At 38.7% G+C, this 72089-nt stretch overlaps 3 protein-coding genes across 5 annotated transcripts; 2 read left to right on the top strand and 1 right to left on the bottom strand.

Moving 5' to 3' along the window:
• Nucleotides 1-220: 220 nt before the first annotated feature.
• Nucleotides 221-10847, bottom strand: CMPK1 (cytidine/uridine monophosphate kinase 1). The gene is made up of 6 exons (XM_070745824.1): nt 10442-10847; nt 7324-7470; nt 4355-4507; nt 3040-3116; nt 2856-2952; nt 221-1493 (listed from the first exon to the last, which is right to left on the bottom strand). The coding sequence occupies exons 1-6, from the start codon at nt 10625-10627 to the stop codon at nt 1452-1454; spliced, it is 702 nt and encodes a 233-aa protein (XP_070601925.1). The 5' UTR covers nt 10628-10847; the 3' UTR covers nt 221-1451.
• A 3061-nt stretch (nt 10848-13908) lies between these two features.
• On the top strand, nt 13909-36443 carry STIL (STIL centriolar assembly protein). 2 transcript variants are annotated; one of them, XM_070745821.1, is made up of 17 exons: nt 13909-14184; nt 16370-16436; nt 16731-16835; nt 18138-18253; nt 19017-19204; nt 19673-19920; nt 21232-21315; nt 21501-21587; nt 23044-23191; nt 24464-24573; nt 25949-26060; nt 28153-29190; nt 29610-29772; nt 30355-30577; nt 32594-32786; nt 33332-33582; nt 35019-36443. In XM_070745821.1, the coding sequence occupies exons 2-17, from the start codon at nt 16402-16404 to the stop codon at nt 35839-35841; spliced, it is 3924 nt and encodes a 1307-aa protein (XP_070601922.1). In that variant the 5' UTR covers nt 13909-14184; nt 16370-16401; the 3' UTR covers nt 35842-36443. The 2 variants fall into 2 exon arrangements, with proteins under 2 accessions (XP_070601922.1, XP_070601924.1); XM_070745823.1 differs by having other exon boundaries at nt 14035-14184; nt 23044-23195; nt 24468-24573.
• Nucleotides 36444-44094: 7651 nt separating this feature from the next.
• TAL1 (TAL bHLH transcription factor 1, erythroid differentiation factor) lies at nt 44095-69712 on the top strand. Of its 2 annotated transcripts, XM_070748953.1 has the most exons (4): nt 44095-44264; nt 52741-53313; nt 55475-55566; nt 67044-69712. In XM_070748953.1, the coding sequence occupies exons 2-4, from the start codon at nt 52742-52744 to the stop codon at nt 67460-67462; spliced, it is 1083 nt and encodes a 360-aa protein (XP_070605054.1). In that variant the 5' UTR covers nt 44095-44264; nt 52741; the 3' UTR covers nt 67463-69712. The 2 variants fall into 2 exon arrangements, with proteins under 2 accessions (XP_070605054.1, XP_070605055.1); XM_070748954.1 differs by lacking the exon at nt 52741-53313 and having other exon boundaries at nt 44098-44264.
• The last annotated feature ends 2377 nt before the right edge of the window (nt 69713-72089 follow it).

Here is a 72089-nt window from a genome sequence, read left to right as displayed (position 1 = left end):
GCTTAAATTGTGCCTGAAAGACAATTGGTAGCCAATGCAAATCGGCACATTGAGAAGTGACAATTTTGGCTTGATTTGTTCACTCTATCAGCTTATTTAAAAGGAACCTAAATATAAAAAGTTAGGAAAAAACATGCCCTACCCCAAAATTCAGTTGTGTCTTCTTATGTAGAAATTTTAAAGGTGCAATCACATCAAACGACGAAACATACAAATTGTATATTTTATACCCAATTATTTATTTAAAATTTGTTTCTCCTACCAGTACAGCATTAAACACATACATTGAATTAAAAAATAAAAGGTATCATTTACATTGGTCAAATTATATCAAAAGTATAATTGAACAAAATCTTCAAGTTATGCAAAATTATTAGGATAAAACAGTCATAAGAATATTACCCTCCATCCAATCTCAGACACTTCAACTTACAGAATAAATAAACGATTTTGTTACAAAATTCCTCATCATTTACCATGCAGCAAAATAGGTGGCAGAAGAATGTTGGTGTAGTAGTATAGTAGCTGCCCTTGAACATCAGATTGCAAAATTCTACCTAGTCTTTGAGTATCACAAATACTCAATGCCCATATAACCGGTAAACACATGTACTTATAAATGGCACCTACATAATCTGCAAATTCAATCTTAAACGCATTTAAACACACTGGTTTGTAGTAGCCTATCTCAGAAAATGACAGTTATACTGAAATAATGAGACTTCACATACCTATGTCTCCCTGTGATCTGTATGAACTGTGTCTGTTAAACCCAACCCATGTGTTAGGTCTGGGCTGTCTATTAGTCTCTATGATCCTCATATTGCAGCATCCCAATCAGTTTGGCAAAAAGAATCACTCCCCAAACGCACAGGAAGTTTCCATTCTGTGGGTTGAATGAGCACTTTTTGGGAGGTCTTTAGCTAATTCTTTTTCATTTCCTAGCAATCCTTTAAGCAAAAATTATGCCATCAGAAAATATGCTATGTCCAAACTGAAATTTCCTTCTTCAAAACAGCAAATATGTATTCATTTTTAAACAGTACAAAATAAAACTTCCTCATACAGCTTCCTATATTTGGTACAAAACTATCAAGAAACTAAATGGGCCCTATCATTCATATTTACAATTTCAGTTTGTGGGACGCTAAAAAACAACATGGCTTTTGGCAACAAGGAAAAAAAGCATGCTTTCCAGAAATAATGTGTTTGCTATCTATTATTTTTTTTCCTAAAATTAAGATACTTTCCTAACTTCAAGTCATTTTCAATGTCGATATTTTAATGAGTCACTTCCAAGTCATATTTTAAATGCTGTTTGAAATATTTTTAAAAATTATTTTAAACACACATATTTTAAGAGGCATAGTTCGTTACTATTATAAAATGGACTATAGTAGCAGCTCTTTAAGCAAGATTCAAGCATTCTAGAAGGGTGTTCAAAGAAAAAGCTAGCCTTCTTTTTCAAAGATGTTCACCACTTTTCCAAAAACCTGAAAGAGATATTAAGAAACAATTTTTGTATATAATATGAATGAGAACACAGGATACATTGTAAAAAATGAACAGCATACTGAGAGTTTACAGAGCAATTCTGTATTTAATTCTTCAATTGTTCTAATCACTCTGCACGTTATACTTAGTTTTCTATTACACAATAGTACACCGGCATATGAAAGTTGGGGATAACTTTCAGAGCAAAGGTTAAAGCAATGGTGGGTTTAGTTTGGAAGCCCTGTCCCAACTTGTTCAAAGAAAGAAAAACTGACTGCCGTTGCACATTGGCGACAGAAATGCATTTCATGGAGTGCTTATTAAAATAAAATAATGCATTCAACTTCCAGAGCAGTTTTGTATTTCAAAAACACTTTAATTTTTTATAAAAAAATTATTAATGTGAAAAAGAGGCATTTTATAGAAGCATATTTTTATTTTACTATGTTCCTGTAAGCCAATAACTGAAATCCTCTGGTCAGATTTTAAAATACACATACATTGCAATGTTTCTAAACATATAAAAAGTAGACAACACACAGAGAGATAAATATATACACACATATACATCCCTAGTGTATTTAAAATAGCCCGTTGGGTAAAGTGTTAAAGGAACCAGACTAGAACTTGGAGACTTTTAAAAAAAAGGCAAAATATAGGTGAAATAAAACTTACTGGTAAGTTAGCCTTTTATTCATCAATATTTGTATCTATCAATCACAGAGAGATAGAATCTCCACCTTTATCAATTGTCTTCTCTATTAATAATTTGTTCACCATTTTGGAATTTAGGCTGTAAAAAGCTATGATTTTTTGCATCAGATAGTGTGAACTCTTTCCAATTGTTAGCTATGGAATAATATATCAAAGCTCTTCAATTAGATTATCAGGAGCAATTTGTCCTTCTCCTGTATATCATCATTTACAGCGATCCCAGCATTTTCAGTAATAGTGGTGAATTCCATAAATCTGAAGGTTACCTGAGTTGGGGAAAATACTATACATACGTTTATTGTTTGCTATAATTGTGTGCTTAATGAAGATTTCAATTCATGTGTTTTAAAAGCATACTTTCTGCTGCTTTAAATTGCTGTTTTCTATATATTATCTTGTGCATGTATGAAAGCTTGAAGAAATAGTGCACAACATACTGAATTTTTAATAATTTATACCACTTAACTCAATAATCTCAAAAGAGAACATATTGTTGTATCAATGGGATCATTTTAAGACTAAGAAAAACTAATCGGTTTTACTTGATATACAAAAGAAACAGGTATTAGAAAAACACAAAACCCCAGGAACAATTGCATACAAAGTATTAAGCAATTTAATCACAAACTTTTTCTTTTTCAACTTACTTCATCAACAGATTTGGAGGCATCCACTTTCCTAACTTTGCCCATTGTCTCATAGAGGTCTATTATGGGCTTAGTAGACTCTAGATACGTATGAATTCTAAGATAAAAATAAATAAAATAAGAAATCATGTAATTGAAAAACATTGGAAAACCAAAAGTGTAAAATTCTGAATGCACGCTGTACCTTTTCTCCAAACTTTCCCTGTTATCATCACTTCTGCCACTGCTTTTTCCTCTTTCAAGACAACGATTAATACATATCTTTAAATAGAGTAAAAACAGAGGTTAAAATTCTATATTAAACATTTTACCTGCAGAAATGTAAATCTGACATATGTGAAATTAATTGCCTAATGGTTTATGCAGAATATTTATCCTGTTTCATGTTATAAACATCAAACGTACATATCAACAACAAACACTGTCCATGTTTTTCTGTAATGCCAGAGTCATTTATCATCAATTTATTACCCTTTTATTTAAATTTGTGGAGCACTCACTTACGGGGTTGGTGGATGGGTATTGGACTAGATGACCTACAAGGTCCCTTCCTACTCTAATAATAAATCTAAATCTAAATTAATTTCTATTATTTTAATGAGAAATTACTCATTAATTTAAATAATGAGTAATTTGTCTCTAGAAGTAGGAAAATGTTGCTACATTATGTGTAAACTTCACCCACAAATGATTGCTAATAGTTGTTATTCTTAGGGGATAGTTTTATGTTCTTCATTATATTGATCGTATTGTTATTGATCAATGGTGAAATTAAATTTCTATTTGTTTATTTTAAAAACTATAACTGTGATAAAAACTGAGGCTTTATTACCAAGTTTTTTAATCATAATGTGCATTTACTTTGAACAAAGCCAAACTAAAACTGTTTTGAACTTTTAACCTCCTCTGAAACAGTGTAAGTTATCTCCTCTCAAAAGCATTGATTTATTTTGAATAATATAGTCACATAGCATGCAGTGAATAAATATGGACATATTCCTCACAATAAATGGGAATGCCAAATGGAGTGAAAGACAAAATTAACAAATCCTGTCTTGCGATTTAAGTTTGTTTGAGCAAGATGATGGCTATTTTGGGTTGGAAATTTTCTCTGCTTTGTGGGCACTATATTTTATAAGATTCAGACCCAAATAAAGGAAATTGTAAAGAATAAAATGAAGCAATCAAAGAAAAAGGCAAAATGGAACTCTAAAGGTTTTTTTGCCATTCCACAGTATTTCAAATTTAGAACTGACTTCTTTATATTATCATTTGATGCAAAAAGATAATATCTCTGAGGTTTTACAACTCATATCTGGTACACTAATTACTCCAGGAAAGCATAACATTTTCCATCTCACCAAATAATACATAGACATCCTGGGGGAAAATACAAGGCATTTAAATATTAACTAATTTAAATCCTGATATGCAATATGTAAGAGAGAAACCTAATAATCTGTATCTGTTCTGTATAAAAATTTTTTTATTAATGTTACCTCATTATCACAGTCAAAAAAGAGAACAAAAGATACATCTACTTTTCCATCCATTGTTTTATTCCAGCCCTGAAGATTATCTTCATTTCTGGGAAATCCATCAATTAGGAATTTATTCCTCTGAGAGTTAGCTGCCATAGTTTCATCCATAGCCTAGAGAGAAATAGCTCAGATTAAAACATGACAAGACAATAATATATGCAATCAATAAAACAGTTTTAATTGGAAACCTTATTTTATTTTTGACACTGTCAAATAAAATACAATGTTCTTGCAATCATGTTTTAATATCTGACCCCCCCAAAAAAAAGTTTGCAAAAAAAACCCCCAACCCATCTGAATTTCCACTATTTAATTATCAGTCAAAGAAACAGAAGAGTTTGTCAATAAATTATCTTGTCATGATGAAAATAACCCACTTGCCATTGTATCCAGTGCCACATGAACATATTTCTTCATAGACAACAGATCATGTTTTCATTCAGTTTCATATGTCTTGTGGAGCTCCTAACTGTTTTCAAGGGGGGATTTGAAAGTGAATGGGAAGAAGGAAGAGTCAATGTCATTGGTAGATAATGTGACATCGATTGCCATACTTGGATCCAATCTTTTGAATTTCATTATTTGTATAACAAATAGAGAGGCAGAGATAGAAAAAGTTTAGAATCAGTTTTCATGTTTGCAAGGGCTATTTGGGCTCAGAACCAATTATCTGCAGCAAGTGGTTACAAGCATTAGCAACTCTCGTCAGGTTTTGTCAAAACTTTTTGAATATTGCTTTACTGTCTCCCCTGAACATATTGATTATATCTTTATTTGGTTAGAACAGGGGTCTCCAACCGCCGGTCCGCGGACCGGGACCGGGCCGTTGGGGGTTTTCAGCCGGTCCGCGGCACCAGGGCCCCCTCGGCCTTTCCGCGCTGCCCACCGCCCGCCCGATTTGCCCCCTCTGCTCCTCTGCCACCTCCTGCCTTTCACCGCAGCTCCTCCCGCACCCGGAACGCACGCCCTGCCCGCCTCACATTTGCCGAGAGGACTTTCGCCCCGGGCTCTCAGCAAGGGGGCTGCATGAGAGGCGGGGCCGGCGGAAGGTGATATTCAATGTCGGGGGCGCACGGGCGGTTTTGCGCGCGCTCCCTATCTCCCTGCTAGCCCACTCGGAATACTGTATTCAAAATAAGAAAAGCCTTCGCCGGCAAAGGCTTTTCTTATTTTGAATACGTATTCCGAGTGGGCTAGCAGGGAGATAGGGAGCGCGCGCAAAACCGCCCGTGCGCCCCCGACATTGAATATCACCTTCCGCCGGCCCCGCCTCTCATGCAAACCCCCTTGCTGAGAGCCCGGGGCGAAAGTCCTCTCGGCAAATGTGAGGCGGGCAGGGCGTGCGCGCGTCACCGCTGAGAAGAACGGAGAGAGAACGAGAGTGAGTGAAAGCAACAGACAGCAAGATAGAGAGAAAGTGAGAAAGAGAGAGTGAGAGAAAGGGGGGAGAGAAAGAGATAGCAAGAGAGAGAGAACAAGAGAGAGAAAGAGCGTGAGAAACAAAACAAGAGAGAAAGAGTGAGAGAGAGAGAAAGAAAGCAAAAGAGACAGAAAGAAAACAAGAGAGAGAAAGTGAGAAGAAGAGAGAGAAAGAGGAGGAGAGAGAGAGAAAGAGAGAGGGGGGAGAGAGAGAAAGAGAGGGAGAAAGAGAGGGAAAGGGGGGAGAGATAGCAAGAGAGGGAGAGAGAAAGAGAGAGGGAAAGGGGGAGAGAGGGGGGAGAGAAAGAGGAGATAAAGGAAGAGGAGAGAGAGAAAGGAAGAGAAAGAAAGAAAGAGGGATAGAAAGAGAGAGAGTGAGAGATGCTCAGTGAGCCTTTCTTTGAAGTTGCCTTTCTTTCTTTCTTTCTTTCTCTTTCTTTCTTTCTTTCTCTTTTTCTTTCTCTCTTTTACCTTTCCTTCCTCTATTTCTTTTCTTTCTCCTTCCTACCTTCTTCCCTCCCTCCCTCCAGTCCTTCCTCTCTTACTCTCCCCTTTCATAAGTTTCCTTGCTTCCTTCCTCTGTTCCTGTCCCTTCCCTCTTTCCTTCTTCCTTCCTTCCTTTCCTCCCTCCATTTCTTGCTTTCCTTTTCCTTCCTCCCTTCTTTCCTCCCTCATTCCCTTCTTTCACTCCTTCCTCTCTTACTCTCCCCTTTCACACCTTTCTTTGCTTCTTTGCACCCTTCTTCTGTTCCTGTACCTTCCCTTTTTCCTTCCTTCCTTCCCACCCTCCGTCCATTCATTCACCCATTCCTCTCTTGATCGCCCCCTTTACGGTGCCGCTGACAGCTAGCTCCCCCCCCCCCCCACCGGGCCATGGAAAACTGGTCTAGCTGAAAGCCGGTCCCTGGTGCAAAAAAGGTTGGGGACCTCTGGGTTAGAAGATAAGAAGATAATCCTGGCCCTCACAATACTACTCCTTCCTCTGTCGTTTGGCTTTTTTTCATTTGAAGAAACTGGATAGATTCAAAAAAGTTTACAAAACGTAGCACACTTCTGGTCTATTTTAGGTCAAAGTATATCAAAGGAGATACACATGTCACCAAAATAGAATGCTTCAGCCCAGAATTTTGTCTTTATCATGAAAAGAGATGTATCACATATCTGTTATGAAATGTAAGGGGTGCATTCCAGAGGAATAAGAGGCAACTTAGTCCAGATACTTTGTGGATTGGAACAGACTAAGAGGCAACTTAGTCCAGATACAAGAGGATGAGAACAGACTCTCTCTAATGGTTCTCAGAATATATGCTTGCTATAGTGCTTCATTTGGCAATATTGTGTAATCCATCTGTCATATATGTTATCTTACTATTAAAAATAAAATTAAAGTACATAAATATCTTAATATTGTTTTAAATTTATATGTGAGATGGAATGAAAATTATATGTGAAATTAGAATCCTTTGGGAGTAGGGTGGCATATAAATCCAAATAATAAATAAACTTACCCTCTTTAACAAGCTGATTGTTATCTCAACAGGTACGATCTTCCCATCCTTAATATAATTTTCAATAAGTTCTCCATACTGAGAGCCTGGTCTTTTTCTCTCATCTCTAAGGAGGTCACCGGCAGAAAGATGGGTATAACCATATTTCTAAAGAAAAAGAATCATAATTAAGTTAAATCCACATAAAGTGTTGGTTAGATAAATGCACTTTTTTATATGACGGTAATAAAGACCTGGCTGTTCTCTCGTTTATTTGGGCCAGGAAATTAGGTGAACTCTGCTGACTAATTAGTTTTATAACTGTTCTTTTCAGTTATAAGTTGGAAGTGATTTGACTTCAAGCATTTGTTTGAATATTTGGAAAATAAGCTATTAAAAGTTATACAATCTAAGATTCACATAAAGGCAAATATTAAATGTAGACACCACAGTTCCATCACATTTCTCTGAAAACAGAAAATTCTTGATTTAAAAAACCAGAAGAATTTTTAAATAAAGAATTTTGTGTATATATTATAAGTTCTTATTCAAATGTATTGTATAAATTATACAATATACCAAAATATACCAAAGTTACAAGATACAAAGAACAGTATGGGGGTGAAGGGAAAGCCAGTTTTTCTTGTGGTTAACCTAGTGGTTAAGGCACCAGGCTAAAAAACAAAGAGACTGTGAGTTTTAATATGGCTTTAGTTATGAAGGCAAGTTGGGTGACTTCAGGCCAGCCACTCTTGCTGAGTCACTCAGCTCAATTCTCCTCACGTTATTGTTGTGGGAAAAGTGGAGGAGGAAAAAGGTTGCTGGATATGTTTGTTGTCTTGAGTTATTTGTAAAAACAATAAAGGCAATGAATGAATGAATGAATGAATGAATGAATGAATGAATGAATGAATGAAAATAAAACTAAAATACAAGTGTAAATGACAAAAGAGAGCCTACTGCAGCCCTCAAATTGATGAATTATTATACTCCTGGTCTAGGCAGTCAAACCTTTGAAGCTAATCTTTTATTTTTGAAACATATTGTTTATTATTTAACAATAATGTGTTAAATTAGTAGTATTTATATCACAAAGCCAAAAGCTACTCTATTTATTTACAGTACAGTGTTCCCTCGATTTTCGCGGGTTCGAACTTCGCGAATAGCCTATACCACGGTTTTTCAAAAAATATTAATTAAAAAATACTTCGCGGGTTTTTCTCTATACCACGGTTTTTCCCGATCGATGACATCATACATCATCGCCAAACTAATAATTTTTGCAAATAAATAAGAAAAAATAATAATTATTGTTAATGTTTATAAATATCAGGATTACTAAGTGTCTTATTCAATGGTGAATAGCAGTAATAATGGTGAGTAAATGGTTGTTAAGGGAATGGGAAATGGTAATTTAGGGGTTTATAGTGTTAAGGGAAGGCTTGTGATTCTGTCCATAGCCAAAAATGGTGTATTTACTTCCGCATCTCTACTTCGCGGAAATTCGACTTTCGCGGGCGGTCTCGGAACGCATCCCCTGCGAAAATCGAGGGAACACTGTATACAGTATGTTACGAGTCTACGGAAAGGGGCGACATACAAATCTAATAAATAATAATAATAATGTTGTGTTTCCTTTAACTGAAGACAGCATGCATAGAAGTTTTTTCCCTACAACAATCTTCTGAGATAGATTGGGCTGAGAGAGGGTAATTGGCTCAGTCACCCAGTTAAGTTTACATAACTCAAAATGGACTTTATGATTTAAAGCAATCTGTGAATGAATCCAACCTCATTTAACCTCTCTTGCACAAATCATCGAAGACCTTTCCCCCCATGCTTCTTTCCAATTAGGTAAAAAGCTACACAGTACAGCTTTCCTAAAGCTATGCCACCTTTATACTGCTAATAATGCCATAAATATTTCTTTTTTCCTTTACTGAAAGGTATTCAGCTATTTATTTATAGCATAGCATTTACCAACTATCTCAATCCCAAAGGATCTTACCCTTACCCTGTACAAATTACAGGTCATTTTCATGAAAATATTCAAATTTGAATAGGTATTTGTCTAGTAGCTTCGGATTTCAAACTTGAATCTTCCAATTTCCCCAAAAGTTTTTATCACTATTATTGATTGGTGTAAAAAGCTAATAATTAACAACATTGCTAATGTTCAATGAACATTGTTGCGATACAAAAAAATTCCATATTGATAGTCTGCCAAATGAAAAGGGTTTTGGGTTTTTAGATCTCAAATTTAATTAATTGGATTAAGATGTTTCATATTGTTTTATTATATTTTGTGAGCCGCCCCAGGTCCTCGGAGAGGGGAGGCATAAAAGTCCAATTACTAAATAAATAAAATAAATAAATAAATAATAAAAACCTTATGAATCTAATTTCATAATCTGGATTAATTTTTTTTCTTTTTTCTTTCTTGCTGTTTGTTTGTGTATTTATTTAGTTAGTTAGTCCAATACATAATGTAGGTTTCAGAGGATATAATCATAGTAAAATACATCAATAAAAGAATAGAAAAAAAGACATTAGGAATAATATGGAAGAAATAATCATTGGGAATAATAGAGTTCATATACATAGAGCTAGTAGAAATATCTTAATCCCGATTCTAACTAAACTCACTTTCTATCCATTTATAACACTTTCATCCAAACCTTGTAATACTCAGTACAAAAGTTGAGTTTTCTGAGGGTACTAAATGATGCTCTCCCTTTATTTGTTTATTTATGTATTTATTTTTGTATAAACCCTGATCATAGCCGCCTAGAGTCCCAAGGGAATTGGGCGGCATACCAATTGAATTAAATAAAGACATTAAATAAATAAAATAGTCCAGGAGCACCCGCTTTTGATAGCGTAGCTTGAACCGGTCAGATCCGGGACCAGATTCATTTGGAATACTGTACACTATTCTAAGAACCTTCCGGACCGCAAGCCATTCAAGAACTTCAGGCCCCATCATCCTTTGCGCTCAGACTTAACCAAGTTGCCGGCAACTCTTCGAAATGCAGCGCCTACTAGATACGGTAGTTCTTTCCCCGATAGTAAAGAACAAGAAACGCGGGAGAGAAACACACCCCGCCCCCTCCAACGAAGTGCTATCACCTTCCTTTACCTCCACAATGCGGGCACACTGGGTTCCTTTTCCGGCTCCAGGCCCCCCAAGAACGAAGACAACGACCGGCTTCATGAGAAGCAGCAAGCCAGGTGAAAGGGAGGAAGCGGCGGTGAAAGCGTGGAGGCGAAGGAGCGAAGCAGTTACGCGCCCGACAGCTGCTCCAAAGAGACGGCGAGAAAACATACGCCGGCAACCAAGAGGGGGTGGGGAAAATGGGAGTGTGGGGGGGAGTGGAAAAATCCGTCCACGACTACAGACAAGCCGTCGCCTCCTCCGGCTGAGTTGGCTTGCAAATGTGTCACCAGGAAGCGAAAAGCCCTTCCGGGTTCCCGCCCTTTCCGTCACTCTCGCTGGTGCGGGAGGAAAAGGGGGAGGGACGGGGGAGGATTAGCGGTTTGAAGGCAGTTACAGTGAGGTTCCCACTCGGGCAAATACAATGGAGGGCTGGTAGATGGTAGATGGGCGGGTGTCAAGGAAGGCTGGTAGATGGGCGGGTGTCAAGGAACCTGTAAGGTCGCTTTGGAAGAACAGCTTTGATTCACTTTGATGAAAGAAATGTAAAGGAGGTTGGCTATTGTCGACTTCATTGAGAAACCACCCTTCTGTTTATAATACAGCTTGGTATAGAATACATCTTGTACTACCTCTAGTGCGGGGCAGGGGTATGGTTTTTGTTGTGTTATTATTTTTAAAAAATATTGTGAGCCACCCAGAATCATCTATGTGAAAGTTGGGCTGCCACATAACTTTAATAAATACATACTAAATTTTGTATGTTTTACTTTGTTTGACTGTGAGCCTCCCAGAGTCCCTCTGGAGTTATATTTTAAAATATTTTTATATTTTAAAAACCTAGGCAGTGGATTTTTGCCCACCACAATTTGGTCTCCCAAATGTTTACTTCTGATTAGTGTTCCCTCAATTTTCGCGGGTTCGAACTTCGTAAATAGCCTATACCACGGTTTTTCAAACAATATTAATTAAAAAATACTTCACGGGCTTTTTTCTATACCATGGTTTTTCCCACCCGATGACGTCATACGTCATCGCCAAACTAATAATTTTTTCAAATAAATAACAAAAAAATAATTATTGTTAATAAATATATTTATAAATATCAGAATCACTAAGTGTCTAATAATGGTTGTTAAGGGAATGGAAAATGGTAATTTAGGGGTTTAAAGTGTTAAGGGATGGCTTGTGATACTGTTTATAGCCAAAAATGGTGTATTTATTTCCGCATTTCTACTTCACAGAAATTCGACTTTCATGGGCGGTCTTGGAACACATCTTCCTCGAAAATCAAGGGAACATTGTATTGCTTTGGCAAAACAGCCCAATCCTATCTTACTGTGTGGTGATTCTAAATAGAATATACAGTACAGTAATTCTTTATTGGCCAAGAGTGATTGGACACACAAGGAATTTGTCATTTGTGCATATGCTCTCAGTGTACATAAAAGAAAAGATAAGTTTTTCAAGAATCATGAGGAAAGTGCCTATAACTTTAATTCTAGGGTCCAAAACTATTTGGCCTATTTGAGGGCATAAGAACACAAGGAAATATCAAAGGCATTTAACATTTAGAAGATGTTTGATACTATTTTGGGAAACTGCCATTTTTCAAATGGGTTTGAATAGAGAATGTGGAAATAAATTTAAAACATCTATCACTTGAGAAGTGAGATGATTTTAGGGAAGTCACTAAGTTGAGAGATGTGGATAAATGTAGCTCATAAATCTTTGGAAATGTTCTTAGTGCTGAATTAAATAAAAGTTTTTTTTTAATTTTAAAGTTCAAACAATAAGCCAGGTAAAGAAAATTATAGTTGCCAAAATTTAAATGTTAAGTAGCCACAAGGCTCTCCATAGCCTCAAATGTAATTAAGAAATTCTTTGTTCAATATGGCCAGAAAATTCTTGTTCTCTAAGTCAATGCAATACTATTTTTATTTTCATAGTCTTGTGTGAAAGGACACAATTGCCCATTCAAAAGTGTATTGTGGTATGTACAGCAGTACAATTATTGTAGGGGAAATAATTTCCTTGCTGCCTTGAATGTGAAACCCAATGGAGGACACACATCAAGCTATAAGAATTAGAGCAATCTTCCTCAACTTGATGTTCTTCAGATGTGTGGTACAGTGTTCCCTCGATTTTCGTGGGGGATACGTTCCGAGACCGCCCGCGAAAGTCGAATTTCCGCGAAGTAGAGATGCGGAAGTAAATACACCATTTTTGGCTATGGACAGTATCACAAGCCATCCCTTAACACTTTAAACCCCTAAATTACCATTTCCCATTCCCTTAACAACCATTTACTCACCATTATTACTGGTACTCACCATTGAATAAGACACTTAGTGATCCTGATATTTATAAACATAATTATTTATTAACAATAATTAATTTTTTTGTTATTTATTTGCAAAAATTATTAGTTTGGCGATGACGTATGACGTCATTGGGCGGGAAAAACCATGGTATAGAAAAAAACCCGTGAAGTATTTTTTAATTACAATATTTTTTTTTAAACCATGGTATAGGCTATCCGCGAAGTTCGAACCCACGAAAATCGAGGGAACACTGTACTTTCACATAATGCTATGAAATGTTTTTTGCTTCATTATTGATAACTTCAGAACCTAGTAATCTATTGTAATGTCCCTGGAAAACAAGGATAGATTTGTTGTTTTCTAGTAGTAGCCTATTGGTTTGCCACCCAAATACCACCAGCTTTAGAGCAATGTTTCTCAAGTTCACAATCTTAAGAGGTGTGGACTTCAATTTCATGTTGTCTGGCAGAGATTCTGGAAGTTTGAAATCCACACCACTTAAAGTTGCTGAGGCTGAGAAACACAGGTTCAGTGAACAAAAACCTTAAATGCCAGCAGTTGGCACCACTTGACTGATTCTCTGTGTTGGGCAATGTTTCAACAAGGCAGGTTATTCCAGTGTTACAAACCATATGACAGCACTGCTTCCGCCCTTTAGTTATCTGATAGTAGATGCAGGGGGGGAGTACATTAATAACTATCAAATTTACTTCTTGTTGGTATCTACGGGCTGGTTTCGCAGCAATCCTATACTCACTTACCTGGGATTAAACCCCATTGAACTCGAAGGACCTGAGTAGGACGTTCCTAATCCCAGGCAACGTACCTGAGATTTACTTCTGAGCCAGTATCTAGGCTGTAAAAATCGTTAACAGTCCTTTCCTAATTATGTTTGCTCAAAGGTGTTTGCGATTACGGCTGCTGTCTTTGCTGGAAATCTTAGAAGCGATTACTATGACAACAAAAAGAGCTGCCCCACCTTGCTTTTAACCTTGGCGTTTGCGCAGTAGCTGGGCTTCTTGAGGCCGTTTTTTAAAAAAAACCTCTGTTTTTAAAATCCCACCCTTAAGAGATATGCGCGCGCGAGCCCGCAAGCTTAAAAGGCGGTTTTATTTCACTAAGAAGCTTGGTCATTGGTTACGACAAACCGTTAGGCGGGTGCGATGGTTTTGATTGACGATTAAACGAACGATTCGAAAAGGAAGGGGGCGGAGGAAAGCCCTTGATCAGAGCATGGATTGGCTAAAGCGTGTTGCCGTGAGGGAGTTCGGATTGGCTGATTGTGCCGCCATTGGGACCGCCACAATAAGGAGGGAAATAAGAATTCGGTTGCTTTGGTTGAATAGATTGTGTTCGGTTCCGGCGACCCGGGAATAAAAACGGTATCTGAATGAGAGTTGTGAGGTAAATGGGGCGATAATTGCTTTTAAGGCGGGTATTTTTTTTCTTTTTACAAATTCTCTTCACCGTTACATTTTCCCTTCTTATCTATAGGACGTTTCTCTTCCTTTTGTGAATGATTCTAAGTCTCCCTTTTTATATACAAGCCTTGCAATAACGGTTCAACAAGTTACTCAGAAGCAGAAACGCCTGGGGAAATCCTTACTCTATTTGGGATTTCCTTGCCTATGGCCTTGGATACCCCTCCCCCCGCTTTCTGACAAAAATAAACAAGAGGCTACAATATTACAATATAGGCAATGGTTGTTATTCTGTCAGTTTCCCTAAAGTAATTTGCGAACATATGGATTGTTCGTCTTTCAACAATGTACATTGAACATGAACAATTTGATTCATGATTACCTACCCCCCCTCCCCAAAAAAGCCCACATAATTGTAGTAAAAATGCATGGCGCAAATGAGGTTACGTAATCTAAGGTGCGTTTTTTATTATATTTTATTATATGTATTTGCTGTCTTATATCAAGTCTTCGTGCTTCAGAAATAATATGAAAGAATTGCATTAATAGTTAAAGGTCTAGAATCTGGGGACATGTATGTTCATCCGTGTTTCTTATTAGGTTACATGTCATTTCTTTTATAGGCCTCTTGTCAACTTATGGTATTTGGGAAGCATCTTTCTTGTAATTTCACTGTGAGGCTTTTAGGTCACTGAATCCAATCTCTTGCTCCATATATAGGCTCTAAATTGAATGCATTCTTGCTAGGTGGATGTCCAGCTTCAGTATGAACCCAACTAATTGAGGCACATTTCTTAATAATCGGCTTCACTATTCAATTCTTCCATTTACTAAACAATTGCTTTCGTAAACTGAACCAAAAGCTGGTGCAAATATCTCACATTTATTGAACTAGATGAAATACCTTATCTGACCAGTTGAAAATATAGTCATTTTGAATCAAGAACTATACTGATCCTTAGATAAAGAAAAATAAGAATGTAGCTAATAATAGTATTTCTTTTTTCAAAAGCATGGTACATTAGTGAACCATATTCTGCTTATGGTTAAGCAGAATTCCCAATTCATTTTCATAAACTATTCCCAATCTGAATATTCCCTCTAATAGGCATTCCTATCCTATTTTATTTAATTTAACTAGGGGAAGAACTTTGTATCTGTATCCTATCGCCCCAGTTTTATTAAATTTTGAGTTTTGTTTGAGTATTAACTTCATTTAATTTGAACAAGAAACTGACGTGAAAGGACTATTTTGCAATAAATGACAGAATAATGAAAAGTTCACCTTAACTCTTGCTTTATGCCTCCTAGAAAGATCTATAGTTTATATATACAGTAGAAATTTTGGTATATTCTTCTGAACACAAACAGTGATAGTATTTTTATTCTTTCTTCAAACATTTAACCTACTGCTTTCTTGTTTCATAAGTTTAAAAGCCTGGTTTTTATCCATATGTCTTTCATATTCATATGATCTACTTCTAAGATTAAAATAGCTTGGGAACTGGGTTCTTGGAGATTGTCTGCTTCTACTCATAACTGCCCACTCAGTAAGATTGGAGGGATGTGGGGGGTGAGAATAGACTTCTCCCTGGGTCCCTATAATCTTCCAAAAATGTACTTTCTAGTGTCTAAAAATGGGTTATCTCTTCTACAAAATAGTGTGCTTTGTTTGGCTTAGAGCAGCTCCAGCCTTTTGAAGTTTTTAAAGGCCATGGCTGTCCAAGAAGCCTTTGGGGAATGAAATGAATATGTCATGCCCCCCTTCCCACAAGACTATGATATCTTATATTAAAGTCTTTATGCATTAGGTTTAATGATGATTACATTGTTACACTAGCTTAATTCTTGTTACCAAGTTGGTTATAAGTGAAGGCAATAAGTAATTAGAAATTAGTGAAAATCACTCAACAGTCTTTCACAATGAATCTTGCTGTTGGTTTATTGACCATATTTCCTGTTCATATAAATTGCTGCAACATAGTAGATATAACTACAATTTTTAGGAATTGTAAATTGTAGTTATATTTGCTGAAGTATAACTATGCTGAAGCTAAAATATATCTTTCTTAGCAATAGTTATACTTAAAAATAGAAGTTGTTTCTGCTGAAAAAATAATGCCAAAAATTAATGCCAATTAATGTTCCTGTGTTACGTTTTCTTACAGAGTAGAAAACTCAAATTTCATACATACATATCATGGAACCAATTTCCCCTGAATCTCAAAACCAAAGGTATTGATATTTTGTTCAGATCAATGATTTTAAAGACAACTGATATGGAGAAAGAATATTTGCACTGAAGATAATATCGATTCTGTTTCTGTAGTATTGATGTGTAGTATTTTTCCGTTTCTGTAGTAATTTTGTTTAGTAGTTAAATACGCTATCTGCTATTTGCAGACAAAAGTAGTTCCTTATTTATAATATATAATTATGGACACTAAAATAAATATCTGAACATCAGTCATCATCTTTTCTCTTTACCCAAATAAAATATGGTAAATCTAAAATTGTTTTATCTTTCAGAGGGGTTTGGGGAAAGATGCCCTCTTTTAGTTTTCCTGCATCAAAATTTGCACTTTGGAATCCAGCTCCTATTGGAGAAAGCATTGTTTCTCACCTATGTTGTAGGTAAGATTTGTAAACTTTTAGGCTCAACACAGTAGAAAGTGTTTGGGAGCACCATACATTTTTAGTGATTTTTTTCATTTCATCTACCAGAGATTGGGGACTGAGTTAACCTTTAAATAATACTGTGTTTGTTTCCATGAGTTTATTATTTATTATTAAGTAATGTAATATGTCCATGGTAAAATTCGAAATTTCCTTTGCTGTATCTAAAGGAGAGAATGTCATCATTAAAACACAGATTTTCTTGGTGTCTAACTTGGAATAAATGCATATGACTATATTTAGGCAATTAAATCAAAAGTTAAATTTCAGGAAGGATCAAAATGATGTTCTTAGACCTTTTTCACTGAAGTTGTTCTGAAAGGTGTAATTTTTTAAACAAACCTGTAATCCCTTAATTTGGGGTAAAGATGGGGCAACTGAATGGAGCTGAACCCTGATGCCCTTCCTGATGCCTATGCGGAGTTCACAGCAGGTATTTTGTCTTTAAGCTGAGAAATATCTGTTGCTACCTAGAGTTGAATTCTCAATTCTTCCAAATGGGAGGCAAGTGTCTTTACTACTAGATCACCATGATTGTTCTCTTCTGAGAGGCTTACCGATTGGAGTAAAATATCAGCATAAGAAAAGAGCAAACAATAATAAATGCATTACATCAGTGAGAGAAAACATCCTAATCAGAAGTCAAAATATTCTGTCAAGAAATGCATCACCTCATCTTACTAACGGTCTATAGAAAGAGCTATGATTTTTTTAATTTTGACAATACACAAACTTTGAGCCATACAAACCTCAGGGGAAATGCTGTTTTGTAATTAGGTGTGGATGCAGAAGATGTATATTTCCTAAATCTCACAAGACAATAGCTGCCTTGAGTCCTTTGGGAGTGGACGCCATACAAATCAAAACAAACAAACAAATAAATAATAGCACAAGTGTGCCAACAATAGCACATCTAACCAATTGGGCAAAAACGACAGGAGAAAGAGGTCCCAAGATAATTAGATAATAGCTCAGTGGGTAAAGATCTTAAATGGGAAGCCCTCAACTACTATCTCTGCAACTGTTTTCTTAATCAATTGTAACTTCTTAAGTGGTTTCCAGGATATGGAATGCATTGTGGTCGATCAAATTGGAAGTGACTGAGATATCACAGCCTGAAATTGTTACTTCAACTTCTATCCCATTGGTTTTATTTCCTTGTGTGCTGTTTTTGCTTGTAATTAATATTTTTGGGAGATAACTGAATGTCTTAGTATGTTATGTTCATAAAGAGTAAATTCTGTGTCTGTCATCCCTTAGAAATCCCAAAGTGATAATTTCTGAAAAAACACTGCGGCTTGCCCATCGTCATGCTAAGCAAAGTAGAAAGAAGTCGTTCACCTGTTTTTTAGTTGGCACTCTTGTAGTAGATGAAAGTAAGTATGCAATTATTCTATTTTTGATTGAATAAGTAAACCTTATAAACTTATTTCTTCTTAACAGAAAAAGATTTTTGTGACATAACACCAAGGAATAGAAAACATCGTACTGAACTTAGAATCTATTATTTATGACTATGTGTTTCATCACTAAGCTGACTCTACTTAATAATGAATTACCATCTTGAATTTCTTAGTCCCTTGGGGATATAAATGATTCAAAGATACTTCTCTACAGCTCAGATTTATTGTAGAGTTATATTATTCTTTTTTTACATGGAAAAGAATTGATGGTTTAAGTAATTAAAGCAAGTATATTTTATTGGGCTCTGTGGGGCTTCAAAATAGGATGGTATAAAGTGCACAGGGCTCTACATTATTGCTTTGAAAGCTGCTCTGGTTATATGTAAGTCATATATAAGAGAGAAATTGAAGTAGGTGTACATACTAAAACAATGGGAAACTGCTTGTGAGCCCCGCAAAAGTGCATCTCCTTTAATGAGTTGGAAATGTGTCTTCATTTGTATTCTTTCCTGTTGCAGAGTGCATTGAGTGCTCTACCTATTGTAGACTACATGGAGTCAAAATTGGACTTTTTGTTTTTTACCATATTCTGAGTGCCTTGTAACTGCAAAGTTATAGTCATTCCAGTTCTTTGGAGCAAAGTTTTGTCTAGATTTTGACACTGGTAAACATGTAGGGGTAGTAATTATGAAATAAAATTTGAAAGCATACTAACTGTCCTAATGTTCTTGTATAGATGGTGACTGTGTATTGCTAACAGTAGATCGTTTTGATCCTGGTCGTGAAGAACCAAATGGTTTGGGAAAAATTCCCACAGCACCTCTTCCTGGAGACTTTTTCATTCCATGCAGAATTGGTGCTTGGGAATGTTCATCAAATGATACCATAGTACACACCTTTGAGGATTTTAACTTAGCGTTTAAGGTAAGAATTTGGGGAACATTCTTTTTATTCTTTAGGATGATACCTTGTGCTGACTATATAATATTTCAGTCTCTAGTTATACCCCTGTATTATTTTTAAAAGATTGCATATTTAAACATGGAAAATTCTTATAGATTCTCAATATCTGGAATCATTCTTTTTTTCTGACACTCTCCTTGGTGGCAGAAGCAGAAATAAGAACAATTGTAATAACATCCCCATTGTTTTGCTTTTTCTTTTCAACTGTGTTGAAAACATGTGGAAGCATGCCTAAAAATGGTGCTATTGGTGATGCCCTTCCCTGTTTTAAACAACTCCCAATGATAAAGTATTTGGGGTTTTTTGTTTGTTTGTTTTTTTAATTGGGACAACCTAGTCTACCCGGTTATGGGACAGAGCATACTGCTCCACTTGATACTTCTAATGATACTTCTATCTGAGATTCATTTTGCTACTTTCTTACTATAGATATTGCATCAGAATCTGAACAGCCAAGATTCTTTGGAACTTTCCAAACTGTTGACCTTAAGAGTTCACATTTCTTCAGTGGAGAATATGGACAACTTAAATTTTGATTTTCACTGGGCAGCAGTTACAGTGGCCAATGTTTTAAAATGTGTTCCTGTGAAGCCTATCCCAATAATTCCTACAGCCCTTGCTAGAAACCTAAGTAGCAATATGAATATTGCACAAATCCAAGGAACTTACAAATATGGGTAAGTTAATTTGAGTTTGGCAACATCCATTATTTGTGATTCTGTCAAGAGTGCAGTTTTTCATTGAATGCTTTCTAAGGGTTCCGGTTCTTGAATGACATTAAAGAGCCAGTTTGAAATAGTAGTTAAAGCCCTGGGCTAGAAACAGCAGACTATGTGCTCTCATTCTGTCTTAAAGACAAAGCCATCTGGTGACCTTGGGCTACTTCTAGGATGTTGTACATGCACCCTCATGAAATGCTAATATTCATTTCTTTGGGGGAAGGTTCTAGAAGTTTACACTAATCTCCAAGAATTTTAAACTGAAAGTACACATTAAGATGAAAAATGTTATAATAACTTGTTAAAAAAATATTTAATTCAGCCACCAGAGAACATTGTCTCTTATTCAGGTACCTAATAACAGACACCAGTAAAGTGGATGGATGGCAGCTTTCCTCCAATGTTTTCCTCCAATCCTTGAGCCAGAAGAAAAGTATGCCAGTATACCAACATTAATTGAGCTTCCCTTATTGTTGATCTCTGTTCTACCTGTCAGCCCTTTATGACAGACCACTTCATAAAACAGACACAAGGAATATACTATTGATATAATATATAATAACAGAAGCTGGAAAGCTTGATAGCATTCCTTTCCTTCCATGTTAAACCAAAGAGAGCCAAGGTGGGGCAATCTTGAATTTCTTCCTTGACCCTTCCTATTCCTCAAGCTGAAAGACTGGGAGCTCTAGTCCTGTCTTAGATATAAGGCCAGCTGTTTGGCCTTGGTCCACTTACTCTCTCAGGCCTAGAATGAGGCAATTCTAGCATTACATTACTATGACAGCTGTACAGATAATAAATATTTGGTCCTTCATGCAGGAAATATGGATGGTGGGGGAGTTTTCTGGGTAGGGTTTTTTCCCCATCCAGTAGCTGCTGGAATTGTTTTCATAAGGTAGTGGTAATATTAAATGAAATAATGTGTAAAAGTGTCAGTTGCCTAACTTCCCCATCTTCTAAGACTCATTTCCAGCAATAATTTAATTATTACATTATTCTATTACTTTTGGGTAAAGTATATGCACTGACTATTTTTGTTTCAGAAGAGTCCTGGAAAAAATTACACAAAATTATTCTCTTAGTGTTGTATATATAGTCTATTGTGTGAAGCGCGTACATTTCTCATATATCAAATATGAAGAATTTGTGTGTTTATCTCCTTTATTTGCTACTTCTCTGGCAAAAGCTTTTTGCTAGTTTGGAAATCTCTTTCATTTCTTTAAAATCACATTTTTTTGTAAAAAAAAAAGTCATTTGTTTTACTTGCAGATATCTTTCAATGGATCAAACAAGGAAACTTCTTCTAATTCTGGAATCAGACCCAAAAGCATGCACATTGCCACTGATTGGCATGTAAGTATTTGGATGATGAGCTTTTCCCCAAGTTTCTTGATTTCAATTTGTATTATAACAAACATTTGCAGTATATTTGCAGATTACTCCAGATATTCAGTCTAGATTTTATTTGTATATGATATGCAAGTGTTGTAATATAGTGTTCAGATGTATCTTTCCTCTTTCCTCTTCTATTTCTCTAGCTGGCTAAGTGGGCTAGTTCACATTCATAATCCACATGTTTGGGCCTTTTGTCTGCGATACTTATACAGTTCATCAATCCAAGAGAGGTAATTATAATTAAAATTAGTTTTTCTCAATACTAATAGGTTTTTTTCCTTACTATTACAGTAATAGGGATTTTAATTTATTGGCCTTTTATATTATGTTACATTTTATTCCTAAAATACTCAAGATGTATAATCAAAAAGGTCATTAAAATAAATAATAAATTCAAATTGGTAGATATAATAAAATACTATTAAAGTACCTCAGAAAGAATATATAGTTATAATATATAATGTGTAAATATTATGCAAGAATAAGTACAACAGATTTCTAGCCCATGGAAATGTATTGTACTATCTTTGTATTGTGCTGTTTTAGAAAGTGGGATAGACCCAACCAGATACCATGTCCAGTATAGAATCTTATTGGAGAAGTCTTCTAAAACATGATCTTAGCTAAACCTTTTATATGATTGGCGGCGGTGTCAAAGAGTTGAGTATTTTACATAAACATGGAGCAATGCTTTGCTTGCCCCATTATAAATACAGATTAAATTCTTTGGGATTAGATGGCATCATCCTGCATTCTATTTAAAGGTGTTTATTGCTTTGCAAACTGTAGCAGAAATAATCAGGTTTGCACAGTAGTCCAAGAAGGTAATGTAACTTTAATGATAAATGATGACATTATTATTATTATTATTATTATTATTATTATTATTATTATTATTATTTATTAGATTTGTAAGTCGCCCCTCTCCGCATACTCGGGGCGACTCACAACAGTGATTAAATCAGTATGCAATGACAAATCTAATATTAAAAATCTATAATAATAAATCTAACATTAAAAGTCTAAAAAATCCCATTGTTTAAAAAATCATACATACAACATACCATACATACAAGAGCCGGGATGGCACAGCAGGTAGAGTGCTGTACTGCAGACCACTCAAGCTGACTGTAGATCTGCGGGTCAGCGGTTCAAATCTCATCACCGGCTCAAGGTTGACTCAGCCTTCCATCCTTCCAAGGTGGGTAAAATGAGGACCCAAATTGTGGGGGCAATATGCTGGCTCTGTTCAAAAGTGCTATTGCTAACATGTTGTAAGCCGCCCTGAGTCTAAGGAGAAGGGCGGCATAAAAATCGAATAAATAAAATAAATAAAATAATAAATACATAAAACTGCATAGGCAAGGGGAGATATCTCAGTTCCCCCATGCCTGACGGCAGAGGTGGGTTTTAAGGAGTTTACGAAAGGCAAGGAGGGTGGGGGCAATCCTAATCTCTGATATGCAATACAGACAATGATTGAGACTCTAGCATGGTTAGTTAAATACTGTATTGTACTGTATTTTTTTAAAAAATGCTAAATTCTGTTCAACATTTATAATTACTTGGTTTGTTGGTTGATTTATTCAATTTGTATAACCATCTCAAACTTATGACTCTTGGCAGTGAACAATGTTGTTGGATGAAAATTCTAAATTTGTGATTTTTGCATTTCTTCTCTTTTAGGGTATTTTCTGAAACGGGAAGGTTTCTTGTAGTTCTTTTTGCTCTGAATCATAAAGATCCAAAGTTTTATGAATGCTTGCCTTATGATGGGCTTACTGAATTAGACTTCCAACTACTTACATGCAAAGAAACATTACATCTGTTCAAAGTAAGTTGCTTGAACTTCCTGTCATGCTGAATATGAAATAGCATGCCCCTACTTTGTTTATAAGATCAAAATATCAAGAACTAGAATGCTTTTATTCAAACTATGAAATGGTTTTGTTTATACCTTCAAATGTCCTTAACACTCCAGTAAGGGCAATCTCTTTAGAAATTTTAAATAGAACTTTCTTTCAAAAGTAACAGCTGCTATTGAAGTTTCATCATGAAGATCTAAAATTGTTTGGCAAAAACAATTTTAGTAAAGAAGACACATACTTAATTGTACATATGATAACTGCAGCAAGAATTGTATAGGAACAAAAATGGAAAGGATCCAAGAAGATATACTTTAAAAAATCTTGGATTGTGCCGAGATGAATAAAAAGACAATGAAATTTAAAGAAGAGAATAATCTGAATATTATAATATTTGGATGAAGTTTTATACTTGGATAGAAAATGAATATAGTTAGAAACTGAAGTAAAGTGAGCACAAAAGTAAAAGATAAGGAGTAATAAAGAAATGAAGAAACCCAGATGACAAAATTAGATTGAAGAGATAGCATTATTTTTAAAGTGTATACCAATAATTAAAAGAAAACAATTATAAACAAGTTTTTAAAAAATATTATAAAAGAGAAGAAACATGGAAAGAATATAACTAATAATATATTGCCAGTCTGTTTAATATAAGATTTATTGGAATTGAAATCACTCAAGGGAGAAAGAGGAAGTAGTTGGAGAAAGGAAGAGGTGGAGTGGAGAGAGGAAGGAAGGAGAGAAGGGAAGGAAAATAGATGGAAGAGTTGGAGAGAGTGAGAAGAGAGTGAGAAAGAAAAAGAATACAGACTGACAAACTTATTAATATGATAGAAGCACAGATAAGGAAATTAAATCAATTAAAATAAAAATAGAAATACTTCAGTACCTCCATACTATACCTAATATGATTGTAAGAAAATTGCAGCAGTAATGTTCTTTAAATTTTTACTTCTGCAATTCTCTATAGTTGTCATGAATCCCCTACATATGCCATGTTTCCCCGAAAATAAGACCTTGTCTTATATTTTTTTTGAACCCCGAAATAACTTCTTATTGCTATGCACCCAAAAGCCCAATTGGGCTTATTATCAGGGAAGGTCTTATTTTGGGGGAAACAGGGTAGGTACATAAAAACTTTCAGGCAATAAATAGCACCACTAATGTTTGATGTAGAGAAGTGCATTTTTGTTGTGATTAGACTGTCTGGCTTAGTATCTATATCTATTTCATTTCAGGAAGTAGAACCTTCAGATAAATACCCTATCCAGTTTGAACTGAAGTCAGAAAATATAAATGCAGAAACAGAATTCTTCAGCAAAATTTCAAAAAACATTTCCATAAATAGGTGAGTTGTTTTTACAATTCTCCTTGCAAATAATCTGTACTATTGGTTTGCTTCAGTACAATTCAATCACTTCCAAAGTTTTTACAGTACAGTATCTTGCATCAATAAAGATTTTAATAGGACTAATTAGCTATCAGATAGGTGTCCCCTTCTGCTGCCATTTGAAATGCATCCACGAGATATCAGGCAATATGTGTGTATTTACATTTTTTGTAGATTTTACTTTCTAATCTCACAGTATAAATTTTCTTTAATGGAAAGACTGTATTAGGAAAAACACTATTCCTGTAACCAAGAAACAAATGTAACATTTGTTAATAGAATAAAATTTTAAAATTAAGAAACAATAAAATGTATATGCTTTACCTGACTTGTTTACAGTTGTCCAGCTTTTTCTTGTTTAATAATGGTCATAAAATGTGTAAATTGCCAAAAAAAATGTCCAATGAGTTGTGGGCACTATTTAAAACAGCTGTACAGTGATCCCTCGAGTATCGCAAGGGTTACGTTCCAAGACCCCTCGCGATACTCGATTTTTCGCGATATAGTGGTGCGGAAGTAAAAACACCATCCGCGCATGCGCGCCCTTTTTCCATGGCCGCGCATGCGCAGATGGTGGAGTTTGCGTGGGCGGCGGGGAAGACCCAGGGAAGGTTTCTTCGGCCGCCCAGCAGCTGATCTGCTCGGCAGCGCCGCAGCAGCGAGGAGCCGAAGATCGGGGTTTCCCCTTTGCGTGGGCGGCGGGGAAGACCCAGGGAAGGTTTCTTCGGCCGCCCAGCAGCTGATCTGCTCGGCAGCGCAGCAGCAGCGAGGAGCCGAAGATCGGGGTTTCCCCGCCGCCCACGCAAAGGGGAAACCCCGATCTTCGGCTCCTCACTGCTGCCGCGCTGCCGAGCAGATCAGCTGCTGGGCAGCCGAAGAAACCTTCCCTGGGTCTTCCCCGCCGCCCACGCAAAGGGGAAACCCCGATCTTCGGCTCCTCGCTGCTGCCCGCCCGCCGCTCGCCCGCCCGCCCGCCGCTCAAGAGCAAGAGGAGGAGAGATAGAGAAAGAGAGAGAAGGAAAGAAAGAGATGAGAGAGGGAGCAAGAGAGTGTGAGAGAGGAAGAAGCAAGATAGAGAAAGAGAGAGAGAAAGAAAGATGAGAAAGGAAGAGAGTGACGTCATCGGGTGGGAAAAATCGCGATATAGCGTTTCGCGAAGATCGAGATCGCGAAGATCGAGGGATCACTGTATTATAAAATGGCATATTGCATATAAGAATAAGAATATTTTAAAATCTCTGATTCCTATGATTATTTGTAATATGTTACAGGAATAAAAAATAGATAACAAAGTTATTTTTTATTAGTTTTATAAAAAAATATTTTTTTATAGTTTATCCCTAGATTGCTCACTCAATAAACTGTCTGTCAGTGATCAAGATTCTGGTGTGGAAGATGATGCATCTCCAAGACCTTTTCCCCGTCCTCATCCCATCAATCAACCGGTATATTCTAGATTTCTTGTCTGAAACCAGTCACAGTAAATTAGCTTTGCAGTATTTATTTTGAGTAACTAATATTACCGGTACTGTATTGACATTCTGAGTTCTTACAAATAAGTGTTATGTCATAATCCTGCCACTAGGTTGTACTACAGGACTCTTAACCCTTTATTGCTGCTTTATCTCCAAATTAAGTTTGAGGAGGAAGGCTTTCTTAGGACTCTACATAATTATGCTGTGGGAATATGCAAAAAGTAGTAAACTAGCTGAACCATGGCAAAATTACTTGACTCAATTAAATAGGGAGGTGTTCTCATAAATTATCGACACAAGAGCTAGCAAAAGTGTGGACATACTGATACGCTTATTAAGAATTTAAATGCCAACTGAATTGAATTGGTTTTGTTTTTCTTATTTCTAAAAGTGAAGCAATAATAGAAAATATATAACTGCAAACATTAGGTTTTATAGTGTTACATTGGATAAATCATTTTACAGTGTTTTTTTCTTGTTCTCACACTTGCATTTATGTATCCCCCTCTTCTCTCTCTCCCTCTCTCTCTCTCTCTCTCTCTGTGTGTGTGTGTATAATCTCTATCTCTATCTATCTATCTACATACAGAAAGATAGATAGATAAAAGATAGATAAATATATATTTGAATAGAATAGAATTCTTTATTGACCAAGTGTGATTGGACACACAAGGAATTTGTCTTGGTGCATATGCTCTCAGTGTACATAAAAGAAAATACAGTATAGATTTGTCAAGAATCATGTGATACAACACTTAATGATTTTCATAGGAGTCAAATATATATATAATGATGTGAGTTCCAGGTATAGTTATAGAAGAAGGAACATTAGACATCACAATCTTCAGAACTTTAAATTTTTTATTATACTAAGCTTTAATTAGCCCCTGATAACATCATCAGAGTGTAAAATCACCATTGGAGAGATGTTTGCTTTTATGCATTGTTGATTGATTTAGTTATTGCATGCATAATAGACCCATATCTTTACTTCCTCCCTGTAATTTGCTTTTTTGTTTTGCTTTAGTCATGTTGATAGATAGTGATGTGATTTTTGCTGCCTCTCTGTCTCTTGGGGTGGGGGTGGGGGTAGTGTAGGGTTATCAGGCATTACTTTGAAGGTATTTCTCCCAATTCCCTCTCCCTCATTGCTACTGCTTTTTCTTTCAGGGGCACACATTATGTCCTCCAAGTACATCTGTTTTGCCCATGATCTTGTAATAGGTCTGCATTGTTCCTCATCCCCTTCCCATGCTTCTCGTTCTCATGCTACTCTACCATGCTCTCTTGCACTCAATTAGGGTTTGTCACCCTGATTAATTGGGCCAGTCTCTATTCCTCCATAGTGATCCATCCCTCTTAAATCCTTCGTAGTGTCTTAGTGCTTGTTATGCCAGTGGTATATCAACATGTCTGTTGATAGAGTTGTTGTTAGGGAACCAATTTTAAAGTTCCGGAGATTGTGATGTCTATTGTTTCTTCATATAGATCTATAGTAGTCTCCCTTCCTTTTCATTATCAGCAAAAATATGTTACATATACACTGCTCAAAAAAATAAAGGGAACACTCAAAGAACACATCCTAGATCTGAATGAATGAAATATTCTCATTGAATACTTTGTACTTTGTACAATTTTGCATGGTCGCCCTAGCACAAGGACAGACGCACCAGCCTGAAGATGACGAGCGTCACAGTTCCTTTTTGCCTCTAGGCCCAACCCAGGGCCATTTCAAGGCAGTTAATTTATTCATAGTCGACAAACTATATTCTGTATGTAAAACATGTGATACACACACACACATATCCTAGTCTCCCTTAATTTTCAAATTCAGCAAAAAAAACATGTGACATGTATGTATGTATGTATGTATGTATATGCAAGGCTTGGAAGGGTATTTTAGGCCTCCTGGTAGAAGCATATTTCTTTTCATCATAGTAGACACCTTATCTCATTATTTCTCTGCACTAAGTTCTTTTTAGAGTGTAGATGATAAGCGAAAAATACCTCAGATTAATTTGGTAAACTAAGGATTTTATTTTTGAATTGTCTTGGTTTCCAGATGACTGAGCTCCATCCTTCAGTTCCTGAGCTGTCCATTGTACTTGAAGGCACCTCCACAGAATCTGTACCAACATCTAAACATGCTGTGATTAAAAATCAATCTTCATCTGTACACCAGCCTGCTAAGATGGCATATTCTGTAGTGCATGCTCCCCAGCACTCTCAGAGCTCTGATGCTGGGAGACAGGTGTTTGTTTCAGGTGCCAGAGATCTTCCTATGAAGCAAATACCAAGTCGTCTGAAACCCAGGAGTCCATCTTTAATATCTTACCAAGGAATTAAATCTCCACTACAACTGCAGTCCAGCCCAGCATGTTCTCAAGCAAAAAGGGGCTGTGTACCTACCTCTTCTCCAATATCCTGTAATGAACTTCCACAAAATACATCACTGCATCAATGTGCAATTCCTTCTGAAAGACCCTTGGCAAATAATGACGATGTTCCACAGAAAGGAGAACTTTATACTAATGGCTTTTCAGCACAAAAATCTAGCAAACATCCTGTGGCTTCCCAGTATCCCTGGCATGCTTGTACACTACCCCCATCTTATCTGGGAAGACCCCTGGGAGTTCGGATACCAATTGAAGGTCCATCATGCTGTTCTCCTTGTATTTGCAACTGTCAGCAGTACGGCCATATACAATATTGTCCAGCAAATGTTTGGCAAGGCTTATGCAATGACAGCCCTGAAAATCGTTCGGGCCCTACCCAGGAGAGTACAAAATTAATATTCCATCAGAATCAAGAATATGTAAATGGTGGTAGCAATCCAGTGTATGCCGCAAGTAGCCCTATTAATGTAGGCCATCATGGAATAATAGCAAATTGTTCTCCTGTTAATAATAACACATCCGCTGCAGTAAGAATGCCATCTCCAGCAAATCATGGTAATGCACAATCACATACAACACATTCAGCTTGTATGAACCTTCATGCTGCAAATACAGTATCTGATAATGAAATGGTGGAATTATCTTCAGATGTTTACAAAATTCTTGGTGAACAGGATAGGCAAATCAAGCTGCTACAGGCTCAGGTTGGTTGGGTTATTTCAATAATCTATTTGGCTTCCTTACTGAAGTATAATTACTCTTTGACATGGTTGGTGTGACTTTCAAGCTGGAATTTGGCAGTTTCTTTTTAATCTGAGACAAGTAGAAGTTTTAATGTAACATGTGTTGCAATTGTTAACATTTCTTATGCTGGCAAATCATTATTGAACAATAATCAGCTAAACTAATGATTTTATTTAATTTCAACTATTTCTATGTGCTGTGGTATGGTGCCCTACTTTATCTTCTTATATATGAAAAGGGCTTTAAAATACTGCCTTATGTAATTAATGGAAAGGAAAACAGTCTTAAATATTTGTAGGACACATTGTTATCAAGTAATTTATACTAATTGGTTCTCCTTTTATCTGGGCTGTTCAGTTAACACAGATTTTGTTTACAGATCCAGCAGCTTTTAGAGGCACAAGCTCTTCATTCCTGTGCTTCCAGATCCATAGAAAACAATAGCATACAGTCTGAGAAGCAAGTAGAATTTGTTGCTATGGAAACCCAGTCTTCTCCAGGGTTACACATGAAGAAAAGTATCAGCATTGCAGTGAGTACAGGTAATATTTTATTGTACATTTTCTTTAAATGACACTAAACTTGGAAAATGCTAAGCATCGGAGCCATTTTGTTCTTGTGACTCATAATTTCTGAGGAAACCTACTTAGTACCTATACTATAATATAACATTATGCTTCAGATTTACAATTTTGTAAAATAACTGGATTGTTTAACTTAGTTTGCTCATAAATAGCACAAAACAAATGTCAACTTTTTTAAAAAAAATCCACCAGCTATAATATTTTTACCTTGACACATTAGATCTCTGTAACTAAAGAGGTATTTTGTAATGGGATCATAGAACTCTCAACCCTGCTTAGAATTATCTGTGGCAGTTTTAGGATTACAAAGCAGGAGCACATACCAAGACAAACTGGTGATAGATTACCATTTTTCAGTTGTTTAATAAATGTTGCATATACAATAAGAATTAACTAGTAGAGTAATCAGATCAGTTTATATCAGTAAGGGAGTAAGTGCATCGTAAATGGTGCAAAGTTGTTTCAACATATGCATCACATATAGCTGATAATGCAGCAGCCTAGTTTAAATTGCAAATATTTTTATTTGACTTCCAATAGGTGCCAGCTTGTTTTGGAATACCCCTTTGGAAAAGAAGAGAGAGTCTGTGAAAGAAGATGACGTTGAAATTTCCAATGAAGATATCACTATTTCTATGAGTGCAGAAAAGGACAGTAGTCAGACTAGCATTGCCTCTTCATTAAAAGCTGTTGATATACCCAGCTTTGTAGATAGTGTCCATATTGTTGAAGGAGGAACTAATCAGTCTTCTGCAGGCCTGTGGTAATTTTTTTTATAAAGTTGAAATATTCTTTCTGACTTCTTTTAAATTTTGCATAAATCTTTTGTTATGTTGAAGTCATTTGTGAGGTTATTTTCCAGAACTGAAGCTAGTATTTTAATTGACTTGTATTATGAATATCAGATTGGCTTGATTCAGCTCTATTCTTATGCTTTCAGTAATATGCTATATTGCTATATCTTATATTCTAGAATATATTATTGCTCATATATAGCAACCTTGATTGGCTGAATTGAATTGTTCTCCACTATGACATCTTATGCGTTTAAACCTCAAAATAAGTTGACAATATATTTTCTATATTTGCCCCCTATTGAAAATCTAACATTTTAATCCTAAGAATAGGATTCAAAAGCAGCTTGATTCAAAAACACTGTTTGGATTTGAGTCCGGATAGCTGTTTTCATTATTATTATTATTATTATTATTATTATTATTAATTAGATTTGTATGCCGCCCCTCTCTGAAGACTCAGGGTGGCTAACAACAATATAAAAAGACAATGTAAAGAAATCTAATATTAAAAACAATCTAAAAAACCCCAATTTAAAGAACCACTCATACATACAAACATACCATGTATAAATTCTATAAGCCTAGGTAGAAGGGAAATTTCAATTCCCCCATGCCTGATGACAGAGGTGGGTTTTAAGGAACTTGCGAAAGGCAAGGAGGGTGGAGGCAACTCTGATATCTGTGGGGAGCTGGTTCCAGAGGGTCAGGGCCGCCACAGAGAAGGCTCTTCTCCTGGGTCCCGCCAAACGACATTGCTTAGTCGACGAGACCCAGAGAAGGCCAACTGTGGGACCTAACCGGTCGCTGGGATTCATGCAGCAGAAGGCGGTCCCGGAGATAATCTGGTCCAATGCCATGAAGGGCTTTATAGGTCATAACCAACACTTTGAATTGTGACCGGAAATTGATCGGCAACCAATGCAGACTGCGGAGTGTTGGTGTAACATTGGCATACCTTGGGAAGCCCTTGATTGCTGTCCCAGCTGCATTCTGCACGATCTGAAGTTTCCGAACACTTTTCAAAGGTGGCCCCATGTAGAGAGCATTACAGTAGTCGAACCTTGAGGTGATGAGGGCATGAGTGACTCTGAGCAGTGAGTTACTTTAAATGAATTATACAGCAATTTCTACGGCATTATAGAATCAATATTTTGATTCTAGCTCCACCGTTGACAGTTTCCCAACTTTCTTTTAAGAGCTGTGTTTCATTTGTAAAGATCTGCTTCAATGTTGTCAGTTTCAGTAGGCTTCAAAAATTGGTATAGCATCAATTGTGAAAAATGTAGGAAAGCACAGCTTAAGCAGTTCATGTCATGCATGACAGTCATATTTTTGGTACCATAGTATGTTCATAATGAGAGGTTTACTCACATTAATCCTTTGTGTAATGGTGAATGCTCTGGTTACTGGTCTATGTTTTTTGGAAGCCTCAACTTATAGTCAAGGAAACACCAACAGATACAATCTGAAGACTTTGTTTTAGTACACAGGCATTGACAATGGACTTACTTTGCAAAGAACTGTCAGTTCATGTTCCTTGTCCTGGTCAGAAATAATACACAAAATAGAATTATCTGTAAGATCAGACTAATTAAAAACATATTTTTTCATGCACAGATAATGAAAATGAATCCTATATACACCCCGGAAGAAAAGTTGGATTTAAACAATTGTTGGACACATGCAGTTCCGCATAAATATCCAACAGAAAATATTAAAGTCATATTTATTTTAATAACTGGAAATGTTTCATATATTCAAGTAATATACTGATGAAGATACTACTATTACCTTTTAGTCATGATTCTGAACATATCGCTTGCAGTAAATGAAGATGAATGCTTGCCATTTCCGATCTAAAAACATAATGTTCTGAAATGTGAGAATTGGAAAAATATGAGGTCTAGTTCAAGATGTTAATTCTTCTAGAATGATAAATGTATTGATAGTTTATTTCAAATCATATCTGTTTTTACTAATAGTAATGGACCACTTGCCAGAGGAATTGACCAAGCTTCACTGTGGAATGAAAATGGTAACAAATGTTTGCAAACCAGTCCATCAGAAGGAACTGATAATAGTTTTGAACCAAGTGATAAACACAATTTTGACTCTGCCATTACTACCCCACCAAATGTATCATTAAATGATCAAAAAATGTATCAGGATTTATTAGTAAGTTTTGTTGTTCAATACAATTTTATTTAATTCAAGTGTTTAACAGTGCTGGCCCTTTAAATTAGTTTGTTTCTGATTTATTTTAAAGTACTTCATAGTGAAGTTTTTATTATCCATGCATCTTGAACTTCCATGCTTTCCTTAAAGTGCTCAATAGGATATATCCAGCTTATTGTTAATATTTTAGAACTGCATTCTATTGTATAAATTATTATTTATTTTTAAAAATGTAGTGTGGGACAAAATAGTAGGTTTTAGTTGCATGATTATCTAAAATTAAACAGAATTACGATATTTCAAATGTAAACTTGAACAGATTATTTCTCAATGTATGCATTCTAAAGACTCATACTAAAATCTGTTTAAATATCAGCTAATGACATTAGTTGTGCATCTATGATTTGAGAGCTAGAAATAAATCGCTTACAGGTTTTCCTATGGTGATTTGAATACATTGTCAACATGCTGTGAATTCCTATGGAGATGTCACCCTGCAATTTTATTCACCTAATTTTATGTTGTTCTTTATAATATTTCTATAGGGTCAGGTAAATAGATTTTTAAAGGACTCTTCTGATGAAAGCAGTTTGTCTCTGAAAGAGGATCTGATTAAAGACGAATGCACTACATCCTTAAAAATAAACAAGGCACAGAAAAGAAGCTCAGCATCAGAGATGGTCCTAAGAGATAAAGATAGTGTTCTGAGTGCTACCTTGAAGCAATTAAGAAACCTTGGAGTAAATTTTGATTCTCCTGAGAAGATGAACAATGTACACAAAGTGGAGAATGCTGGGTAATGGAAATTTATTGATTTTTATTTATTGCTAGGTTTTATATAGTACCTCAGTCACTACAATTCTCAGCTGCATATAACCTACAAATCAGTTAATGATGTCTTGACCACATCCTACAGACACTCCTGCTCCCATCCATTATTATGCTCCGGCTATACTGAGTTGGGCTTCCTTATAATTTAATTGTGATTCTGTAGAATTAAGCAGTGTTTTTAGCTTCTCTAGTGAGGACTGAGTAGTGAATACTTTATGTTACATGGGAACAAAATCTTGTCAGGTTCTCCAGAAGCTGGAGAAAATGATGAGTACATATTTTATTTACATTTCAGTATGTACATTGGGACACTCTAGCTTATGATAAAAGTAAAAGAATAGAAAGGACTAAAGGATTGGGAAAGATGATGTGGTGTTTTGTCATCTAGAGAGTAACGAGAAGCCTCCAACCATCTAGTGAGGCAGACTTTTTTGTTCTTCTTAGTTTGATTTAAAAAAGCCCTTTCATGACTTTTTTTTTCACAGTTTTTTTTTTCCTTCAGCAAAAGTTTGTAATATCCAACCCAGAACAAAGTCTGGATAGCCTTGACTATTAGTAGAAAGTTTGGAGCATTATTACTGTCTTCAACCTTCATGGATTGAAATTTGGTTTTTACTACTCAGCATTAATTTTTTTTCCAGTTCAGAATTTGGATGCACTATTAAACCATTGTTAAATTGAAATGAGAATGAAAACTACATTTCTGATTTCTTTCCTACAGTCTTGTCTGTGCAAATCTGGCCTATCTATATGAAAAACTAATGAAAATGTGCAAAAAAATATATTAATATTTAATAAAGCCACAAATGACTCAGTATTCATGCAGCTATGTCGGCCTAATAATCTGAACTATCTATGACAGTTGTCTTTTGCAGATAGTTATCTAGAAATCAGGGTTACTGTTTAGCAGATTGTAAAGTCTCCTTTTACACAGAATTGCTTAAAAAGCTTACAAGGCTAGATGTCTGTCAATGCTACCTATATACTGTACTTTTGTAGTGAGATAATCTGGACAAATGCATTCTTATTCCAATCATGACTTGCATTGAATATACTGTAGTATTTTATTTTATTTTTTATATTTAACAAATCAAAATGGTTTTCTTATGTACAGGAAGGCATTATAAAGGACAGAAATAAAAGGCTGCTCCCAGACATATAAATCAGACCATATATATTGGTATTACATTCCCCTGATAAAAACAAACAATCTCACTAAAATTATTCATTAATTTATAAATTTCCCTGATAATATGAAAACAACAAATTTACGTGTCATATTAAAGCTGTCAAATTAGGAAACTACATTCAAGTATATTCAGATTTTATAATCAGCTGGTTAACAAATTGAATAAATGGTAATGTGCAGAATTATTTAAAATGTATCTTTTTCTTTTCTAGTGTATTGGCTTGTATTAATCCTGAAGCGATAGTGCCAGGACTAAACTATATTTCTTTTGCTAATGTTGGTATGAGTGGCTTAACTCCCACTGGAGCAGACCTGAGCATGGAGGCAAATGCTATTGCACTCAAGTATCTGAATGAAAATCAACTGTCACAACTTTCTTTAAATCATTCAAGCCAGAGAAATTCTGTGACTTCATCTTTACAGACTCTCCTGCAAACTAACACAGAGAAGTCTTTGATGGGCCTTGGTTTAATTTCGCCTGGTAACATGTCTTTTGCAACCAAGAGATATATGAAGAAGTATGGCCTCCTACAAAGCAACAGTGGTAGTGATGATGAAGAAGATCAACCATTTGAGAACTACAAGAGCAAAGAAAGTTTAGAGTCTGTTCTGCCCTTGGATTTCAACCCTGTTTTAGAGGGCTTTGCTTCCAGGAAAGGCTCTTCTGAAAGAACTGGTGAGAAGCAGATTCATTTTGATCCAGCACACCGTAAAACTGAATCGTCTTGTCACCTGCTGCGTTCAGAAGGGCCCATCTTAAGAAATGTTACAAATGCTGTTTTGCCACCCAGAATCCTGCATCAAACTAATGAAACTCTGCACCCTTTTTTAAAGGATTTAAAACCAAAAATGAAACTTTTGCCTGGAGAAGCAGAATTTACACAGCATCCAGACAAAGAAAATCAAAATGTTCACATTGTGACTGGAGCTCCACAACCTCCCTCTATTGATAATTTTAATCAAGCAGAAAATGTTAACTTAGTGGGCACTTTTCTCGATGTAAAACAACTCAGACAACTACCAAAGTTATTCTGATTTATTTATTACTGGCATCCTCTTTTCTTTCTTTCTCATGGTTCAGAAAAATCAAGAGATGCTGCTGGCTAAATATAACTCATTTTTTCTTGGAAATCAATAAATAGAGTGGTTCCTAATTTCATACAGAGAAATACAGGCTGAGTCACAAAATAAATTTAGGTCTTTATGCATACTAGAATACGTTTACATTCCAAATGGTCATTGAATATAATCAGGATACTATCGGCATGTAGGGTATTTTTAAATATGTTGATTTGTTTATTAAATGCAACAAGAATGAAATTATCCATGGTGAAGCAGATAGTGAGTTTAAAGCAAGTTTGATTTGAAGTGTTTTGCAGTTTTAACTCTTATTTTATGAATTTGAAATAAAATGTTATATGGTTATTTGTAACAAATGCAATTAGGAAACAAAACTAGGTTGACAAATAATAGCCATCTTAGGTGTTTGACTCGTCATCAACACCAAAATTATATTCTGTAGTTCCTGATTTGTTTAATACTTTGTGTGCCAAAATAAAATTGCTAGACTGTTTTTGTAATGTGCTAACTTTTAAAAAACACTGCTATACAAATGTAATTAAACATAATTTTGTTTACTTTATGTCTCTATAAACCAAGAAGCTTCACATTTATTTTACATCTGCTTAAGGAAGGGTGAGCAAGGGATTTGAACAACCAAAGATAAGCTCTCATCACTGCTTTTCCTTACTTCTGAAGAGAAAATTTTCAAAATTATAAGGCAAACTAAGTAATATCCTTGGATTGGGAAAACAGCCTGCTTTGCATTCAGATCTCCTTAGGTGCAGATACCTTATATTCAGGGTACATTTATCATCCTGTCAAATTATAAAATACTTATTAAAGTAATCCAAAGAGGAATAGATTGGTACATTCTAAAAAGATAATGCACCCAAGCATTATGCATATGTTATTGAGTTTGAATCCCAATATGCTCACTAGCTTACGCTACTTACTCATGTGTAGGAACATTTGCCTGATCAGCCTGCCAAGTGAGCTAAGGTGTTTCACGTGATTCAAATCATAATACATATGAAAGTGACAGAGGAAAGAGACTCCTTCCTATGGGGCTTTAGTCTGCCCATACCAATTTTACTGGACTTTATGAGGTTTTTGACACCTATGCATTTTTACTAGAAATTCAAGTGTGTTAGGAAAATATTGTCATCTCTCCAGATATTAGGCAGCTTCTCTTGTGGCCAAATTAGTGTCCAGCAATTGGCTTCTGCATTAGTTCTGTTTCTTGAATCCTTTCATTCTATTTCCGCCACCATTCTCTCTCTTCCTCTCCTTCCCTCCCCTCTCTCTCTCTCTCTCTCTCTCACACACACACACAACATGGGAATCAACTCTAGGCTTCTAACCAGAAGAGATTTGGAAGAGAAACCCACCAATCTTGTATTTGGAAACAAGGTATATTTACACAATTTTTTATATACAACTCTAGAATGGAATCAATCAATGGAGAAACATTAACATTAGATGCAACAGCAGAAAGCACTCTATGGAATAATTGGAGTTTTATTGATGCTTTTCTTGTATTAGTTGGTTTCAAACACTTCCTCTCTGCAAAAGTGTTTAACTGGCTTCCGTAACCATCTGTAAGAGGACCTGTGTCACTGGGGGAAGGTCTATGTCCCTCCTTTCTGAGATTACATCTGGATGTTTCCCCCCACTGCTATACTGTGAAGTAGAAACTGATTTTTTATTTTTTGCTGTCTTAATATTGGAAACTATTTTCCTCTAAATTCTTCACATTATTTTGACACTATCAGATGCCCAAGTGGGAGTGGAGGAGTCTGCCAGAAAAGCCAAGACTTAGAATTACATAATAGAGCCAAATCCTCACCCCATTAGTGCTCAGGTTGCTGGATTTTTTTTCTTGCTGGCTGATAATATGCTGAAGTGGGTCGGCAGCAAAGCCAGAGCAGAAAACCAGTTAACTGCATATTGTAAGTGGCACACACATTACAGCAATGCAATTTAGTTAGTTAAGAACCACCTCTTGCCCAATGTAAACAGCTGGTGTTCCGATGATACTGTTCAATGAGGCAAAGATGAGATAGATAGCAGTTTAAATGTGAGAATAGCTCCTCTAGCATTCCTGGCATACACTGAGAAATATTTGAGAATTACTGTATTTCACCCTTTCAGAATCCTAACCCTTGCTGCTTCTGTAGCTCAAAAGCCATTAGATCTTACCACAAAATAGTGTCCAGATGCTTTTAGGCTTCAGTTCCTTTCAGACCAGCCAAGAGTCAACTTGTAGAGACCTGAAAAAGAGTATTGTCTAAAACAGTGGTCTCCAACCTTGGCAACTTTAAGACTTGTGGACTTCAACTCCCAGAGTTGGCTGGCTGAGGAACTCTAGGAGTTGAAGTCCACAAGTCTTAAAGTTGCCAAGGTTGGAGACCCCTGGTCTAAAACATCTATAAGGTAGCAGGCCCTATCCTGCCTTGACCCCAGGTATAGTACGAGGGTGCACCACATTTTTTTCTCAGCCCACATTAATGGTATGAATGCAAAACTTTAGATCTACATTATTTGAATCGTCAGGAGGGTGTGTGTAAATTTTGTGTAGCTGCAGCAGTGCTTCAAAATGGCGTCTGTAAGTGATGTACAGTATGTTACAAGCAGCGTATCATTAAATTTCTCACTGCAGAGAAAGAAACTATTGGGAACATTCACAAACATCTGTGTACAGTTTATGAAGATTCTGCAGTTGACAGAAGTATGGTTAGGATGACAAAGAGGTGATTCGCACAGTGCAGAAATGGCTTTGTGAACAGAACAAGGAGTGATACCAACAGGGCACACACACCCTTGTGTCTCGCTGGAAGAAAGCCATAGAATGAGATAGATAAAATAGGGAGTGTAGAAGATTAAGTGGAAAAATAGGGAGTGTAGAAGAAACAATTATTTCTTGTGCGCAAGTTTCATAAATAATTGTCGAAGAAAAAAAAATGTGGTGCATTAGTTTCTGGGCGACCCTCATGTAATCCCTGGCTGGGACTATAATAATAATAATTATTATTATTGTAGGAATTATAATTCCCAGCCAGGAATTATTGTATAATAATTCCTGGCTGGGATAATAATAATAATAATAATAATAATAATAATAATAATAATAATAACAACAACAACAACAACAACAACAACGAGTTGGAAGAGACCTTGGAGGTCTTCTAGTCCAACCCCCTGCCTACTTCAGATAGATGGTTATCCAACATCTTAAAAACTTCCAGTGTTGGAGCATTCACAACTTCTGCAGGCAAGTTGTTTCACTGATTGTTTTAACTGTCAGAAAATTTATCCTTAGTTCTAGGTTGCTTCTCTCCTTGTTCAGCTTCCACCCAATGCTTCCTCTTCTACCCTTGGGTGCTTTGCCCTCTTTGTGGCAACCCCTGAGATATTGGAACACTGCTATCATGTCTCCCTGGTCCTTCTTTTCAACCGTTCTTCCTATGTTTTAGCCTCTAGTCCCCTTATCTAGTCCCCTTATAATCTTTGACGGTCTTCTCTGCACTCTTTCTAGAGCAGTGTTTCCCAACCTTGGCAACTTGGAGATATCTGGACTTCAACTCCTAGAATTCCCCAGCCAGCAAATGCTGGCTGGGGAATTCTGGGAGTTGAAGTCCAGATATCTCCAAGTTGCCAAGGTTGGGAAACACTGTTCTAGAGTCTCAACATCCTGTTTGCATCATGGCAACTCGCACCCTATCATCCCTTTGCATCCTATCACTACCGAGTGACCAGGCCAGGGCCCTCTGCTATGATCTCAGCATAACCCTTCCCCATCTAAATGGGATCCTGACACCCACCCACCCCCTGTCCAGAGAGGTCTGCTTAACAAGTGAAAGGCAGATGAGAGAGACGGAGCAGAGCAGAGGAGAGACGTGATCTCCGTTATTGTGCGCCCGCCCGGGGCAGACGAGTTCTGGTTTTCCCATTTCCTGCCTCTGGGGCCTAAAAGGAAGTGGCGCTCGTGTTTCCTGGCTCCGGTTTCAAACGCAGGCCCAGCATACACAGTCGTGACTGCCCGGGGAACTGGCGGCTTCCAGCCGTTTCCCTCCAGCGTCGTGAAGAAGGAAAAATAACTTCTCTGGGGAAAATCCTCGCCCCCACCCTGCCCAACTTCCAGATCTTTGCACCTGCGCAAAGAGGGGACGGTAGCTATTTAAACCCCAATCATTCATTTGCCCTGGCGTTTACACTGGGAGGGTCATCATCACAAGCCCTTTCCCCCCACTTCACTTTGCATTTGTGTTTGTTTAACTTTTAGCTATGGGGGTTTTTTAGCTTGTAATTTTATTTAGATTTCTGATGTGTTTATATTGTATGTATCTTTTTCTTTTATGTACGCTGAGAGCATATGCACCAAGACAAATTCATTGTGTGTCCAACCACACTTGGCCAATAAAATTCTATTCTATTATTGCCTGTCGCAAGCCGCCCTCAGTCTCAGGAAAAGGGCGGCATAGAAATCGAAGTACTGTACAGTAATACATAAATTCCCCGGCCGATCGCTCTCTCCGTTAGGCTGAGACGCGCCAGAAATAGTTTGTTCCTCGGCGGCGGTGGAGCAACCCACACACACACACATATATAGAGAGAGAAATTAGAAGTTCAACTGCACCAGAGTTATTGCTATGTTAGAATGACACTTGTAGAATCACACACACACACACGCACAGAGAGAGAGAGATTAGAAGTTTCAACTACCAGAGTTATTGCTAGGTTAGAATGACACTTGTAGAATCACACACACACACACACACGATGAGGGCGGGGCGTGCATTGGCACTGGAACTCCCCAGGCTCTGCCACTTTTGGATCCTCAGTGTATCTTTGCCGGAAGGTCGACGTATTCGGTTTCCCCTTCCCACCGAAACGTCATATTCCCCGTAGGGAATAAAAAACGTAGTTTAAGCATATCCCCCCCTCCCACCTCACGCGTGGGAAGACGCCACCAGATTTAATCAGTTTTAATCGATTGCAAGGGCGCTTTGAAAGAACGGGATCGCAGGTGTCCAGTCGGAATCCCGGAATCTCTCCAATCAATCGCATTCGGTGGGGGATTTTCCAAAGATTAATCAGATGATAAGTAATCTGGATGAAATTCTGGGAAACGTGGAATCGAAGGGACAGCAAATTCAAGTCTTATTCCCCGGTGGTATGAATTGGGTGCAAACTACAAGGTCTTAAACCAGGAACAGTTAGTTCTACGTTAATAGCAATAGCATTTAGACTTATATTATATACTGCTTTACAGTGCTTTACAGCCCTCTCCAAGCGGTTTACAGAGATTAAAGCATATTGCCCCCAACAATCTGGATCCTCATTTTACCGACCTTGGAAGGATGGAAACCTGAGTCAATCTCTCCTTAAAGGAAAGGCAATGCAGTACTATAGTTGCCATTAATGGCACTGTTTTGCTACCATTGATTTATAAAACCTTGCTTGATATTTCCCTTTATTCTAGTAGAGTGAGTCAACCTGTTGTGAGATCGGATGCTTAATGGATTTCTTTATGCACATCTTTAAGACTCTCTCTGCACCGAGGTGTAAGGACACAACCACGCAGTTCAAGAACTCCTGCCCTTCTTCCCCCAAGCAGGTTGGCTCAGTGGGTAGGGTTGGCTTTCCACACCACTTGAAGCCATGGTATGAATTATACAATTGTGACTTCGCATCTAGTGTGAACATAGCCAAGATGGCTTGGAAATTTATATTAAGCACTTGTAGCTCAAGAAAATATCTGAATCAGTAGGGTATTTACTATACCACCATTAACCAAGCCATGGCTTCCCATGTTGTGTGAATGAGGATGATATTTAAAATCTCTTTGTCAGGCCAGTTTGGTTCTAAGGATCCTTGGTGCTTTCTGAGCTTGCTTTGTTTTCTTGTAGACTCTTCATCACCCAAACTAGGAATCATCATGAGTTTGGTTCTGTTGTTTACTGTTATTATACCAGAAATAATATAGTTGGAAAAGAAACATCCTCTCACCTCCCATTTCCTTACTCACCATTCTTCCCAGGGAAGTGAAAGTAATATCTGTCCCTGATCTGATCGAGGAAGTATTCTAGTATAAGCCATTATTCCTGAAAGTCCAAATTCTACCATAGAAAGGCCACTGAATGATGCTGGCCTTTCTGTAGCCATTTTACAGAAGGGATAGGTGGAAGGATCCCCAAGCACCAGCAGGCAATGGAGAAGCAATCAGCAAGCTCTTTCACTTAAGGTGGGGTGCAGTGGAATGGTGGGATTAGCCACCTCTCCAATTCTCCTTTTGCTTTAATCGTTCCTTAAATTGCCTGGAGTTGTTAAGAAGAATTCATGAATGGCCAAATGACTTGATTGATTAAACTTAAGAGGGGGAATTTGGGTGAAGCAAAAGAAAATGCTTCGATGCTGCCACTCAGTGCACTTTCTCCTTTTTCCTGGCAACATTGCCTAGTAATCAGGCATTTTAGGGGTTGGAAATCAGCCCGGCTCTCAGTTGAGAAGTGCAGAAGAGATCTGGGATGAAATGAGAGAAAATCAGTAATAACCAGCAAATTCAGTCCTGACCTTATGGCTTAGAGGCATAAGCTTGGAGAATACAGATGCTAAACCAAACATCTGGAATTATGCTGTTGTATTCCGTCTGCCTGTGATTACAGTGATCATCAGGGCATCTAGTGGCAACTTCTAGTAGGAATGGAAAATGCCAAATACTACCACCTCTCCCTCTCTCTCTCTCTCTCACACACACACACACACACACACAGAGAGAGAGAGAGAGAGAGAGAGAGAGAGAGAAATTAGAAGTTTCAATTGCACCAGAGTTATTGCTAGGTTAGAATGGCACTTGTAGTGTTCTTGCACAAGTCTTCAGAAACATGAAAAACAAACCATATAAATAGTAAAGAAAAGAAAAATAGCCATGCCAAATACTTGCTATCATTCTGGGATAAAGCTGCTGGTAATATAATTGGCAACACACAACTGTCAGAAACTGGTTTCTCCATTTTGGATTAATTTGGACAGCAAAAAAAAATAGCATTCTTCCAGAGTGCCAAGCTTGTATTTATAAGGAGCTCCTTGTAAAACCTAACACATTCTAGGGAAAGGTGCCAGTCAAGCATTCTGTGGCAGACACCTTCGAGGTGACCAGATGCCTGGTCTTTCCTCCAACCCAAGCCAAAATTCCCATGGAGGTTAGTGACCAGGCACCCCGAAGGGAAAGCATGTGCCAGCAGTGATCCATGGGAACGGGATAGACCCCCCCCCCAATCCCATATCACATCAGCACTCAAATAGGCAGGCAAAGACCAAATCCCTAGCAAACGTGGCATGGAGGGGAAACTATTGCTTCAAACCTGGAACAGCTAAGAGAGATTTTAGGAGACGAGACAGAGGCAAAATCACAAGAACCTGGCAGAAAAGGGGTGGCCAGAATTCATTTTGTCTCTTGATAAGGGACGCGAAATCCATGTCATTCAAACTCTAAGCGGCAAATCCTGGCAGGCTAATTCTAGCGTTTCTCAATCTGGACCCACTTGAAAATGTGTGGCTGGGGAATTCTGGGAGTTTAAATCTACCCATCTTCAAGGAGATTCTTATGTTGAATAATCGTATGTTAATTTTTTTTTTAAAAAGCACACATTTATTGTATTGACAAGCTGTCCCTCCCAGGCTTTTTTATTTTTATTTTTAAGCGACCACTCGTGCTTCCATTCCCACTCTGTCTTCCCCCTTAGCGGTGCCGCAACCTGTTTTATTTTGGCTCATTAAATTTAATTAAGAACAGGGTAGGTGTTCCCTATTTAAGTGGCGTGTGTGTGTAGGTGGGGATCTATAATCACCTCCAAGGAAGCTAAAAGAAAGGATCTTCATTCAAAAGGGGGCAGTCATAGTGAGCATTTTATTATTCTCGCCTCTCTCCCCCGTTCCCATCTCTTTTGCTGTCTCTTTTTAAAGTGCACCTGAGCGCGCCAAACAGACGCGTCTCGAAAGCTCCAAGGCGAGCGTTCCAAAATTCTTCTCTCTCTCTCTCTCCCTCTCTGCATATCCCTGCAATAATTTTCCGCTTTCCCTCGATAAAATTGCCAAATAATAATGAATCATTTCATAAATAATGGGTTTAGGGGCTTATCAGGGCAGGCGGGCCAGTGCCAGCGGCTTATCTCGCTTGGCCACGTTGCTCCAAGCGAGCCGCGCTCTCCATACTAAATAGGAAACTGGACGTGATGTGGGAATGAGTTCCCGGCGCTGCGAAGCCGCCCAGCACTCCTCCTCCTCCTCTTTTTTTTAAAATATACCATAGGGGGGGGGGGGGAGGAGAAGCATACCAGCCTCCAAGAATAGGCCGCAAAATGGCTCCAGTCATTTTCATCTACGAAAAACAAGTGGTGAGTAAAGGGGTCGTTTTTTTCTCTCTCTCTCTTTGGTTTGGGTTGTTGTTCAAGAAAGAAAACCCACACACAGAGAGAGACACAGGCACTGGACGCAGAGAGACAGATAAGACACATACAGAGAGAGAAACACACAGAGGCACACACACAAAGACAGACAGACAGGCAGGCAGAGACAGACAGACACACACAGAAAGTAACACAGAGAGAGACACACACAAAGGCAGAAAGACAGACACACAAGAGACACAGACACGCACAGACAGACACATACACACAGAGAGAGAATACACACACAGAGAGAGAATACACACACACACACCGTGCCAACTTCACGTATAGCCGCGGAGGAAGTATTCTTAACCATTTTATTTCCAAAAGGGCAGCCGAGCCAACCACACAGGAAAGGCAGAAGGAACAATTCCTCTCTCCTCAAATCACCCAAATTCTTTCTCTCTCTCTCTCTCTCTTATTTTTACACCCAGATTGTTCTGTAGCAAAGAAGGGCAGGGTGTGTGTGTGTGAGTGAGTGAGAGAGAGAGAGAGAGAGTGAGAATTCGTCTATTCTTGGTTTGCTCACAAGCAGCTGGGAGGCGAGAGCTGGGGAGCTTGTAGGAAACCTTCACGCGGGGAAATGGGGGCGAGGTCAGCACCCCGAAGTGCCTTCAGCGTCCTGCTAGGCCCACGCGCGGGCTTGAGAGCAACCACACGTTCCCCCCCTCAGGATTTCTCACAAGACAAGTATTGAGGGGTGGGTGGGGGCTCCAGGAGCAGCGGCAAGGCGGGTCGCCCCCTAAAACTCGGTGGCTTTGGGGACGCTTAGGGTGTCGGGAAAGTGGCGAATCCCTCGCTCTCCTCTCCCCTTCAGCCCCATCTCCTTCCCAGCCGCCGCCCCCCCCCCCCCGCCCGCCAATAATTCGGTGTGCAGGAATGGCAATGAACTCCAGGTTTGCAGTGTGGAAGTTCCAAGATTTTAGCAGGGAAGAGAGGAGGGAAGCGCCGGTAAAGAAGGGTGGCGACATTCGGATGAGAGAAGGCCGCTCGATTTGTCTGTGGAAACCTAGCAGGCCTCAAAAAAACCAACAACACCGGAGGCTCCCTTTGTAGGCCTTGGCGGGTTTCCTTGAATTATTTCAAATGGAAAAGAAGACAAGAAAAGGAGAAATGGAAATAATAGCTTGGTGAAGGGCATGGGTGTCTTGTCAAATTTTTTAAAAGGGGGCGGGAGCACTATAAAATATGATCTAAAAGAGAATGTGCTTGCAGAAGTCTCATGTTAAAGGACTAAATGAAATGGAGGCTTCCATTAGTACACCAAAATGACATCAATTAGGACAAAGATAGTAATAACAATATTAGTATCAGTACTGTTACTGTAATAGTAATCAGGAAACATGATTTCAAAAGTATTTGTTTAATAACGTTCCTTGATATAATTAAATAATATTTTTTGCCCCATGAGCCTCTCCTCTTTGTTTATTAGAATTTCAAATATAAGACAGGTTTTTTTTAAAAAAAATGTTGGGTAGGTCATTCCTGCTGCTTTGCTTCTGATTTCAACTGAACATTATGGGGATAATTAAAAATCAGCCTATAGTAAATGAACCTTGTAGCCTTTATCATTTATCTGGCAAATAGAAAAAAATTCATAACTAGATTGATGTATGGCAGACGGATGGATAGACAAAATGTAATTTCCTATAACTATTATGCTAGTTCACCAAAATCTTCTGATCCTTAATTATGGTAACTATACATAGCCTTTGAAGAAAATGTAAATAATGTGACTATTAATAGAGAGTGGCATATATTAATTTCACAATTGGACAATATTCTACAATATCCCACAATAGCACAATATTAATAGTACTGTATATTTTCTTTTATATACACAGAGCATATGGGCCAAAGACAAATTCCTTGTGCGTCCAATCACACTTGGCCACTAAAGAATTCTATTCTAACACACATTGGTGTGTAATAAAAGCACTCACTCTGTAATCTGTATCTGTAATCTCTTTATAAATTGAAAGAAGAGTCTGAAAATTGCATAAATCAGCAAGATACATCACAGCCAGTCCTCAAACTATTCTGGGAATGGAGAGAGGTCTCAGAATTGAGATCCAGGCTTCTTCCTATTTCTATTAGACAGGTTGTAATGAATGGGACTTGTCAGTCACAGCTCACTTGGATTCCATCATTTCAGTGGGACTATTTGAATTTCAGGGAGGAATCGCACCATGGTCAGCACTTCTTTGTCTCCTGCCATGGGGAAGGAGATATAGAAGCACAGGCAGTGAAAGGCAGTTTTTATCCTGGGCTTGTCAGACTTCTGTAGCAGTGTTGTGTGTTTGTTAGGATAGGATTGTATGTAGTAGGATTGTCTGTTAGTAGGATTCACACTGGGTCAGGGCAGTGGTGAATTCCAAATGTTTTTACTACTGGTTCTGTGGGCGTGGCTTGGTGGGCGTGGCAGGGAAAGGATACTGCAAAATCTCCATTCTGGGCCAGCCAGAGAGATGGTGTTTGCCGCTTCTCCAAACTACTCAAACTTTCTGCTACCGCTTCTCCAGAACTGTCAGAACCTGCTGGATTTTATCTCTGGGGTCAAGGATTTTTTGTCTTTCACTGTGAGTTGTATTGTATTGGGGTGTGTGTGCATAAAGGGAGGCTCAGCCAACCTCATTGTACACATGTTGTACTGTAACAATAAAACTTTGAATTTGAATTCTGGATCTGGTTTTCCATTCTTAAAGGGAAACGCACATTATATTCATGGTGCCTTCACGTTTTCCAGTCATTTTTTTTAAAACTATGGGGCTCATCTTGTTGAGCCTTCTCTCCAGGTGAAAGGGAGGCTGCCTCAGGTTATTGCACTAGTAGCTGTTGGGCTGTCTTTTAAATTTATTTATTTATTTATTTATTTGTCATACAAATAAATAGTATAGTATTGTATTGTAGTATGTTTAACATAATAGAAGTATAAAGTAGAGATAGAAAAGTTGAAAAAGACATTATTGCATTGATGTCCATATTGTAAAGTCACTGGCGTCCCCTGGACATGTTTATTAAGCTCGAATCGTTTTATTATTATAACCATTTCAAATGCCTTAATTTTTTAAAAAACTCTTGGTGTGCTGGCCTAGATATCTCTCCCGCTGGGGACTCTGGGAGTTGCAGTACAATCTCCCCCGCCCCCGAAGCATAGGCTTGGAGAAGGAGTATCCTCGGGCACAGCTTCGCCCCCCCCCCCCCCCCCCCCAAGCAGGAACGAAGATTTCTGACTTGCTCCTTCCCACTTCTACAAGCAGGCAGGCTGCCTCTTCATCCAATTCCCCGAACAGGCGATCTAGCGGTGGTTTCGGCTTTCTCAAAATCAAAACTTTTCCCAATGTACACAAGATAGGACCTTTTTTTTTTTTAAGGAGTCGTACAAGGAAGACACACATATTTCCGAGCTGAGCAGAGGATCCCCTTTGGCGAGAGGTTCAGACTGCGGGACGCTCTCGGGACTCGAGTCCTTCTTCGACTAAGCAAGCCACGGCTCACATTATTGTGGCTACAAAGGGAGAGGTGGTCGCTACAAGCTAAGCCAACATCGCAACCCAACACTAAGCCATTCCTCTCCTACCCTGGTTGAAAGAATTTCACGACCCCAGTCTCCGAGGAAGCGTGCGTGAGTTCTAAGAAAGCGGATATTTGCATCCTAAGCAACAAAGAAATGTTGGCGGCTGAAATTTCCAGGCTGAAAGTTCTCTAGGCTGCCTGAAAACAGAACGGGATTTCTTTTCGTCCGGTTACTGCGATCCTCCTCCTCCCTGTGGTCTCTTTTTTGGGGTGGGATGCAGGGGTAGGTTGGCAGGGCTGGTTGTTTCTGCCCCCACAGTCCCCGCGTCGCCTCCATTTCTGCCGCCCGCCCGCAGAGCCATTCGGCTGCAAGAGTTTCGCCGTTGCCCAGAAAGCCTTGGCGGAGCCTTTGTTTTGCGCCTTAGGTTGGTAAACGAGAAGGCGGCGGTGGCGGCTGAGTCGGCTGCCGAGGTTGTTGCTTTTCTCAGCCCTGACAGCTGTTAGTGAGGTTTTCTTTTCTTAAGTGGGAGATTCTATTTTTTTAAATTTAAAAACGGTGGAGGCAGAGCAGGCCATCCAAAGATTGATGATCTTCTGGGGGAAGAATTTCTGACTTACTCGCTGCCAGCAGAATAATAATAATAATAATAATAATAATAATAATAATAATAATAATAATAATAATAATAATAATAATAATAACAATAACAACAACAACAACAACAATAATAATAATAATAATAAATCTCTAGCCTTTCTGAGGCCAGAGAAATCAGCGCGATCGCTTTGGGATTTTAAAGATCTTCAGAAATATACCTTCAACGCCAAGAGCCCGGGCAGATTTGCAAGTTAAAGCTCTGTGCCGAGAGAAAAACACGTTTCCCAGAGAGGAGAGCGTTGCGGTCGGTGGCTCTCCAAATCCACTGGGTCGAGGTCACTTTGGAGCTCGGGTGCTTTTAAAAAAAACACAGCACGCTCCTAAACGTCGAACTGTAGTTGTTGAATTGGGGGCTTCTGGATCTCCTTTGCAAGACTCCGGTCGGTCCTTGGGTGGCAGCAAGGTGTTCGAGATTTTGTTATTATCTGTGCTCTCTCATCTACCGACACCCCCAGATTGTACAGCTCAAGATAGGGAAGCCCTAAATGATTTCCCCCCCAGAATTGATGGTATTTTCCCATCAAAGAATTCGAGCCTAAGTCAAAAGGCGTGTCCTTGGTTTGGACTTCAATTTTTACGGACATTCAGCCATTACGGTCTGCAAATTCCAGATATCTCTGATTCATTCAAGTAAACACAGAAGGGCTAGTGTTAAAGTCAGGCCCTCGCTAGCGTGCTGCTGACCTACCATTTAAGTTTGAAGGCTGCAGCTTCATAGATGAGTTACAGCACGATCCTGTATAAGTAGCTCGGGCCATATAACCAGTAAAGCCATAACATATTTTGTTTGGCTTTGGCTTACAGTGTTCCAGAAACATAACACAGACATGACACCTAAATATGATGGTTTATCAGTCATAGTGGTAGATTCACAGAAGGCAAAGCAACCTCCCTCCTTCAGTGTTTCACATGATTGTACAAAGGGGACATTTGCTTAACTTTGGGGCATATATATACTGTATCTGGAACAAGCTGAGAGGATGAGAACCTGTGGTCTAGAGGTTAAAGCTACTACTTTACAGGCAGACTCCCCATGTTTAAATCCCAGTAAGGGCATGGCTAGCTGATGAGAACAAAATAACTTGAAATAGATCTATACTAGTCTCCCTTCCTTTTCATTATCAGCAAAAATATGTTACATATATAATATATACTGTATTACATATAACATCAGTTTCTTCATTGATTATTTGACACTTATGACAATCATTAAGTGTTGTACCACATAATTCTTGACAAATGTATCTTTTTCTTTTATGTACGCTGAGAGCATATGCACCAAGATAAATTCCTTGTGTGTCCAATCACACTTGGTCAATAAAGAATTCTATTCTATTCTATTTTATTTTATTCTATTCTATTCTATTCTATTCTTCTATATAACATTATATATTATATAAATATACCTAATATGTTACATACATACATATATATATGTTACATACATACATACATAGATACATACATATTTTGCTGAATTGAAAATGAAGGGAGACTTTGTGTGCTGATATAGGCCGACTCGGTCTTTGCTTTACCTTCAATTCATCAGAAATTTTGCGTCCATTTCCACCCCCCAACAAAAGAGAGCGTGCCGCCGCTTGGTTTTATATCTGAGGCGTGAAATTAAACCCGGAGCTCCGTAGAGAAAACCGCGTGAAAAGAATTTGATTGCATTTAAGCAATTTCAAATTTTAGTTTCTTTAAGTCATACCGCTAAGTCAGTCGGAATATAAAATTGCTTCCAATGGCCTTGTTTCCCCTCTGCAATAAGAATAACGGTAATCGCAGTAATAATAATTGCCTTGATCTGTAGCTCTCTCTCAAATTGAAACAGCAAAGCGGAAGATTAAAGCTTTTTAATCCTAAATGCATTTTTAGGGAATGTTTACAGGCAATTAAGGCCTACTGGATTGGTTCCTTGACCAGGAAACGTGTTTGGGATTGTAGCTATTAGGACGAAATCGGGAAAAGTATTTTTTAGGATTAGAGGATTAGATATTTGGTGTGAGGTTTGGCGTTTCTCGAAAGCACGTTTCCACTATGAAATCCTTTTTTCCTCCTTACCTCCAAAAACGACTCGAGCCGATCTTGAAGAATCCCAGGCCTCAGCATTTCCCGTTTGTCTCGCCTCCTTTGAAGCCTTTCTTTATCTTTCTCTGCCTAGCCGGAAGCCGAACATCCGTTTTCGCCTTATTTTCTTCCTTCGATCCATATGACGAGGGTAATAATAACCTTTCCGGGGAGTAACCTCCACCTCTCGGACCCCTCGGTTAAATGTAATTTATATAAATTTTTCATATAATGTTTTATATAAAAAATTTGATTTTTCATAGCACAACAGCATGTGAAATTGATTGTCAGTCCGTGTTGCTTCCTAAGTGGACAGTTTGATTTCATAGAAGTTTCATTTACTTGGAGTTATATTGTGTTCCCTTTAATTTTTTGAGCAGTGTCTGTCTGTCTGTCTGTCTGTCTGTCTGTCTGTCTGTCTGTCTGTCTGTCTGTCTGTCTGTCTGTCTCTCTCTCTCTCTCTCTCTCTCTCTCTCTCTCTCTCTCTCTCTCTCTCTCTCTCTCTCTCTCTCTCTCTCTCTCTCTATCTATCTATCTATCTATCTATCCGACTCAATACGTGATCTGACCACAAACAGAGGGACGTTGGAACACAAGTGATTTCTCTCTGTGTGAGGACACTGTGCGTGTGTGTCCATTGTCGAAATTCAGGGACTTAAAGTGGCGGCCCGCAGTGTATTGAGAACCTGAAATCAAGCGCGCCCTTCTCTGGAAACGCTTTCGGCCAAGACGCGTCGCTTTTCAGGTAGCGGACGGAGATGCGCGGGACCTCGCCGCTATTTCCCACGCGGCGCGCATTGGGAAGCGGAACCGCGCGGTTTTCCGTGGGAGAAATTCCCACGGTGGGCCACAGAGGCTCCGATTCCCAGCGCCCAAGCTGAAGCTTTCGCGGCTGTTTCTCGCCTCGGTTTTTTCCCCCCTTGGAGAGAACCAATTCGATTTCAGTCTGACCGCTGTCCCCCTTGTAGACCGTTCTGTAAACTACCATACACTTGTTTGGTTTGCCATCGTTTCTCCTTCTGCCTTTGATTCGGTTTCTGATTCACACGCTCCCTCGCCCGCCGTTAATAAAAAAGCGACGCCGATATCGTTTTGGTTCTCCGAATAAATTATTATTATTATTATTATTATTATTATTATTATTATTATTATTATTATTATTATTATTATTATTAGAAATGCACGCATTGCACTGGTCTCCTTCAGTCTCGAAAGACCATGGTATCGTGCTCTGGATTCTATCATTCGAATAATTTTTAAAAAGCTGCCCGGTTTCCACAATTTTCCGTTCTAACCTGAATTGTTCAGGTGGCCATCTTGAAGGTTAACCCCCAAAACGAAGCGTTTGGATTTTCGGGCCTCGGCCCCCAACCTCTCCCACGCTTGGGGAGTCTGCCGGCCAAGGCACCACCGGGCTGGGGCCACAAAGGAAAGAGCCGAGGAATTGGAAAGGGAAAGGAGGAGCTGCGCAATTGAGGCGGCTTCTTCCTCTTGTGATTGTGTGTGATTGTGTGTGTGTGTGTGTGTGTGTGTGTGTGTGTGTGTGTGTTTGTGTGTTTGTGTCAGAGCCTCCGGAGGAAGGTCTCCTTGCGCCCTCCTTCGGGCCACGTGGGTATCCCCGGGACTGGGAGCTCGGCGTTTCGTGGGATGCGCAAAATCCGCCGAGCCAAGCGCAGCTTGCCAGGCGTCCAAAGGGATCTAGAGGGCCTTGCTCTGTCGTCCGCTTGAGCTCTTTGGCGACGCAGGGTTTTTCCTTCGGGGGTTTAGCTTTCCCTCGGATGACCCCTTTCTACTCTTCTTCTCTGCCCCTTTCTTTCCCTTCTCTGGCACTCCTAGGTTGCCCGCCGCTCCCCTTCCTCCGCTCTTCCTTCCCTCCCTCCCGCCTCTCCTTTTCCGTGCTCATCTTCTCTTTTTGCGCTTTCTTCCTGCTCTCTCCGCCTTTTCTCTCCTTTCCTAATTTCGTTCCCTCCGGCTTTTTTCCTCCCTTCTTTCCTCTCCCAATTTCTCTCTTTCTCCGGCGTTTCTCTCCTTTCCCAATATTTTTATCTCCGGCTTTTCCCCCTCCTTTCTCCCCTTTCCCAAATTTTTTTCTCTCTCTCTTCTTTTTTCCCACCTCTCCCCCCACACCCGCCTCATCCTGCCGTGCCCCTCCTTCACCTCTCTCCTCTTCCCACCCAGGATGCTGATGGAGAGGCCCCCCAGTAACCCGCCGCGGGATGCGTCCTCGCACGGAACCGGAGCCGGAGCGGAAGGCGTCGGCGAGCCGGACTTGGGGCTGGGTTCCGGCAGCAGCAGCAGCAGCAACGGAGGCGGGGGCGATCGGCGGCGCGGCGGCATGGCCCTCCCGGGGGACCCGGCTTCGCTCGATGGGGTTGCCAAGGAAACGGGCCGGCCGCCCCCCTCCCCCGGCCCGGACCCCCCCGCTGCGCCGGTGCCAGTGATCGAGCTGGTGCGCAACGGCCGCCCTATAAAAGCCAGGGACGCGCCGCCCGGGGCCCTGCAGAGCCAGAGAGAGCCAGGCGCCAGCCACAGCAGCAGCAGCAGAGCTCCGCGACTCGAACCGGCCACCGCCCTCGCCGCCACCGCGGGCACCGGAGCGGGTACGCCCCCGGCCGGTGGTGGCTTCGATAGCGGCGGCAGCAGCAGCGACGTCCGCATGGTGCACCTCAGTCCTACGGCAGCCCCCGCGCTCCCGCCGCCGGCCAGAGCCATGCTGTATGGGCTCGGGGCTCCGCTCAGCACCGCCAGCAGGTCCGTTTTTTGCGGGGCTTCGAATCGAAGAAGGGGGGGGGCTCTAGGGTTGGGGTGGGTTGGGGGCAAAAGTAACCGGAGGGAGGGAGGAAACGGTTCTCCGTTCGCTTCCAAGAGCTCTTCCCCGCTGCCCGCCTGAGTTTTGTCCCGCAGCCGTCTTTCCTCCGGTCCCCCCCCCCTTCTTCTCTAACACCCAGCAGTCGGTTTCGCTGCCTTCTGTGCTTTTGTGCTTTTTGCACACACCCACACATACACACAGTCACAAACGAACACGCGAGAGATTTTCCTTCTCCAGGTGGGAAGGTTGAGTGGGAAGCCCTCAGTGTCTCTCTTTCGCTTCCTTCCTTCCTTCCTTCCTTCCTTCCTTCCTTCCTTCTTTGTTTGTTTATTTGTTTATTTAATTGGATTTGTATGCCGCCCCTCTCTGAGGACTCGGGCGGCTCACAACATATCCAAAGAAACAATAGTAAAATCAATCAAATTAATATACAGTATATATAAACAATCCTTAAAAATCTGCTTCAAAAACTTCCATTACATTCATTCAACAATCGTACTAAATCAACAATCGTGCCTTCTCTGCTTTTGTGCTTTCTCTTTGCACACACACACACACACAAAGGGGAACCCACTAGTGGTCTCTCTTTCTCTTGGGCTGCGTTCCTTAAACATACTCAAGGAACAGAGTCCTCTAGGTAGAGTATTTGGGGTTTTAGGAATGTGAGTGGGTTTCCACGGGTAGCATTTGGACTTACATGCCGCTTCCTAGTGCTTTTACAGCCCTCTCTAAGCGGTTTACAGAGAGTCAGCATATTGCCCCTAACAATCCGGGTCCTCATTTTACCCACCTCGGAAAGATGGGAGGCTCAATCACAACCTTAAGCCGGTAGTGGGATTTTAACTGCTGAACTACAGTTAGCAGTCAGCTGTGCTGCCATGCAATGAAGTCAATGCGATTTTCCTCCCTGAGCCCATGGCCAGAAAAGAAAAACCAACAAAACAAAACAATCCCATAGAAGCTTTCTGTATTAAAGTCACAACGTTTTCTGATGAAAGTAAGGCATAGGCTTAAAACTAGGTTGAGGCATAGGCTTAGAAACCAGGTAAGGCATAGGTTAAAAACCAGCATTAAGCGCCCTGTTATAATCTATAATATGCATCAGCCCATATAATCTGATGCCTTCTAGATGCGTGGGACTACTTCTCCAATCAATCACTATTGGTTGGACGATGATGGACATTGTAATCCATAGCTCTTGGAGGCACCGTCCATGCAAGGTTGGTACAGATCGTTTATCAAAAAATGGCAGGCTGACAGCAAAGATCTTTAATAAATAAAAATGTGGGCCCCACCCCATCCCACCCTCTTGTCAAAAGAAACAGTTACACAAGAAACAGTTACTTGTAAGAGATGCAATATTTATAAATCTAATAAATTAAATTAAATTATTTGTAATAGGGTAAAAGCATAAATTTGGGGAAAATGTCAGAACCAAGGGGCGGGGGTGAGAAAATAATTCTAAAAATTATGTTTAGCATTTGTGGATGTTTATGTTGTCATTATTATTTAGGCAATCATTCTTTCCCAACTGCAGAAATGCAGTACACATTAACATACATGTATTACACATGCTAGGAATGAACACAGCAGGGGAGGAAAGAGGACCAAGCTAGTGTAAATGGTTAGGAAAGGTATGAACAAGGTTTCTGGAAGCTAAACACTGTAATTCTGGTAATTGTCTGATGAAGCAGACAATTCTTCAAAATGTGCTTCAAAATGTATTTTAATTCTTGCGTTAGAAATGCTTGAAGTCGGTCGTGTTAGGCATCTGGATCTGAAAAAGCGTTTATTTAAATTTCTCTTTACAAAATTGTTTCATGCTAAAAGCGTGAGGAACATTGCTCACACAGGGTGCACAAAAGGCAACAACAGGCAGCATATCTATTATGCAAAGTGTGCCTATTATGTACCATTCTCATCAGGAGAAAATGATGTTGAGACTCTTAATTCTTACCGATGGACCAAATTCATCATCAAATTCAAAAGGACTGTTTTGGGGTTTGGTTTTTTTGAGATTGGACATTGAGATTGCAGTTGAATGATGGATTTCAGCAGATGTCTGCAGAACTAAACCCCCCCTCCCTTCTTTTTCCTTTGTAGTGGATTTTTTGGTGAACCTGAAAACTTTTCAATGTATAACAACAACAGAGTGAAAAGAAGACCATCCCCCTATGAAGTGGAGCTCTCTGATGGTGAGCTGACACCCCAACAACAACACTTTCCCCCTTCACCCCCAATGTGCTTCTTTTTGGATAGTATGCACCTAAAGACTAGCAATTGCCATTTTGTTTCGTTTCTTATGTTGCTGGGTGATGGTGGTGGGTAGGCGGGCCTGGGGTCTCAAGAAGAGGCAGGGAATTCTTACCTAGTGCAATGCATAGCTTGCAGCTTGGACTTCCAACAAAATGTTGCAGTTTTGTGTGCTTTGCTTTGAATTTCTAGCAATTTATTCCATGGTTAATGAACAGTTATTTGGTTCCCTGGGCTGTTTTAAATTTTGGGTGGATAGATGGATGTATAGGTAAATAAAAGGTAGATATACATAAATAGGTAGATTGGATAGATAGATGATAAATGATAGGTAGGTAGGTAGGTAGGTAGATAGATAGATAGATAGATAGATAGATAGATAGATAGATAGATAGATAGATAAATAGACGATAGACAGATGATAGACAGATGATAGACAGACAGACAGAGACAGATATAGGCTTTCTGGCTCATTCAGAGCTGTGACTCTAATCAGTAAAACTATGAAGTAAAACCATCATTTTATTTTATTTTTTTAATTGTAATCTGTTAATGTTGAAGGAAGGGCAGTGCTTGGAAGCTACAGGTTGCAATTCAAATATTTCCTTATTTTCTTCAAATGTGTTGCTTAATTGGGATGAATTCCCTCCTTTCCTGTCGTGATATATCCATACCTCATTTGCCTGCTGTGATAGGGGAATGGATTGCAATAAAGCACCAGGTTTTGTGCTGGCATTTTGCAAATTCCAGAACAGAGAAAGCCCTGAGAATCAAAAGGTAGATTAAGTTAATGGTTTGGAATTGCAGATGGGAAGGAAATAAAAGGGAAATGGGACAGCCTCATTTCTCAGCCGAGGAAATGATCGTATTCAATTAAAAAGCATTAAAGATACAGTTCCCTTGTGATGGCTAAATGATAAAGAGGGAATCCTCCCACTCCTTCCTTTCTCATCTCATCCCAATTTAAAATCATTTTGCACAAGTTTTGCTACTTTGCACATTTGATAAAATGAGTTGTCGCTTATACCTTGTTAACCTGGAAAGATGCTACCAAGTTTCCCCTGTTTTTTACACTGCCCTAGACTTACACAATTCTCTGTGTGTACAACTAGGTTTTTTTCTGTAATAATTAAAGGTAGAAATTGGAGAGGTGTAGCATGTGTGTTTTTAACTCTTTTTGCAACTCCCAAGCCATGTGTGTATTTAGCCTCTACTACAGTTGGCTTATTAATTCTGGAACTTACTGAAATGTAAACACCTAGATGCCATTTTAGGCTTTTGAAAGTAAAAAAAAAAGAGGGGATAATGGTTTGATAAATGCCATGTAGAATGGCTTCAAGGCATTTAAAAGCAGAGCAAAAAATGAAGTGGGGGTCAATGCAAGTGAAGGTTTAGTTTGAAGCCATTTTAGATTGTATATCAATAGCATTGTGGCTTTTGTCTAATTTGTCTTTCATTTTGAAGAAAGCATCGATCCAGCAAATGTGCTATATGTACAACACTAGGCATTTGTATTCATCTTAGTTTATATATTAGGTTTATATGAATGCTTGACACTCTGAATCAGTTTGGACTGATTCACAGGATCAGATCAGTGGATCCTGTGAATCACTTCAAACCAAACCAGGGGTGCCTGGAAGGGCTCAAAAAAGTATAGAAGGCAGCTGCAAATGAAGCCCCTTTTTATGATATACATGCCAAAGGGGCAGGGCTTCAGTCACATGGTTGTGGCTGCCAGCTTTACTCTTTTGATCTTCCTGTCCATGGACATTCATAAACTGAATGCATTTGAATCAAATCAGACCAAGGTGCACATTTTCCATGCATGGATGTGGACATTTAATGGTCTAAATTAGTCCCAATTGAATCTAATTGGATTATTCTATTCTACTCTACTCTACTCTACTCTACTCTACTCTATCTAAGATGATGATGGCAAACATATGGCACGTTTGCCACAGGTAGCACACGGAGCCATATCTGAGGGCGCGTGAGACATTGTCCTATGTCAGCTCCAGATCACATGTGCATGCAGGCCACCTGATTTTCAGCCTTCTTTTGGGACATTTTCGCTCTCCCCACGGTGAAAACGGCCCAACTGGAAGTTCATTTGTATGCTCACCCTCAGCTTCAAGAAATTCTTTGGCTTTGGACAGTTGCAGCCCGGCCTCTCTCACACCTCAGCTCATTTATTCTGCACCTGGAAGGCTTTTCTGAAGGCCTGCGTAGCTGATAACAGAGCTCTGGATCGATCCCGAGCCCTGTTATCGGCTACACAGGCCTTCAGGAAAGCCTTCCTGGTTGCAGAAGAAATGGGCCGAGATGTGAGAGGCCTGGTTGCAACTATCTGAAAGTAAGTAATAGGGCAGCTCCGCTTCCTTTCATTTCTGAACTTCCAATTGGCTCGTTGGACCATATTTCGCCATCCCCAGGCTTCAGTAGTGTTAGCATATAGCATGGAAAAAGGGGATAGAATGCTACATGAGAGCTAATTTGCATACTGGTATATAGTCGGTTTTGGCAATTGGAAGAGAGAATTCTTTTCATTTGTATGCTGACTTGGTGAATCTGCATCATAGAGAGCAGATGGATTCTCTTAATGTTAAAGTTTATGAGGGAATATATATATATATATATATAATATTCATAGATGGAATATTTAAGATTAGGATAGGATCTAAATGAAGTACAAGGACTGTGTATATATGTTATTACTTCAGAAGAGAAATATAGTTCTGCTGTCAAGTTGTTTATTTGTGAAAACTTAAAACAAATTCCATGAAAAAGAAGAAATAAAACACATAAGCTTATATTGGAGTCAGTGTATTTATGTACCCAATATACATTGTTGCACAATTCTGCTATGATAATACTCTGCTAAGTGAAGTGGGGGGTTATGCGCATGTGCAGGGCATTGCATTATGGATGTGGGCACCCACCTGCACGCTATCGTGCACATGCTCACCGTTACCCAAACCGAAAAAGGTTCACTGTCAGTGATCTAAGACACGGGTGTCAAATTCTCAGTGTCACTTTGCCATGATGGGATGTATTATGATGATTTCCCCCTCCGCCGAACTGGGGGTGGGCGTGGCCTGAGTGTGATGCATCCAGCCTGCAGCCCGCTGAGGCCCCACGGAGGCTTCTCCCCACCTTTTCTGACCCTGTTTCCTCCCAGGAGATTCCTAGAGAGGCCCCACGGAGGCTTCTCCCCACCTTTTCCGGCCCTGTTTCCTCCCAGGAGATTCCTAGAGAGGCCCCACGGAGGCTTCTCCCTGCCTTTTCCGGCCCTGTTTCCTCACAGCAGATTCCTAGGGAGGCCCCACTGAGGCTTCTCCCCACCTTTTCTGGCCCTGTTTCCTTCAAGGAGATTCCTAGAGAGGCCCCATGGAGGCTTCTCCCCACCTTTTCCAGCCCTGTTTCCTCCCAGGAGATTCCTAAAGAGGCCCCACGGAGGCTTCTCCCTGCCTTTTCCGGTTACAGTTTCAGAGGCTTGGGTTTGTAAGTGGAAAATGGTTCTTGAGAAGAGGCAAAAAAAAATCTTGAACACCAGGTTCTTATAGAATAGAATAGAATAGAATAGAATTTTTATTGGCCAAGTGTGATTGGACACACAAGGAATTTGTCTTGGTGCATATGCTCTCAACGTACATAAAATAAAATATACATTTGTCAAGAATCATGTGATACAACACTTAATGATTGTCATAGGGGTCAAATAAGCAATGAAGAAGCAATATTAATAAAAATCTTATCTAGAAAAGTTCATAAGTAGAGGCATTTGTAGGTAGAGGTACCACTGTATAAGCAAACTCTGTGCAATTAAGATCTACGCTAATAATCTGGAATATATTCTGGACAGACACCTTCTCAGTAAAGGTAGATCTTGATTTACCACAGTTCCTTTAGTGACCATTCAAAGTTACAACGGCACTGAAAAGAAGTGATTTACGATGGGTTTTCACACTTACAACTATTTTAGCATCCCCTCCCCATGGTCCTAGGATCAAAATTCAGACACTCGGAAATTGTTTCGTATTTATGAAGGGGGTCACATGCAGGAGGGGGTTGCCGCTCCCGGTGCACTGTGTGTGCTACTCTGCAGCTCCGGCATGTGCGCGCCCGCATCCGATCGAGATTTTGCTTCTGCGCATGTACAGGAAGCAAAATCTCATGAGGGGACACACACATATGTGAGATTTTGGCGAGTTTTTTACTTCCACGCATGTGCAGAAGCAAAAAACCACCGAAATCTCACATGTGCATCTCCTCACAAGATTTTGCTTCCTGCGCATGCACAAAAGCAAAATCTCACTCAGACGCACACGCATCCATGCCAGAGACATGGAGCTGCACATACAGCTCAATTTTCGCTACTGGTACAATGGCGTCAATCGTATTGTTAGGAACCCACTACTGGTCACATGACCCCAAGACAGTTGCAGTGCCTTGGGGTCACATGACCCTCTTTTTGCGACCTTCTGACCAGCCAAGTCAATGGGGGAAGCCAGATTCACTGAACCACAATTTGACCAATTTAACAACCACAGTGATCCACTTAACGACTGTGACAAGGAAGGTAATAAAATGGGACAAATGCACTTAAACAAGTACTTCGCTTAGCAAAATAAAATACAAATCTAATAAATAATAATAAAATAAATTTTGTGACTCAGTTGTGATCGTTAAAGTCAAGAACGACTTGTATTTGTGGTTTCAGTAAGACAATGATTTCAAAGGATGAAGATAAAGTGTAAAAGGAAGAGTGGACAATTTTGGAGGCTTGATGGGTCAGACATTGTACATAAGAACATAAGAAGAGCCATGCTGAATCGGGCCAAAGCCCATCGAGTCCAGCATTCTGCATCACACAGTGGTCCACCAATTGTCCATGGGGATCTTGAGCAGAAAGAGAAGGCAAGACCCTCCCTTTCCCTTGACCCCCAATAAATGGTATCCAAGTGAATCCTGCCTGCCTCAACCAACATAGAGGCGGCACATGGACATCCGTTTCAATAACCACCGATACTCTTGGCATCCATGAATCTGTCTACAGGTGATCTGAGGAATAAGCAATGCCAACATCAGGATGAGGCTTTATGAACGTAGAGCAATAACTATGGTCGTAGCACTAGCAACTGTTACTAAACAATCCCTGACTGTCATGTATTGCTCATTTGTTCAAGAGCTGCTAAGAAGAGATTCAATTATTACGACGAAGCCAACTTCGTTATCCCAGAGCAGCCGTGCTGAACCTAGTGCTCTTCTGATATTGTGAATTCAGCTGTCCTAATTCCTTGCAAAAATTTCCCTAAGGATAATTAATTGGCTCAATGCCAAATAATGATCAGCACCTTTCCCACAGCATAAAACTAAGAAGACGGGCAGGAATTTTAATAGATTTTAAAAGAGTACAAGTGCCTAACTTATTTGGTCATGATTTTACCATTTTTCCATATATAATAACCGATGTTTAAGCTGCAGAGTTAAACTTGGAAAACCACAAATTCAATTATTATTATTTTTTGTATCATCAAGATGGGGTTTCAGATTTTGATCATCTGATTTTGGCATATGTTGGTGATTTTTTTCTTTTAATATATATAGTGATCCCTCGTTTTTCGCTGGGGATGCGTTCCAAGACCACCCGTGAAAAACAAATTTCCATAGAGGAAAGATATTTTTTTATGTATTTAACAAGTATTTGGACTTTTAAAACCCACCCTTTGCATTAAACAATCATTCTATAATGTTCCTCAGCTGGAACTACATGTGATATCCTACCAGTTTCTTTAATAGAGTACAGGAGTACTGTAGAAGAATTTTTAATGGATTTAATGGATTTAAGCCCCCTTTGAAAACCCGCGAAATAGCGAATCCGTGAAAGATGAACCGTGAAGTAGCGAGGGATTACTGTAGGGAATATTTCCTTCATACCCCTTCATGTATCCTTAATACTTATTTATTAACTACTGATACTTTAATAGTTCAACTTTTAAATAGCTCTATACCAGGGCCGCAACATTTGTTAATAAGCACAGCACATAAATATTTCATGATACTTTTTAGAAGTTCACTTAATAACTGTAATCTCAATGCTTATCTAAATTGGATTTTGCATGGATTATCCATTTAACCCTGCTGTTCTGTTCGGGTCTGTGAGACCCGAAATCAAGGTTTGAGACCCTGTAAAAAAATTTCCCTGCATATCTGAAACTTGAAATTTCATGACTTTTCATCATTTCAGGGGTTCTCTCTATGAGAATTTTTTTTGGGGGGTGGGAGGTTTCTTTCTTGCTGAAAAAAAAAACCTCCCTAATGTTATGTTCCCGGGTCACCCTGACCCGGACCGAAAACTCTTCATTTGCAGTGCTTATGTTTGGTCTTTTTGAAAGCTTTTTTCACTTGGAAAGTAGTCTGAACATTTCTTCACACAATGGAATGAAAATTGAACTGAAAAAATTAATCCTTATTGGTTTATTTTGCCCATAAATGTGCCTCCCCCCCCGTTTTTGTGAAAGTTTTTTCAATTTATGGATAGTTTTGCTTGCAAAATGCAGTCTATTTTACTGGAGTTGGTGTGGGAATGGTACCTTGAACATTTCTGAATATAATAAAAATATAAAGGAACTGAAAAAAATGATTCTTACTGTTTTTTTAACATCAGAAATAAGGCCTCCCCCCCCCCCCTGGCTGCTTGCAACAATTTTCACTTTTTATTTTTTTATGCTCCAAATCCGAAATATTCTTTAAAATCTTACGCATTCATTTACTCAATTTAACAATGCTGATCATCAAAAAAATATTTGTGGGGGGTGGGGGAAAATTTTTTTTCTTGGCAAAAAAAAAGTCACATTTACTCTGTTCGGGTCATATAGACCCGGATCAAAATGATTTTTTTTAGGTACTTGAATTTGGTCTTTTTGAAAACTTTTTCCACTGGAAAACTAGTTTGAACATTTATGAACATAATGATATGAAAATTGAACTGGAAAAATTGAGACTTATATTTTTATTTTGATCAAAAAGCCCCTCCCCCCATCCTTTTTGAATTTCGTGTCAATTTATATTTTTTAAGGCTACAAATCCCTAAGGAATTTTCCCCCAAAAGGTTTGATATACTAAATTGAACAATCCTGAACATAAGAAAAATATAAATGAACTGAAAAAAATGACTCTTATTGGTTTATTGTTTTATACTCGAGTATAAGCCTACTCGAGTATAAGCCTATTTGAGTATAAGCATGGGGGCCCATTTATGAGCAAAATAAACCAATAAGGATCATTTTTTCAGTTTAATTTTCATATCATTATGTTCAGAAAGGTTCAAGCTACCAATCCCACACCAAAATAGAATAGTAAAATAGAATGCATTTTGCAGGCAAAATTATCAATAAACTCAAAAGTTTTGATATACTAAATTGAACAATCCTAAACATAAGAAAAATAGAAATGAACTGAAAAAAAATGATTCTTATTGGTTTATTTTTGAATATAAGACCATATCATTTTATACTCGAGTATAAGCCTACTCGAGTATAAGCCTATTTGAGTATAAGCATGGGGGCCCATTTATGAGCAAAATAAACCAATAAGGATTAATTTTCTCAGTTCAATTTTCATATCATTGTGTGCAGAAATGTTCAAGCTACCAATCCCACACCAACTTTAGTAAAATAGAATGGATTTTGCAAGCAAAACTATCCATAAATTGAAAAAACTTTCACAAAAACGGGGGGGGAGGCACATTTATGTGCAAAATAAACCAATAAGGATTAATTTTTTCAGTTCAATTTTCATTCCATTGTGTGCAGAAATGTTCAAACATGTTTCCAGGTGAAAAAAGCTTTCAAAAAGACCAAACATAAGCACTGCAAATGAAGAGTTTTCGGTCCGGGTCAGGGTGACCCGGGAACATAACATTAGGAACTTTTTTCGAACAGAACAGCAGGGTTAACATAGCTGGGTTGGATATGATAGAAACAACACTTCATGGACTCCTTCTTTCATTTAATAACCACCATTTCCTATAGGTTTGCCTTTTATACAGCATTGCCAACAGGAATAGGAGACTAATATTTATATTATTCTAAATAAGCTCACTAAAAATAAATGCCTCAGGTTCATTGGCAGCAAATCAGCGGTCGGTTGCTCCTGGTTCAGACCGGTTCTTAGTGCCGGTAGCACCAATGGTGGGAGGCTCCGCCTACTCACCTGGGACACTCGGGATATTTCTATGCATGCACAGAAACTTCTGTACAAGCGCAGAAGTGTTGTGTGTGCAAGCACATGCAGGAATCAGTGACAAAATTATTTAGAACCCACCATTGCAGCAAATCTCAGGTCAGATAAGATCTGTCCTCTGTAATTTCAGAAGTGAGGTGATGTGATAGTAATTTTATCACAAATAAGAATCATTGAATTAGATTTTAATGGAATGTTAGAGCTATTTAACAATGGGACCAGTCATTAGTAAAAGTGTTGAACTTTGCTTTGATGGGTTAGGTTTAGTAAAGACTGGACAGGCATCTCTTGGGGGTGAATTAAATCGGATTGCTTGATAATGTGCTTCCTAGTCTAAATGGCTGTTTCCAACTTTTATTATTTTACCTTTTAGAAGATACCTGAAATTATTGATTTTTGAGAAAAAATAGGGGTGACTTGTCCTTTAAAACTCTTGATGATGGAGAATTAGTCATTAGTCATTGCTTGCTAGAATAATACTTTTTTTATTTTATAGTTTATCGACACTAATTTTCAAAAACCAGCATGTAAAAAAACGTAAATGGATCTTTTGGTGGCAAAGCAGGAAACTTGGCATTTGGTGCATTGCAGGAGCTACATTTTCTCTCTCTGATGTGGATAGTTTTTGTGAAAATATTTTCATCCTCCACTGTGTAGCCAGCACAAGGGGTCATAAGTGAGAGCAATCTGAAATTTGAATCAGAATGAAAACAATGCAATGGTCATAGGGAGTGGATTTTGAGATAGAGATGTGTGTGTGTGTGTGTGTGTGAGAGAGAGAGAGAATGGAAAGAGAGATAGTAGAGGGAGGGAGGAAGAGAGAGAGAAAGAGAGAGAAAATGGAGAGAGAGAATAGAGAGAGATAGTGAAGGGAGGGAGAGAGGGGAGAGAGAGAAAAAGAAAGAGGAAGAGAAGAGGAAAGACAAAAGTAAAGGTTTACTTTTATCTTTACTGTCCAGTCATGTCTACCTCTAGGGGGCGGTGCTGCTCTCTCTTTTGTAGCTGAAGGAGCCAGCATTGACCACAGATGCTTCTGTGGTCATGTGGCCAGCATGGCTATACGCTGCAGTGCATGTGATGTTTCTACTTCTCACTGAAATTGTACCTATTTATTTACTCACGTTTGCATGCTAGGTTTTCGGGAGCTGGGGAAAATAATGGAAGCTCAGGTCTTGAACCCTGGGCTGTCAGTTTTCCAACTTATATGTTCAGCATCTTTAAGTAGGAGCTTTCTTCTGACTCTCCAGGATCCCTCCTCAAAATAAGCTTGTGCATTCAGGAGCCATCAATGCTCAAATGAAGGTTTGCGGCACAGATTCTTCTGTCCCTGCCAAGCAATACAGAATACACAGGATACTGGAACATTAAAAAGGGAAGAAGATACAGTATATAGTTATAGGAAAGGATGTAGAATAATGAGAAATCTAAACCTGAAATGGCTGTCCTTGGCAGTGGTGAAATAAATGGAGTTTATAAAATAAACTCCATTTATTTTATAATGCAAGAATCTCTTCCGCTTAGACCTCATATCTTAGAAGGGATGATGTGTGATGTTGCTGTTTTAGAATAAATACTGTGAAAAAGTTAACCATGAAATCCTTATAAATCCAGACGGATTAGAGAAAAAGTCTTGTAGAGTAGATAGAATAATCACATAAGAAACTCACCAGCAAATGGAGTAAAATTGATTTTCTCAGTTCATTAAAAACCTATAGATTATATCCATGTCAGCTCAAGACTAGGATGATGATAACAGATTTCAGTTTAAATACCAGGTTAACGAAGAGAATATTATAGAACATAGAATAAAACACAGAATAGCATCTCAGATAATTATACTTTCTCTTTTTTTAATAAAGTATCTTTATTGTTTTCCAGAAATAAAAAAGAAGGAAAAAAAAGTAAGAAAAAAAAAGTAAAAGAATAAGGAGTAAAAGCAGTATTTCTCACATGTTTTGTTCCAGTTTAACAGATCTTAATCCATTTCTATTACCTTTCTGATACATTTCTTTATATTTTGTATATCTACATTTAATTATCATAAATAAATTTTACTAATTAATATAGAAAGAGCTACATTGGGAAGAAAAAGAGTAATAAAAGTTTTATACTTTCAATATGAATTTGGTTTCTTTTCCAGAAATGTCATTTCTTTTTCAAAATTAAAAATAACCCAATGATAATGTAGAGGGATATATTTGAAATGGCAATCAATCATATGAGAAAGCAAGCCTAAATTGTATTTGATTTTATCATATCTGCAAAAAACTGTTTTCTTATATGGGCAGTTATACATACTGTAAGAGAGTCTAGGCTTGGGTTATTAAAAAATTTAAAAATGCTATATTTATGTGAAAAGTATTTACTAGAAAAAATACTTCTGACAAAATAGAGTGTCAGGTTTTAGAAGAGCCGTAAGAAAGGCAAACTTTGAACCCTTGCATGGTAACCAAAATCTTTACTCAAACGCCTTCTAGCATGAACTAACAATCTGACCGAACTGTTGTCTGCAGCAACCAGCCAGTACTCCTGCCACCTTTTTAAGTGTTTGACGCGCCCCATCCCACATCTCCCCTCCCCTCCGATGTCACTCAGCCCAAAAGCTAGTCTGTCTGTTACGCATATGCTCTGCAACACCCACCCGCCAGCTGATTGTTGTCAGCTGCTGGGGCGTGCCATGTCTTCCAGGTTCAGAACAGCAGGGGGCGAAGCAGGCAACATGAAATCAATATATTTTCCGAAAACATATTTAAACTCTGTTCAATTGATGTTCCAATGGTTCAAAGAATCACTCTTAGCCTGTATTTATTTTATTTTTATTTTTAAATTTTATTTTGTCAGACAATTATAGAGTGGTAATTTGTACAACTAAAACATTAGATAAGTAATGATAAAAAGTAACAAAAGTGTCTTTTTCATGGCTGGCAACCTTGCTAACATTCAAATGTCTTGTTATTTTGTTTCCCTTAGGCTTTAACATTGAAATTAAAAATACTGTAACAACAAAGCCGCTTTTTTTTCATATTTGTTTTCTAGATGATCTGATTCCAACTTATGGAACAAAATTTATTTAACTTTATCCCCAATTTTGTTACTAATAGATGCACGTGTGCTAAGCTAGCTGGCATTCAGGCTGTTTTTATGTAACTAACCTTGAGTTTCTGGTCTTCTTTAGGCCCTCACACAAAAGTGGTCCGTCGAATATTCACAAACAGCCGCGAGAGATGGAGGCAGCAGAACGTCAATGGAGCTTTTGCTGAGCTTCGGAAGCTCATCCCGACTCACCCACCTGACAAAAAGCTCAGCAAGAATGAAATATTACGCCTGGCTATGAAATACATCAATTTCTTGGCCAAACTGCTCAATGACCAAGAAGAAGAAGGGAACCAGCGGGGTAAAGTAAACAAAGAGGCTGGCATAGTGCAAGAAGACCTTCTTCAGGACATGTTGTCCCCAAATTCAAGCTGTGAAAGCTCCTTAGATGGAGCAGGAAGCCCAGACAGTTTCACGGAGGAGCATGAAACGTTAGATCCTAAGCATACGAGAGGCCTCCATCATTCCCTTCTTCCCATCGAGAACAGTGCCCAGCGATGATGAGGCAGCACGGAGCATCCCAGAATACCTGATATCTGGATTGTATGCATGTCCTCCCATTCTTCTTCCTTCTTCTTTATCTAAGACAGATCGAATAAGGGGTACTTCCCAGTTTCTTTTCAACTTGAACGAGTTGACGGAAAATAAAGAATGAGTATCCAGGTCTACAGAACAATTTCCTGCTTATGTCACCAGTGAAACATAGACCTTGCTAGTTGCGTTTTTGAAAAGTTTAACACAGAAGGGCTGAAATACGCAGGCAGCTCCTTTTGTGTTTGTTCGAGGTTTACAAAAGGATTGAACTGAGATGTCATCCTTACCTATGCTGATTACCTATGCTCTTGTTTTGCCTTGTCTCTCAGCTGTTTGGACCCAAGCTTCTTCAGTTCTGTGTGTGGCTGTTGACATTTATTTTTGTTTTTCAATTTGTATGGTGTTCTTTTCCAGGTATCTTTGAGGAAATGTACGCAACTTATTTACCTTCACACCAGAGCTTTGGTAAAATACTATTTGTGAGCAATACATAATTTACATTCTGGCTTTTTGTTTCTTTTTTTAAAAACCACCTCCATTAATTTCACACAGGTTTGAATTGTTTTAGGTCTTGTATTTCTGATGTGGATTTAAAAGAAATTCTAAGGTCTATTGTTCAGTATTTGCTGAACAATAAAGGTACACCATTTAAAATTCATTTCTCTACTTTTGATACGTCATCACAGGGATATTTCCTTCAAGCATGGCTGAGCAACAGGGTCCTTGAAGGTGTTACCTTCAGTTTCCCTGGTTTTATTTTTTCCGGACAAAAGTGTAATGAGAAATGTTGTTTGTGTATATTTATATGTAAGGCTGGTACAAACAATGTTTCAATAATGCACTTTGACTTGCTTAGATTTACATATATTAAGGTGATAAGGCACAATCCAACTGGAGCTTCTTCTTCACAAGATCCATGGAAATAAATGGGAAATTTCCACGGAAAATCCATTGAAAGTTGTGTGTTAAATGGCTGTTTCATAAATTTGGTACATGCTGATTGCTCCAAACTGTACTATGCTCCATATCTAGGAGTTTTTGCAGAAGAAGCTCCTAGAGGACAATGCTCCAATGGTACTTTTCTTTCCAAAAATTGCTTGGTTCCAGAATGAATTTGCATTCTGTTGGGTGTTGTAATTCTGTGAACAGTGGTATATGCAGCAAACCATGATGATGCCAAAATAACAATATGAATATGATGTTGCATTTTGCAAATGTGTCATTATGTTCTATTGTCCCAATGTCTGATACTAGTGTGTTGCCACATTTGTGTGATGAGCGTGTCACACAGTTTTGTCATTTTCCTTCCTTGCTTCTCTGCAGATGCCTAAATGACTGTTTTCTGTGCCATGTACTCTCTCTCTCTCTCTCTCTCTTTCTCTCTCCCTCTCTCTCTCAATCCAGCCATTCCCTCACGCTGGTGCAGCTAATCAGTCTGAAATACCTTCCATCTTATTTCCCCTTTTTACCATTAAAAACAATGGCATTCTACATTATCAAAGGACGACTGTTGAAGACTGTGAAATTAGTTTGAGATTGTTTTTGGTATAATATTTGTTGGTCACAGTCAACCTTTGTTTCTGTGGAGTTTGTGAAATCATGGGTATTCATTTTTGGATAGTTTTATGGAAACACTATATTTTTCAGATCTTAAATATATAAGCACACATAAACAAGTGGAATGTGAATTTGTTAAACAAAGTGTCTTCAAATGCCAATATGATTGAAGTACTTATGCTGGGAAATTACATTGGGTTGACATTTCTAGATTTGACTTTGTGTTATAAAGAACAACAGCAATTTTAGTGGTTCAAGGCACGATTCAGAACTTAATATGTTCATCAGTTATTGCCTATGAAGGATGCAGTGTAGAAAATTTAAGAAAGACCTGGTTTTTTTCCTTCTCAGTTGTAGTGTTTGCCTTGTTAATAAAAATGTATAGTTGCTTGGCCATTCAGACAGATGTATACAAGGTTTCCCCCTCCATCACAGATTGTTCATGAATTCTCTGATATGTGTAATTGTGTGTTTGTTAAAGTATTTTTCTATTGAGCAAACAATTTTGAAAAAAAAAAAGAAATACTGTCTGTTGTTGTTTGTATGGGTGGGAGTGAAAGACACATCGCTTCACGAGCTGCATGTTGTTCCAAAAACATTCAAAGGTATTGTGAATAATGTAAAAGTTATTGCTGAGGAATAAATGGCTTATTAACCATTGCTTATTATTAAAGCCTCTCCCTTCAAAAATCTAGAAACAACAACAATAATAGGGAGGGATCTGTAAACTGGAAACAGAACTTGAAAGTCAAATTAAAGCAATTTGAATTGTAATTTTTAGGTTATAGACCAAATTTATTTACACTTACTGAGAAGGGCATGTTTAACCATTGGTACTCACTGGGGGTGTGTTATGGGTTAAAGAAGATGGTATCTACTGCAGTATGGTCAAATTCCTGGTCTTTTCTGTGTGACAAAAAGTAGAAAGGGATGGAGCTTTGATTGTACTGTCATAGTTGCCATCTTGTGTTTTTTTTCTTTTTTTCATTGCTCTCATGAACACCATGCCCTATATGTCCCAGCCCTTTCAAGGACTACTTTGCTAACATGTTATGTTCACGGTCTTTTATAGCCTAGCTATAGGGTGAGTCTTGAATGTTTTCAACCTCATTTGTGCTTTATTTTTTATATACAGTGATACCTCGTCTTACAAACGCCTCGTCATACAAACTTTTCGAGATACAAACCTGGGGTTTAAGATTTTTTTGCCTCTTCTTACAAACTATTTTCACCTTACAAACCCACCGCCGCCACTGGGATGCCCCACCTCCGTACTTTCGTTGCCAGCGAAGCACCCGTTTTTGCGCTGCTGGGATTCCCCTGAGGCTCCCCTCCATGGGAAACCTCACCTCCAGACTTCTGTGTTTTTGTGATGCTGCAGGGGAGTCCCAGCAGGGGAATCGCAGCAGTGCAAAACGGGCGCTTTGCTGGCAACGGAAGTCCGGAGGTGGGGTTTCCCAGCAAGGGGAGCCTCAGTGAAATCACAGCATCGCAAAAACACAGAGGTCCAGAGGTGGGGTTTTGAGGACTTCGGTGTTTTTGCGATGCTGCAATTTCACTGATGCTCCCTTCGCTGGGAAACCCCACCTCCGGACTTCCATTGACAGCGAAGTGCTCATTTTTGCGGTGCTGGGATTCCCCTGCTGGGATTCCCCTGCAGCATTGCAAAAACGCAGAAGTCGGGAGGTTGGGTTTCCCATGGAGGGGAGCCTCAGGGGAATCCCAGCAGCGCAAAAACTGGCGCTTCGGCTGGCAAAAGGGGTGAATTTTGGGCTTGCACGCATTAATCGCTTTTCCATTGATTCCTATGGGAAACATTGTTTCGTCTTACAAACTTTTCACCTTACAAACGTCATCCCGGAACCAATTAAGTTTGTAAGACAAGATATCACTGTATTTTTCCATCTCTCAGAAGTGGAATCACCTGGATGTTCCAGACCCAACATATCCCTGATACCTACTACAATTTTGGCCAGCAATAGATTGTTTACCCTCTTTTTGGACTCATTTTAGATACTAATCAACATTAAAAAGTAAACACAGCTTCTTCTGGTCTTTTGGCCAAGGGAAATTGAATGATAAGTTGATCATCCCAAACAAACAGCAGGATTGGGCTTTCTAGAATGGCTGTGAGAACAATTCCAGGATTTTTTTTTTAACCTTGTTCTTGTGTTCGCATTTCTTATACATTTGTCTGTTTCAGATATAACAAATGGAACAAAAAAATGGGGAAAAAACCCACACTCAGAATAAGAACCCCTCAAATGAGGAAAAGTCAATGAATCACAATTGTGAGATCCGTATGACAAATAATCTACAGGTCTCTAATTTCATTTTGGATCATATTGACCCAAGCAGAACAGCAAGGTTAAATATAATTTTTGTATAATGTTAAAGATTTGTTCTTCTTTATGTCCCCCTTTTCCTCTTAATCTAAAAAACATTTCTTTAAGCAACCGAATGCTTCACCAATTTGTAGAATATTTCTAGGGAACTTCAGCTATATATGGGTTATAATGCTAGTAGGCCAAACAAAAAAATTAGAATGAAGAAGATTATAATGGAGAACATGATACTCAGGTCAGAAATGGGACAATTTAAGGCCCACAGCTGCACAGAGGCAGGCCCCACCCAAACCCTCAGAAATTAGGCCCTTGAAAATTGAAACCATCTACTAAAAATAGATTCATAATTTCCTACTGATTTGTGTGCTTCTTGAAAGAATAAGCTATTTTAACACATTTAAACAATACTCCCCCAATCCCTATTTCCAGTATCCCCTCAAAAATGAAATGTCTGGCTTTACCACAAGTGTGACATTATTACGTTGTGGTTTTCAATCAACTCATCTTCCAAAACACATTAAATTAGAAGGGCAACAACCTCTCTACCAAAAGGTCCCTGCCTCTGTTTTAGATGGTATAGTCTGTGTAGGGAATGGTGTTTTAACTTGTCAACTATAAGAATAAGTGTGGATACACTATGGACAGCTGGGAGGGATGGGAAAATTAATTTTGGCTTTCTAGGATAGTGTTTC

Source organism: Erythrolamprus reginae, chromosome 3, assembly GCF_031021105.1.
Source record: "Erythrolamprus reginae isolate rEryReg1 chromosome 3, rEryReg1.hap1, whole genome shotgun sequence".
Taxonomy (NCBI): domain Eukaryota; kingdom Metazoa; phylum Chordata; class Lepidosauria; order Squamata; family Dipsadidae; genus Erythrolamprus; species Erythrolamprus reginae.
This window is presented reverse-complemented; position numbering and strand designations above follow the sequence as displayed.

Bases quoted from the DNA above. Each gene is read 5' to 3' on its own strand.
- CMPK1 (XM_070745824.1), bottom strand. From the start codon at position 10,627: ATGTTTTCTCGCCGTCTCTTTGGAGCAGCTGTCGGGCGCGTAACTGCT. The intron at 3,117-4,354 runs GTAACATTAATA...CTCTATTTAAAG, and splicing joins TTTTTGACTGTGATAATGAG to ATATGTATTAATCGTTGTCT. The intron at 1,494-2,855 runs GTAAGTTGAAAA...TATCTCTTTCAG, and splicing joins CCTCCAAATCTGTTGATGAA to GTTTTTGGAAAAGTGGTGAA.
- STIL (XM_070745821.1), top strand. From the start codon at position 16,402: ATGGAACCAATTTCCCCTGAATCTCAAAACCAAAG. The intron at 26,061-28,152 runs GTATATTCTAGA...CTTGGTTTCCAG, and splicing joins CTCATCCCATCAATCAACCG to ATGACTGAGCTCCATCCTTC. The intron at 30,578-32,593 runs GTAATTTTTTTT...TTTTACTAATAG, and splicing joins CAGTCTTCTGCAGGCCTGTG to TAATGGACCACTTGCCAGAG.
- TAL1 (XM_070748953.1), top strand. From the start codon at position 52,742: ATGCTGATGGAGAGGCCCCCCAGTAACCCGCCGCGGGATGCGTCCTCG. The intron at 53,314-55,474 runs GTCCGTTTTTTG...TTTCCTTTGTAG, and splicing joins CCGCTCAGCACCGCCAGCAG to TGGATTTTTTGGTGAACCTG. The intron at 55,567-67,043 runs GTGAGCTGACAC...GGTCTTCTTTAG, and splicing joins TGAAGTGGAGCTCTCTGATG to GCCCTCACACAAAAGTGGTC.